Source organism: Papaver somniferum, chromosome 6 (genome assembly GCF_003573695.1).
Source record: "Papaver somniferum cultivar HN1 chromosome 6, ASM357369v1, whole genome shotgun sequence".
Classification (NCBI taxonomy): Eukaryota; Viridiplantae; Streptophyta; class Magnoliopsida; order Ranunculales; family Papaveraceae; genus Papaver; species Papaver somniferum.
Window position 1 is genome coordinate 19,368,687 of NC_039363.1, and position 72,089 is coordinate 19,440,775.

Below are 72,089 nucleotides of genomic sequence, written 5' to 3' on the forward strand. Positions count from 1 at the left end.
GCTGAAAACCAAGTTGCATACTAGATGTACACAAACTCAACAAAAGAACTTCAACTTATACTTATATAACACACCAACTCCAATTCGAAGTCCAAACTTAGAAACATCATTAAAAAACGCAAGAAGCTTCAACACCGCATTGAGGACTGCCTCGAAATAAGAATTGAGATTGGAAGTATGAAGAATGAGCCGTTAAACACTCTGTGCAGCATCAATTTTCACCCACAAACTCTCAACCTTATGCTGAATCCAATCAGGTGGAATGACTTTTAGTTTTCGCCCTAACTAGACCTTGGTGTAGCGGACTAGAACACACTCAGACCTTTTCGGCATCAAGGAACAAGAGCAGCAGATCTTGATAAATAAATTAGATGTAAAACAAGCTAATTATGATGAAAATCTTAGGCTGAAGATGAAATTGGATGTAGTTGAGCTAGTGATGTAGAAATTGAACTCATGAGATCAAATCTAAAGTAATCTAAAGAAGAATTTGGAGATTACCAACAAAGATTCAATTGTAGTTGATGAGGTAAGAGATTTCAATCCAAACACCAAACAAGAAATTGAAATAACCAAGAGCTCAAACCCTAAAACTGAATTTAAGATGTGAAACACATGCTTAATTTTGTTTGTTGACGTAGCAAAGGTATCAACCAAATCATAACCCTAACTCGTACCATAAGAACCATTGATGGAAGTGGATGAAGAAAAATACTAACTGTTGCTGTAGATGTAGATAAAACGCACCATTGTGTCGAATTAGCCTCAAATCTGAGATGAATTATTGAAATCGGCCTTCAAATTTCGATCTACAGTTGCAACAGCAGAAGATGATGAATCAATGGTAATGGAGATTGTTGAAGATGAAGTAATGGAGGTTTTGGTAAAGAATCACAGGCTAGGATCGGTACCCTCAAAAATTAATTTCTGAGTCTGATACCATAGTGACAGGTAAATCCTGATATCTACATTGTTGCGGTTTAATCAATTGATTGATAGAAAAGATTAATGTTTACAAAGACTGGGAACAACATTTATAAGATTGGTTCTCACAGACTCTCTTCACACGCACACTTCACACACTTAAAACCAACACACATTCACTCGTCACACACTATTCTATTAGGATGATCCATCTACGGATTTTATAATTTCTTGGAGTCCAAGTAATAATAGTTTTGTTATTTTGGAACCAACAGAGTTTGCTAAATCTTTTATGCCTTTGTTTTTTAAGCATAACAGATTATGTATCTTTTGCAGGCAGTTGAATGCTTATGGGTTCAGGAAGGTTGATCCAGCAAGGCATGAGTATGCACACAAAAGTTTTTTAAGAGGTCAAAGACACTTGTTGAAGTCAATCGGGAGGGAAAAACCTGTCAATGTGCAGACACAGGAACAACAACCTCAAGGACAGAGTTCATCGGTTGGTGCATTCGCTGAAGTTATTCCGTTGTAGTGTGTGTGTCTTTGTGATATGAGTGCATCAATAAATATAGATTGATCCCGTGTTGGTGTCATTGATGCTTGAACACATCTTCCTGATTGCTAAAAGAGAAAATTTGTTAACCTTGTTTTTGTCCGATTGTTAAAACTTGTCTAGATAAAATTTAATTTAATTTAATTTTGACGGGTGTTAATTTTCCATTGTCATGTTCTTCTTGAATTTTGATTGGTCCATTTATTTTGAATTTAAAACAGTTATTTGGAATGTGCAGTTAATTGAAATGTGTACGGGCCGCAAATACATTTTTGCATTATTGTGTTAATTCTTCTATTTTTGTACTTGGTACGATACTAGCTTAGGCAATCCACAATCAAGAGTGCTGCAGAACCACATTTATGTTTAAGTTTAATTGATAGTATTTAAATGGGGCTTTTTCTAATATACGCCCATTTGATAATGTGTTTACAAAAATACACCCGATTTTTACCATATTTCTAAAGTACATCCGGTTTAATAACTCCGTCCATTTTTTTAAATAAAACAGTTACCATCCGTTAAATAGTCATGTGTCATTAAATCGGGTCAAGTAAACTGAGTTGGCTAGGCTGTAAAAGGTCTGAAACACCCTTGAATATTTCATTTTCTAGTTTCCAATTCTTTCACACTTCCATCACAGTTTCACCTCACGGTCCTCATCAGCAGGTAAATTTTTCGAACAAACACAACACTCCATCCATGTCCCTAGTATCACCAACTCCATCTTCTTGTTGATCTTCAAGTTGGTTTCTCATTCAAACAATACAAATGGTCACAAACTTCAAACAACAGCTCCTTGTTTGTCTTAAGCTCAAAATTCACTTCTGATAAGAACACAACCATAAATTCATGACAACTATTTATAGAAAATTAGGGAAGACATGTTGGGGTTCAGAGCTATCTACGTGCTAATCTTGCGGAAACATATTAGCTAACAAGAAACACTTGATCTCTCGGATTGCTCCATGAACCTTACTATGATCTAGGATAAGAAGAAGAAAAAGAGAACCACATAGATGCGAGCCATAAACAAAGCAACAAGAATTAAAGTACTCACGGATTTAACGTGGTTCAACAATATACATAATGTGTGTAATATTGTCTACATCCACCAAACGGCAACGACCTCTTAATTCATTATAGAATCACCACTGAGAATTACACAACTGATTGACTAAATCAATCCATCGAATCACCACAACGTGACCGAACATAAGAACTCTCACAAGCACCATATAAGATCCAAAGTAGCATCTTCACCCATAAGAGATAATGTTTACCACATTGTCTACCACAACAAGACGATCTTCTCTGCACACCCTGATATAGATTATCATGCGCAACTTTAGCTCAACACCAATAATCTAATCCAGCACCACCAAGATGATCTTCTCCTCAACAAGATGTCTTACCAACATCTCCATACGAATACTCCATAACGACATATATTCCAACATCGATAAGTATCCCATAAACACCATAATGATGTACTCCTTCCACCATTAGGTCTCTCACATAACCACCTCAATAGGTGGGATGAATCCCTCACATCTTTATGAGATTTACATTGAGGATTGCATGAATAAAACACTTAGCCTAGAGCTCCTTATATAGGAGTCACAAACTTGGTTCCCAAGTCTTGGCCTCCTTGGATTAGGAAACCGACTCATACTAGGAAACCATGATCAATTTAGGTATCCCATCTTAATATGGTAATTAACTCAAACTAAGAATTTAACCTAAACTAGGAAACCCATGTTTCCTTACAATTCTCCACCTCGGATCATGCATTCATGCATGAGACGATCAACTGTTATCCCTTCATCTTCTGAACATCGATTTCACCATCACTGGTTGCCTACATATCCTCAATAGGAATAAAACCGAAATGTAGTTCACCCAAACTTGTTCCATAGAACCTCCACCAGAAGAGAGCAAACCAAACTTGAACGTCACCAACTCAGACTTAACAATCCAACCTACCGGTGATTGTACAAATCTCCACCACGGTGAAAAATCCTGACCATCATACCAACAATCATCATATGATCATCCGTTATGCAACATCTTGAGAAAATACACCTTATTCTTTTCTGTTCACAACTCCACATTGATTGACATCATTATAGTGTATTGTGTGCGAACTCAATCATACCATACACGATCGTTGTCCATATGCTACCAATCGAACTTAGTTACAGTCATTATGCGCCTTTGAGCCTTCGCCACCTTCGAACTTGTTCCATACTACGAACAAAGCTCCGTCTTGGACTGCCTTGCTCCACCTATTTAATGTTCCGCTCTTCTAAGCCACTAACTTCAAGTTGCGCACCACATCCGTTAGGGTTGACATCCATAACTACTTGATTACCAAATAAAACTACCATAGTAGCCTCCTTGCGTATACCTAAGCATTACCTTAGAAGAACCACAATGTTCAATTTTGTCTCTAAACTCCAACCAAGTCAATTGCTTCTTCAAACAACTAATCACACACTTTCTCCTTTCCACGAGCATGTCCACGAAAGCGAGTTAACGAGATACTTCAGGTTAGTTTATAATAAACCAGCCTCCATGTTAGCTTCCAAGAAACTAACTATCTTGTATGTACCAAAGCATACTGAGAATGACTCTAACTGGCACCAAATACAACCAATCCACGGATCATTGCCACTGCGTGCCAATCTCGAGCTCATCTCTATGAATCTTGCTTTACAAGCCTATCTCCAATTGAATCATGATTTTACGACCATATTTCCCCAATTGAGTTTTACTCATTTAAAAAGATCATCATATCTTCAACCATTGCATATATACCAAACACGTGTCCAGCTTCATAGAGACTTCAACAACTGACACACCAATCGTTTTACTACACCACTTCAGCAACCTCAACGAGCTTTGACAACAATGTCCCTTTTACAGGCATAATTTTCAAGTAGTCTTTTATCAATTTCTTAAGCAAGCATGTAGTTTCGACTTCATGACAGTCAAACCACAACAAAATCGGACTCGTATAGAACTGTGACCATCGTCGAAGAATTCACTGCTACCCTTGTAACAATGTATAAAGTTACATATTCTGTCTTATGCATATCCCTTTACAATCTTGCTCCAAAAACGTACACCAACGTTCGAAATCTTATAATTCGTTCTTACACAAAGACCCAATCACACCCAGCCATAATTTGAAACCTTCGGTAACTTCCTCAAGCTCCAAGAAATTTCAATACGTTGTTGTTTTATAACTTGACGAAAACTATATCGTTGCTGAACAAAATTTCTCAATAGAAATTTCTACCTTCATCTCTACAGGCTCTGTCACTATTGAAATCAATTTAAATAACTATAGCAGATGAGCAAACCCCAAAATATTGTCATTGCTATAATGTTTCTCTCTCCAACAGAAAGTCTCACCTTAATCATCAGGAAATCAAATAGCCAATGGATAATAAAGGTTGATGGAAAAACACGCCGAAATTGTAGCCCACTCAAATTCGTGCACCGTGTTTTCTCCAAGTAGTATGTGTTAGCTTCCTTAGCTACACCACCATACACATTGTAGTATTGTATCTTTATTCTTTAAACTCTTGAAGTGTCTAATCGATACCTTTTTAATTCCTCATAACGAGTCTTCACCAAAGTAGGAATGTATCTATAACACAAATAGACCAACCTGTTTCTCACAACGGTCTTGCACTTCAACTAGCTCCGATCGACTTCAAATGGTGTATAACAAAAATAACTCTTCGACAGAACATCATCGACAAGAATCAAAAGATCACAAACTATCCAGCTTCTCCATCGGAAACAGTACTAGAGAAACTCCAGAAAACATTGTTCTACCCGACACAATGTCAAACTTCAACACTGACAAACAAACCCTAAAAAATTGTGTCGACAAACTGCTTCTTATACAATAATAAGAATCCATAGCTCCATCACAACCAATATCACATCTCATCCAACGATCAACGTCCTGCAACTTATTTATAGCCATACGCATCAAATACTAAGACTGAAAATCAAACTCTTCACAACTGGAACATATTGAACCCTGGATAATGGTCAACACATACAAAACGAAACCTACTACGAGATTTCTCCAAATCCTTATTTTAACAAACAACTAAGACAAAACGAGTATGAATTCATCTTCACATTCTTCAATTTCAGGTTAAAGACAAGCAACAACATAATCCAACTGATGACGATTGATAATTAAATTATTGTTTCCCTTGATATGGAACAATAATAAGACTTTGACATGCTTATATTCCATATCTACTTCCACAAACATACAAACTAATATTTGTATCCCAACTACGATATTCTTTCCTTCTTGTGTCTTGCCAAGCAAACACCGATTAATTAAAAACCAATCTACGCAGGTCTTTCAAACAGTTCACAAGAATATGGTACGAAGTATAGAAAATAAACTTACTTGAATCCATGCATAGGGTTTATGCTCCAATAAGAATCAATGTCAAATCTCCAATGTAGAGCACCATAAACATCAAGACCATACATCTTCATCATACCGAATGCAGATCACCTGATATAATCTCATTCCTTTAGAAGTACGCTTTACTTTGCTTTGTTCCCAAACTGATGAAATCAAATCCTACACATACTTTATAACATCAAACTCTGCATCTTCAGAAGCTGTAACATCAAATCCTTACATACTTGATGAAACCAGATCCTTCGTCTTCAAATTTTTCTTGCAAATCAAGAAAACCCAAAAACTTATCTCTTTGAATCTTCTATCCAACCTAAAGATCTGATACCAATTGTTGGGACAATTGGATCGCTCTAATACCAATTGTTGTGATTCAGTGCCATCTACGTGTTAATCTTGCGGAAACATATTAGCTAACAAGAAACACTTGATCTCTCGGATTGCTCCATGAACCTTACTATGATCTAGGATAAGAAGAAGAGAAAGAGAACCACATAGATGCAAGCCATAAACAAAGAAACAAGAAGTAAAGTACTCACGGATTTAACGTGGTTCAACAATATACACAATGTGTGTAATATTGTCTACATCCACCAAACGGCTACGACCTCTTTATTCATTATAGAATCACCACTGAGAATTACACAACGGATTGACTAAATCAATCTATCGACTCACCACAACGTGACTGAGCATAAGAACTCTCACAAGCACCTTATCAGATCCAAAGTAGAATCTTCACCCATACGAGATAATGTTTACCATATTATCTACCACAACGAGACGATCTTCTCTACACACCGTGATATAGATTATCATGGACGCCTTTAGCTCAACACCAATAATCTAATCCAGCACCACCAAGATGATCTTCTCCTCAACAAGATGTCTTACCAACATCTCGATACGAATACTCCATAACTACATATCTTCCAACATCGATAAGTATCCCATAAACACCATAATAATGTACTCCTTCCACCATTAGGTCTCTCACATAACCACCTCAATAGGTGGTATGAATCTCTCACATCTCTACGAGATTTACATTGAGGATTGCATGACTAAAACACTTAGCCTAGAGCTCCTTATATAGGAGTCACAAACTTGGTTCCCAATTCTTGGCCTCCTTGGATTAGGAAACCGACTCATACTAGGAAATCATGATCAATTTAGGTATATCCCATCTTAATATGGTAATTAACTCAAACTAAGAATTTAACCTAAACTAGGAAACCCACGTTTCCTTACAAGACCTTGGTCATTCAGGACTTCTGTCAAATACTTGTGTTAGAAATAAAGAGATGACCCCCTTGTGTTGTTGCATTAGCCGGGTATTAGATCATTCAACCTGCAATTGGTTTAATCCTGCAATTAAGGAGTCTCATACAAAATCCAACCTCAATTAATGGCAGATTGCTGCTCAGTAAACCCCCAATCCAAAATCTCCCCCCCCCCCCCCCCCCCCCCCCCTGATGAGTGCCAAATATTGTATATATTTATCCCTTTTGTTGGCATTTTAACTCATCTTTTATGCATTAATTCTACATTTTATCCCATATTCTGTATTTTCATTGTTTTCAAGAATAAATATTTTTATTAATTAATTTTGCATTTTTAGGTAATAAATAAAGTTCGGATGAGTCGCGGAGCGAAAAGAGCAGAAAAGTAGTGAAAAGCCGGAAGAAATTACGCAAGGAAGCCGCGAAGAATGGTGCGCACAACCTCATTTTCTACACACAAAAGCGCCTCCGTTCTCAGCCATCAGATCATTTCTCAGAAGCATCCGACGGTCGCTCCCTCATAGAGCATCGAAATCTGATGTCTCTGCCGAGCACCACAGAGATGAAATTCCAAGCCTTCAGATTAGATGGTAGTTGAATCCAACGGTCGCTCCCTTGCTGTGCATCGAAGATTGATATCTCCGCCTAACACTACAACACCTAACTCCATCTGGCATCGTTGATTTTGTTGTATCATATAATCCAACGGTCGCTCATCGCTTTCCTCCGAATCACCGTCCGATCTACCAATCATCATCACATCCCACGGTCGAGATTCGCCAAACATCAAACTCGATGATCCCACTACACACCTTAGTGACCGAACACTATACCCCAAACCAAACATCACCTAATCTCATTCTATCGACCCATCTCCACCATCACCACCCACCCTGTGCAGAACCACCACCATCTCCCTGTTCCCGCTCAACCACCACCACAACCACCTCTACCAACTCTCAAATCACTCAACCACTATAACCCATCTCCACTACCATCATTACCACCTATCTAGCCACCTAATTTCCCATTTGATACACGTTTTTCTTCCAAAACCCTAACGTGTGAAAATTGGTAAATTAGGTTGATTTAGATGGACAATTGGACGTAGCTAGAGCATCAGGAGAGGAATTGGAGGCATGGGTCGACATCTACCAGTGTCATCAGTGATTAGGTAAACTTTAATAGAAATTTTTATATGAACCCTAATTCCATAAATTGGGGATTTTTGGGGAAATTGATGGTACTTCTAATTAGAAGCATGGGTCACGTATTAGGGGTGTTATCAGTGTGTTAGGTGAGTGAATTTTGGATTTTTGGGCAAAACCTAATTTCACTGATTTTGGGGAAAATTGGGGGAAAGCCCTAATGATGTAATTGGGTATAAATATGTGGTGAGGGATGTGTGTAAAAACTATGTTGGGATTAGCCCACATCCAGGACTCTCATGTCCTGTTAACTGTTAACTTTAGTTCAATTTTCAATTTTCAGTCACTGCTTAATTTCAGTTCACAGTTGTGTTGTTCTTGTTCATTGTTCCATGTTTTAAATCTTTGTTTGTTAATTTTCCTGTTAATGTGTTATGCTTATGTTCATATTCCTGTTATGCTTATGCCCAAGTTCTGTTAATGTGTTAGCCTGTATCATTTCTTGTTTTCATTCCTGTTAGTGTTGTTTACTGTAAATGTTCACTGTCAGTTAAATGTTCCTGTTGTGTTTAATGTATTGTTACATTTGAAGGAATGCTAGGCTAGGTATCTGTGAAGCAATGTGCTGATTGTGCAATGGCAAGAAATCAGTGCTCATAGCAAGCTGATGTTCTTGCCATTCTCCTTGTATGCTTAGGTTGTAGTGTTGATTGTGCACTGGGGGAAATTAGTGCTCACTAGTGACAATGAGCAAGCTAATTTTCCTCCCATTCTTTTAGTTTGCCTGTATCCTGCCTTAGCTTTGCTTCATTTCAGTTTCTTTATCACCCCTGCCCTTGGCTTAGGCCTTGGTTCTTCTTGTGTTATTTTCTGTTGCTTTTGCATTGTTTTGTCCACTGTAATTTTCATTTGCTTCTGTTCACTTTTATTTTGCTGTTGCTTTGTTCCTTGCTTGTACATTCTATTTGCTGTCCCCTGCTGTGTGCTCTCTTGTGCTGCTGTGCAGCTCTTTCTTTGCACTGCTTGTGCAGCTGCCCTGCCAAGCTGCTGCCACTCTTGCTCCTGCTGCTTGTGCTGCTACTTCTTTTCTTGTTGTGCACTTGCCTTGCTGTGCACTTTCATCTGCTGCACTGCTGCTGCACTGCTTGTGCAGTTGCTACTGCTGCTACCACTTCCACTGCTGTCAAGCTGCTGCTGCTCTTGTTGCTGCCTTGTCTGTTGCTGTCAGGCTGCTGCTACCCTGCCACTCCTTCTCCTGCAGCCAACTGAACCAAGTTCCAATCCAACTGAGCCCAATTCAAATCAGTAAAGCCCAAAGGCCCAGACTCTTTACTAAAACAAAAGCCCAAGATCTAGACAACTGAGTCCAAGCCCAAATTCATTAAGGCCCAATCCAATTCAATTAATTGTGGGCTTAACCCAAAAGCCTGAACTCACTGTAAGGCCTAAGCCCATTTGCACTTCAAAGACCAAACTGAGCCCATGCTCAGTTCCTTTTATTGTGAACAAACCCATTAGCACTCAAAGCCCAATTTAAGCCAAAAGGCTTCAAAACCCAACAACAATTTAGGAACCCAATTAGCTAAAACACTTCCAAAACACACCCGATCTCTGTGGATCGACCCGTACTTGCACGAGCTACAACTGACGACCGTGCACTTGCGGTATTACTGTAGGCCCCCGTTTTTATCGCTTCAATTATACACATCTCCGGGCCCACCAAGTTTTTGGCGCCGCTGCCGGGGACCATTTTGCATTTAAATATATATCTTCGGGGACTACCAAGTTTTTGGCGCCGTTGCCGGGGATTGGTGCTGTGTTTTATCTGTGTTTTTCTTAGCTATTTTTGCATTTCACTGCATAGCATTTGCATCTGCATCTGCTTCACTTCATTTGCTGTTGGACCTGCTGTTCTGAACCTGTTTTTCCTCTGCTGGGACGCCACCAAGGAAAAGAACCAAAACCCAACTGGGTTTTTGCAACAATATCAGAGCAGCTGGGCTGTGCTAAAAAGGTAAGCCTAAACCCATTCCATTGAGAGAACCCAACCTGTGGGCTTCCAATTTTTTAATTGTGGGCTGTAATATTAAAGCCAATTTTTTGGGCTTTTTATTTCTCTATTTTGGGTTTGTAATAATTTATTTGTGGGCTTGTTTATTTTGTGTGGGCTTGTTTAAATTCTTCCATTGGACTTGTAATTTGGACTCTGGGTTTAAACCCAGCTGAGCTTATAACTGGTTGTGGACTTGTAAGTGGACCTCGAAACCAAAGTTTTAAAACAAACGTCGGGCCTTAACCAACTGGGCCAAATTAAACTTTCAAAATTAAAACTTAGTGTTTCTTGGGCCGCAGCCTTCCTTCCACTTCATTAGAGGCTTGCACAGTGGGCTTGCTCCCATACAAAAACCAAATTTTATTTATTTTAAAAAAAAAAAAAAAAAAAAAAAAAAAAAATTATCTTGCTCCCATTTCAAAAAACCAAATTTTATTTTCTTTTCTTTAAAAAAAAAAAAAAAAAAAAAAAAAAAAAAAAATATTTTTACGTTACTTTTTTTTCCTGTTTTATAAAAAAAAAAAAAAAAAAAAAAAAAAAAAAAAAAAAACCAAAATTATTTGCTCCCATTCAAAAAAACCAAATTTTATAACTTTACTTTTCCTGTTTAAAAAAAAAAAAAAAAAAAAAAAAAAAAAAAAACAAATTTCTTGTATAGAGTCTAGTAGATAGTTTTTTTAGTTAAATCTTTTGTTTCTCTTGAACATATTTTGCTAATCCAATGTGACTCTTAACTGACATATGTTGGATTCTTTCCTTGAATAACGGAGTTTTAATTCTGCTTTCGCCGAAATCGGGTATTCTCTCTCCTTTTACTCTACTCAGCATGTCCCTTTCCATATGTTGCATTTTAATTCTTTCCAGATTTGAAACATTGAGGACAATGTTAGTTTAGGTTTGGGGGTATAGAGTAGATACCATGATAATTTGCCATAATTGAAAACGAACTCCTTTTTTGAAAAAAATTGAAAAATTCCAAAAAAAAATTGAAAAATCAAATTCAAAAAAAAAAAAAAAAAAAAAAAAATTAAAAAATGAAAAATCATAAAAATGGAGCTCATTTACCTTGAAATGTTGACTCTTGTGCAAATATGTATTTTTATTAGGAGTCTTAGTCTAGATATTAGGCACCCTGATTCTAGCACAATTCACATAGTGATAAGAAATTTGCACGCGCACGATCTACCAATACATGTATGGCCTCGATCTTCAAGGTGTTGGATAGGAAGTTACGATTGCCAATCACTTTAGAATACTGAACGAAACTTGACTAGCTTGTTCTTTGGTTGGTTGGGATAGAAGATGGAGGTTACATTAAGAAAGACAACCATCGAATTTAACTGGGTGCATCAAAAAGGGCTACCTCTTGCAAAGTGTCATGTAATCTTTTGTTTCTTTTTGTCATGTATCAAAGTGTTTACTCTTAAAAAAAAAAAAAAAAAAAAAAAAAAAAAAAAAAAAAAAAAAAAAAAAAAAAAAACGATGTATATATTCAGGAAAAAAAAAAATATATATCAGAAAAAAAAAAAAAAAAAAAAATCAAGTATTTATCAATTCCATCATCTCTTGTTCCAAAAATAAAAAGAGAATTGTCAATGTAAATAAGAGTCATGTAAAGAGTCATTTTGTTGTTTTATTGTAATAAGCAAGGAGGGTGTATGCCATTGATGTACAACGCGAGTAATTGTGAAATACCTCCAACTCATTCACAATTCTCGTAAAGTCCGGACAGCTAGCTAGATTTCGACCTCAGTTCTTAGCCTGAGAAACTATCTCTTGGTGATTAGTAGTCATGACTTCAGATCTTTCTTTACACATGTGTAGATACACTTTACACTCTTATCACATGTCCTTATTTGTTATCAGTGCTAGGATTGTGCCTTCGATAGCTAGATTGACATCTCCATTTTGCTGTGAGCTTAACTGTTTTGCACATGTCACGTTTGATGGAATCTGAGCTTATATTTTGTCCTTAGGTTTTGTAGGCACACCTCTGGTAAACCTTCACGAGACTTCAACTCGTCCACTAGGGACACTTAGTGGTTTAAAAGGCTTAGTGCATACGCTAAATGCATTCGAGAGACCAGCGACAGTGGTATAGTTAGGATTTCCTTAGTTTTGTTTTACTTGAGGACAAGTAAAATTCAGGTTTGGGGGTATTTGATGAGTGCCAAATATTGTATATATTTATCCCTTTTGTTGGCATTTTAACTCATCTTTTATGCATTAATTCTACATTTTATCCCATATTCTGTATTTCATTGTTTTCAAGAAAAATATTTTTATTAATTAATTTTGCATTTTTAGGTAAAAATAAAGTTCGGATGAGTCGCGGAGCGAAAAGAGCAGAAAAGTAGTGAAAAGCCGGAAGAAATTACGCAAGGAAGCCGCGAAGAATGGTGCGCACAACCTCATTTTCTACACACAAAAGCGCCTCCGTTCTCAGCCATCAGATCATTTCTCAGAAGCATCCGACGGTCGCTCCCTCATAGAGCATCGAAATCTGATGTCTCTGCCGAGCACCCAGAGGAAATTCCAAGCCTTCAGATTAGATGGTAGTTGAATCCAACGGTCGCTCCCTTGCTGTGCATCGAAGATTGATATCTCCGCCTAACACTACAACACCTAACTCCATCTGGCATCGTTGATTTTGTTGTATCATATAATCCAACGGTCGCTCATCGCTTTCCTCCGAATCACCGTCCGATCTACCAATCATCATCACATCCCACGGTCGAGATTCGCCAAACATCAAACTCGATGATCCCACTACACACCTTAGTGACCGAACACTATACCCCAAACCAAACATCACCTAATCTCATTCTATCGACCCATCTCCACCATCACCACCCACCCTGTGCAGAACCACCACCATCTCCCTGTTCCCGCTCAACCACCACCACAACCACCTCTACCAACTCTCAAATCACTCAACCACTATAACCCATCTCCACTACCATCATTACCACCTATCTAGCCACCTAATTTCCCATTTTGATACACGTTTTTCTTCCAAAACCCTAACGTGTGAAAATTGGTAAATTAGGTTGATTTAGATGGACAATTGGACGTAGCTAGAGCATCAGGAGAGGAATTGGAGGCATGGGTCGACATCTACCAGTGTCATCAGTGATTAGGTAAACTTTAATAGAAATTTTTATATGAACCCTAATTCCATAAATTGGGGATTTTTGGGGGAAATTGATGGTACTTCTAATTAGAAGCATGGGTCACGTATTAGGGGTGTTATCAGTGTGTTAGGTGAGTGAATTTTGGATTTTTGGGCAAAACCTAATTTCACTGATTTTGGGGGAAAATTGGGGGAAAGCCCTAATGATGTAATTGGGTATAAATATGTGGTGAGGGATGTGTGTAAAAACTATGTTGGGATTAGCCCACATCCAGGACTCTCATGTCCTGTTAACTGTTAACTTTAGTTCAATTTTCAATTTTCAGTCACTGCTTAATTTCAGTTCACAGTTGTGTTGTTCTTGTTCATTGTTCCATGTTTTAAATCTTTGTTTGTTAATTTTCCTGTTAATGTGTTATGCTTATGTTCATATTCCTGTTATGCTTATGCCCAAGTTCTGTTAATGTGTTAGCCTGTATCATTTCTTGTTTTCAATTCCTGTTAGTGTTGTTTACTGTTAAATGTTCACTGTCAGTTAAATGTTCCTGTTGTGTTTAATGTATTGTTACATTTGAAGGAATGCTAGGCTAGGTATCTGTGAAGCAATGTGCTGATTGTGCAATGGCAAGAAATCAGTGCTCATAGCAAGCTGATGTTCTTGCCATTCTCCTTGTATGCTTAGGTTGTAGTGTTGATTGTGCACTGGGGGAAATTAGTGCTCACTAGTGACAATGAGCAAGCTAATTTTCCTCCCATTCTTTTAGTTTGCCTGTATCCTGCCTTAGCTTTGCTTCATTTCAGTTTCTTTATCACCCCTGCCCTTGGCTTAGGCCTTGGTTCTTCTTGTGTTATTTTCTGTTGCTTTTGCATTGTTTTGTCCACTGTAATTTTCATTTGCTTCTGTTCACTTTTATTTTGCTGTTGCTTTGTTCCTTGCTTGTACATTCTATTTGCTGTCCCCTGCTGTGTGCTCTCTTGTGTGCTGTGCAGCTCTTTCTTGCACTGCTTGTGCAGCTGCCCTGCCAAGCTGCTGCCACTCTTGCTCCTGCTGCTTGTGCTGCTACTTCTTTTCTTGTTGTGCACTTGCCTTGCTGTGCACTTTCATCTGCTGCACTGCTGCTGCACTGCTTGTGCAGTTGCTACTGCTGCTACACTTCCACTGCTGTCAAGCTGCTGCTGCTCTGTTGCTGCCTTGTCTGTTGCTGTCAGGCTGCTGCTACCTGCCACTCCTTCTCCTGCAGCCAACTGAACCCAAGTTCCAATCCAACTGAGCCCAATTCAAATCAGTAAAGCCCAAAGGCCCAGACTCTTTACTAAAACAAAAGCCCAAGATCTAGACAACTGAGTCCAAAGCCCAAATTCATTAAGGCCCAATCCAATTCAATTAATTGTGGGCTTAACCCAAAAGCCTGAACTCACTGTAAGGCCTAAGCCCATTTGCACTTCAAAGACCAAACTGAGCCCATGCTCAGTTCCTTTTATTGTGAACAAACCCATTAGCACTCAAAGCCCAATTTAAGCCAAAAGGCTTCAAAACCCAACAACAATTTAGGAACCCAATTAGCTAAAACACTTCCAAACACACCCGATCTCTGTGGATCGACCCGTACTTGCACGAGCTACAACTGACGACCGTGCACTTGCGGTATTACTGTAGGCCCCCGTTTTTATCGCTTCAATTATACACATCTCCGGGCCCACCCCCCCCCCCCCCCCCCCACCCCCCCTCCAAAAAAAAATATACCTAAAACCCAAACAAAATTTCTCTAGCACTATGAAAACCCCAGAAATCACGAAATTGATAGCAACCCAAGTTTCAAAATGGATCTAAAATCTAGTATTTCATTTAATTAGATCAAAAGACATAATCACAAATTTGTTCACAAAATCAAAATCATTTAAATCGAATAGCTCACAGAGAGGGAGAAGAGGAAAGAACAAACATCCGAACCAGAGATTTACAGTTAAAAGAATCGACCAAACAACATTATATCTTCAATCTTGATGTTGATGCAGTTGTTGTTGTTCCCGAATGATTTTCAGAGAAACAGAGAGAAACGAAGGGAAATAGAGGAGAAATGAAACCCAAGATTTTCTTCACGACCCATTTATTGAGCTAAGGGTACATTGGCAAATTTAAACATAAGTATGATCTTTAACCGTTGATTGAAAATACTTGATGTAGGTTGGATATTGAGATGCTGGGCCTTAACGGTTTTATGGATGGTGGGTGTATTTTAGAAATATTGAAGAAAAAAACGGGTGTAGTTTTGTAAACACATTATCAAATGGGTGTATATTAGAACAATTTCCTATTTAAATTAATTGAAATTTATCATTAACCATGTGATTTTTATTCCGAAACGTTATCCAGTTATTGTCCTTGATGAATATTGATGCATACATGGAAATTGGTTGTAGTCTGATACTAAACCTAGCTAATCTCCTTACTGTGTTGGATCAATATGTGTGGTATATTCCGGAGTCAAAAGAATGTGGTTTAAAAATGTTATTTTTATGCAATTATTATTATCGAAGTTTAACCATGTCACATATATGTTGTTTTCCTTTATTTCTATCCAAATTGCAATCTGGTTAGCATTTTTCCATTTGTCGTTTTTCATTTAAGAGTCACCATGGATTCTTTATGATCCTCAATATCATCTATTTAAGGCACTACGATATATAATCTACTCACCTTATTATCTTTCTTTCATGAGTCTCAACAATAGAAACAAGCGCACCTATTTCTTTGGTTAAATGAGATGAACTTAACTAAAAAAGGATGTTGGTGAATAATGGCATAGCTAGTATGACTGCAGAGCAAGGCAATGTTGATTGCACTCAAACTGACACTTCTACAGATGGTGGTGGTATACAGTAATATGCTCAAGGTGCTCAAGAAAAGTTGAAGTGTGTTATACACACATGTGTAACTGCTTTTCTTTAAATATCTGTTATCAGAGTCAGTTCTGATTAACTTTAATTTGAATTTTCAGTTTTTCAATTTTATCCTTTCTCTCTCTAGCTCTTTGTAAAACTTTGAGAAAATGATTAATGAACTCAGATTTATAAGTTGTAAGATGAAGGTGTTATACAATGTTATTATGGTATCATTCGGGTAAAGAGATTTCTCTTCTTTGTTCTTTCGATCTTGTTTTTTGCTGCTTCTCATCTTCATCTTTATCTTTTCTTTTCGGTGTTTTCTGCATCTCGATCTCGTCTACTGATCGATTTTCTCTGAGTTCATCTTCAAAATTGATTCAAATTCTCTTTTCATTTTGTTTTTGATCTTAATTGATCTTTTAATTGTTTTTATCTCCACTCAGTTTTTCAGATCTATTTTCATTTTTTAATGGAACTTACACGAATTGCTTCTCTACCTCTAAATACTATCTCCAACATCATCCCTCTCAAACTCAAGGATAATAAATTTCTTGTTTGGAAAGCCTTGATCATTTTATTTCGAAAATTTCATGTTCAGAAGTATCTTGATGGTTCATTTCCTTGTCCTGTGAAATTCATATCTAGAGTTAATGAATCGAAATATAGTTAATCCTCTATTTACTGAATGGGAACAAGAAGATTCCACTATTCTCCTCTGGATCCAATCTACAATCTCAGATTCTGTTATTGGATACGTCGCCGGAGATTCTACTTCTTATGAATTGTGGCAAAGTATTGAACGTCGATTCTCCAAAGTCTCTACTACTCATGCGATTCAGCTTCGAACTCGTCTTCAAACAATCAAACAAGGTACTAATTCTGTTTCAATTCTACTTGCGGATCTCAAAAAGATTGAAGATGAATTAGCTGCTGCCGGATCTCCAATATCAGATACTGAAATGGTGGTGATAATTCTTTCTGCACTTTCTAATGACTATGCCTCCTTTGCTACTTCAATTCACATCATAAATCCACCAGTTAGTAGCACTGAACTTCATAACCTTCTAATTAGTTAGAAACTCGTAGTCAATCAGCGTATTGTAATTGACAAAATTGAAAATGAAGCCAAAGCCTTTTCAGCAATGAGATCTTTATCCTCTTACTCGTCAAATTACTCTAGAGGTGGTATAGGATATAATCCTACTTATCGTGGTAGAGGTGGTAAAGGTCACACCTTCTTTCATCGCTTTTCTGCATTCACTCCACCTGTAGTTTCTGCATCACCACCCAATGACAAAGTACCTTGTCAGATCTTCATACAACCTGGTCATTCAGCTCTGGAATGCACACATCGGATGAATTTCACTTATCAAGGTCGTTCTCTACCAAAGAACATCCATGCTATGCTAGCAGCTGCTTCGATTCACGATGATGATTCCTCCTGGTATGTTGATTATGGTGCAAACAACCACATCACCACTGATGGCACTTCTTTGTCAAAATATTCTCCATATGATGGTTCTTAAGTTATTGCTACTGCTAGTGGACAAGGTATGACTATTACATCTTCTGGCAATTCCATTAAAACTATTGGTGATCATGCTTTCCATCTAGAAAACATTCTTGTAGTCCCACATTCATCTCATAACCTATTGTCAGTCCACAAATTCACTACTAACAATAATTTTTCCATAACTTTTGATGCTCATGGATTTTATGTGAAGGACTTGACGTCGGGGAGGATTATTTTCCAAGGGCCTCATGAGAATGGCTTATATCCAATCCACTTCACCAACTCCAACAAACATCATTCCACTGCCTCCTCTCCTACAGCATTCACTTCCTTTCAAACAACAAGTGACATTCTTCACAAACGTCTAGGACATCCTTCTTTTCAGACTCTACAACATGTTTGCAAGTCTTCTAATATCCATAATGTTGCTAAGTAACCAATCTTTTGTAATGATTGCAAACTAGGTAGAATTCAAAAATTACCCTTTCAAATGTCCTGTCACAAAGCTAGTCGACCACTTGAGTTTCTACATATTGATCTTTGGGGTCCTTGTCATACTGCTTCAGTTAGTGGTTGTTATTACTATGCCAATGTAAATGACGACTACTCAAAATATTATTGGATTTTTACTATGACAAATAAATATGATTTTAAGAACTTGTTCATTACTTTTGTTACACAGATATAAAATCTTCTTTCTTGTAAAGTTAAACTTCTTAGAACAGATGGTGGGGGTGAATTTCTACATTCTATTTTTAAATCCTTTCTTAGTGCTAAAGGAATCTTTCATGAATTCACTTGTCCCCACACACCTTAGCAGAATGGTGTGGCAGAGACCAAACATAAACATCTTTTAAATGTCACTAGAACCCTGCTTATTCAATCATCACTCCCTGTCAAGTATTGGGATGAGGCACTTCATACTGCGAACTACTCTATTAATAGACTCTCAGTCAAGTCACTTCAATTTGTATCTCCTTTTGAAGTCCTTTTTCACAATTCTCCTGACTATAATTTTCTCAAAGTATTTGGTTGCTCTTGTTTTCCCTGGCTTAAGCCATATGCTACTAATAGATTGCAACCAAGAAGCAAACACTGCATTTTTCCTGGCTATAGTCTCAATCAAAAGGGATATACATGTTTAGACCCCACTACATATAAGATATACATTTCTAGGCATGTCTTCTTTAATGAAAATTCTTTTTCTTATTGTACTTTCTTTCCATCTTCATCCACTTCCTCATCCACTACCACTTATATTTTTCCACTTGCATACATTCTTATTGCTCCTTCTTCTAGACATTTTGGTTTTACCTTTATTCCCTGAAGACTCTGCTTCTTATTCATCTTCTTTACTTCCTAATCCTCATAGCATGATCACCAGAAGTAAAAATGGAATCTTTAAGCCAAAGTCTTTATTGGCTACTACTCACAAGTTGCCTGCAGTACTACTTGTTGATGCTTCTCAGCCTGTACCAACATGTTTTACTCAAGCTAACAAGATTCCTCAATGGAGAGTTGCTTTGTCAAATGAACATGGAGCACTTATGGATGCTGGTACTTGGTCTATAGTCCCTCCTGTTCTAGGTCAAAACATTGTTGGGTGTAAATGGGTGTTTAGAATTAAGTACAAAGCAGATGGCACCATTGATAAACACAAAGCCAGATTAGTTGCAAAGGGATATCATCAACAATTTGGTATTGACTTTGCTGAAACTTTCAGCCCTGTAGCTAAGCCTACAACCATTAGACTCATACTATCTCTTGCATTCAACTACAATTGGACAATTTCTCATCTTGACATCTCCAATGCCTTCTTACATGGAGATCTGGAAGAACCTGTCTATATGGAGCAGCCTCCAATATTTCAAGATGAAGAGCACCCTGACTATGTCTGTAAGTTGCAAATCCATCTATGGCTTGAAATAGGCTCCGAGGGCCTGGAATGGCAAATTATCAAATGTTTTTCTGTCTCTTGGATTTGTGGCATCTTTAGCAGATACTTCCCTATTTGTACAAAAATTGGGTAAAAGACTCACATTAGTACTAGTTTATGTTGATGATATTTTGGTCACTGGAAATGATATATCATTGCTTTTATCTCTGAATTGAATACTCACTTTCCTGTTAAAGACCTTGGTGCACTTCACTATTTTCTTGGTCTTGAGGTTTCAAGAAGTTCAGCTGGCATTTTTCTATCTCAGTCCAAGTACATATTGGACCTCCTCAAGAAGACTAACATGGTTGGTTGCAAGCCTTGCTCTTCTCCAGCTGCTGCTAATGCTCAACTCACATATGAGGGCGACTTGCTTCCAGATCCTTCTTCCTACAGATCCATTGTTGGTGCTTTACATTACTTGACATGGTGCAGGCCTGACATGGGTTGGCGTTGTTACTGATAGTAGATCCATTGGTGGTTTTTGCATTTATTTTGGTTTTAATCCCATTTGTTGGTCTGCTAAGAAACAAGGTACAGTTTCCAGATCATCTACAGAATCAGAATACAGAGCCTTAGCAATTGCAGCTGAAGAATCTTACTGGATTTGTCAACTTCTCAAGGATCTTCATTTTACTCTCTCTTCTTCACCTAGACTTGGTTGTGATAATGTAAGTGCCATTTCACTAGCTTCAAATCTTGTTATGCATAGCAAAATAAAGAGTCTCAGAGTTGATTTTCACTATGTCAGGGAGCTTGTCCATCTTAAACTTTTGCAGGTCTACTATATTGCTATAGTGGATCAAACCGCTGACATTTTTACCAAAGGATTTCATGGCCCAAGATTTAAGTTCTTAACATCCAAGTTGAAGGTCTCTTCTCCATCCACCTTACACTTGAGGGGGTAATAGCATAGCTAGTATGACTACATAGCAAGCCAATGTTGATTGCACTCAAAATGACACTTCTACAGATAGTGGTGGTACAAAGTAATATGCTCAAGGTGCTCAAGAAAAGTTGAAGTGTGCTCTACACACATGTGTAACTGCGTTTATTTTAATATCTGTTACCAGAGTGTTCTGATTAACTTTAATTTGAATTTTCAGTTTTTCAATTTTATCTTTTCTCTCTCTAGCTCTCTGTAAAACTTTGAGAAAATGATTAATGAACTCAGAGTTATAATTTGTAAGATGAAGGTGTTATACAATGTTACTAGTGAAAACTAAATTTATCTTTTATAGAATGAATCTTAGTTTTTTTATTCGATTCCTAATTCCATTTTTCTGCCATGACAAACATCTAGAGTAAGTTTATCAAAATAGTGATGTACTCCATTTAATGTGATTCTCTTTCAATGTTCTCAGATGTCAAGACTTATTTGAGGGCTATATGATAATGAATCTTTATGTACACTGATATGTAAAAACATTATGAACTAAAAGTTTATTAATTAATGTTTCTTTTTGTATTTTCTTTGTCATGGAAAAAGATTATGATAAAAAAAAAGGGCAATCGAAACACCAGTGGTTCAGGTGGTTCGGCTAAAGGAAATGGAAGAGTTAAGACGAGTTAGATCGGAAACCGTGCGTTCCTTGAACCTTTCAAAAATAAATGCAAGGTCTGTTCAAGAACTTTGGATTTTAAAGATAAAATGGCAGTGTAACTTCTCAAACTTTTACTTAATGTGATTGTAATACTAATGGGGACAAATTAAGTGGCAGGAAATATCAACAAAAAAAAAAGTTAGCGACAAAAGGACCAACTTAAAGAAAAATCAAAAGAAACAGGAAAATGGAGGAAACATAAACCTAGACCCCACATAGGAAATGGAAAACTACTTGAATCTAAAGTGAGGCAGGCAAGAACAATCGATTACACCCAATCAATGACAACGAAGAAATGGTGTCGGGAATGACCAGCACAAAAATGAGACATACAATCCAGAGGCGCGCAGAATGTTATTACATGAAGGAGTACTTCTACTATCTAGACATTCTTAATTAGATATTAGAACCCTGCATGAGTTGTTTGATAATAAATTTGCCGGTAGCTTTAGCAGCGTATTTAGCAGCCGCTATAGTATCTTCATCAGCTTTTGCTACTTGCCGTTTAGAAGAGCGAATGAATTTGCTTGCTTTAGCCGTCATTTTAGCTGCGTACTTAGATGCTGTTGAAGAATTCGAAGCATCTGCCTCATCGTCCGCTACTTGTCGTTGAGAAGAACTATCTGCTATTACTTGTCGTTGCGATGAACTATCCGCTGCTTGTCGGGATGAATTGCTAGGCCTAACCTGCTGAGCAGTGGCAGAACTAAGAAATTCGTAGTTCTTTCCCTGCTGCTGAGAATTGTTATATGGAAGAGTCACACAATGGGGATGGATATTCAAATCACATGGATCACATCTGTAACTCCACGAAGAGGAAGAAACAAGGCTTTTGCAGATTGCACACCATGCATCAGGAATGGCCGGAACCGATTGAAGCCTGAGCGGGTGGTTTTCATCGATTGCATGGTTCAGTTGAGGTTGAAATTTGGAGCATGTAGGGTGGATGAAGAAATTATGGCTCCCGCCGTCATCCAATTGGTCTTCAGAAGCACCAGATGAGCATTTGTAGAAGAGGCCTTTGACTTTATCACCACAGACACTGCAAAGACGCAACTGACCGTGATCATTCCCGGCTCCCTCCCATATCAGTTCCAACGGATGGTTAGGGTGAATGAAAGAGGTGTGAAATTCAGGACATGTACCACAAGCCTCGTGGAGATCGAAACTGCATTGCTTGCAATGGTATCTAGCACCAGAACCTACAGCGCTGCATCCATCACATGCAAACTCATCATTATCATAACCCTCGCTTTCTATATCTTCGAAAGCTTGCTTGGTAAGGACATGAGGATGGGTAATATGCCGCAGGGTTCCAGTTTGTTCTGGTAATGAAGTTTTAGTCCTTGGAGCCATTTTTTCTCTCTCTGTATCTCTCTTTGGTTCTGTCTAAGTTGTCTCTACACCAGCTTTTTGTTGTGCTTATTATATAGAGAAGGCGCTGTGTGCCTTGATCGACATAGTCATGTACTAACAGGTCCAAGTATGCACGTCTTGGTGATTTATTCCTCGATATTTCTTAAACTGGAAAATTAAAAGGTCAGTGAGAACGACCAGCTCAAACAGTAATACCGTCAGATTTGTGTATTGCACAGAACAAAGACTCTCAGTGGATATATGTATATAGTTTGGTTTGTCAAATTTACTGGCGAAAATGTAGACTTGGCAAAGACTATGGGGACAAATACCAAATCTTCCTTATCCCATTGGAAATTAATATATATTCAAATGTATTTTTAATTTTCATATGTCAACTATTTATGGATAAGATAAGGGAAGCTGTTTATCCCTGTGACCTGGTGGAGTGAGTTAAATATTATTCCACCATCCTTCTTTAACTTCAACATGGAAAACATCCTACTGACGTCTCAGGGAAGAATAAGTTGTTGAACTGGGTGCCTCGAAGAATGTAAGGTCGCATGTAAAGGGCATTTGATTTTGTTTCCTCCAATAGAGAAAAGGGTTGGTAGAGTAATTGCTTGGTTCCTGGGTTCAAAAATAAAAATCAAACCATTTGGTGTCTTAATTTCTTACTAGTACCACTAAGAAATTATTACTCCCTCCGTCCATATTATAAAGGTGGAGTCGTAAAAATTTGTAATCCCATTAGATAGGCAGACTTTCAATTCTAAGATAAGTTTTTTCATATATTGCCCTTATTTATTGTAGGTGGTTATCACCACAATTAAGTTAATGTATCTAGTATTGGGAATTGTAAAAAGGACAAAACAGAAAAAATGATGGAAATGTAGGAAATCAAAAATATTTCTTATTTCAAGAGAAACTCACTTCTCCGCCTATATAATGGGGACGAAAGGAGCGTTAAATTTAAACCAAATAATGGGCGGATTTTTCACCCATGGGTACGTAAAGTGACGAAGAGTATTTTTTTTCTCCGGATAAAGAAGTCTTGAGCCGAACAGTGAGTTAAGAAACACATCTGCCAAACGGATGATCGTTCATTCAAGTTTAGGGTACTAGTATTGTTGTTTTAAGTCCTATGCAAATACAACAAATTCATCTGAGTGAATTTGGTACAAATATTATTCTAGCAATGTAAAGTAGCTCAAGGAAATATATTATACTCCGTATATTGCATTGCAGACAAGCAGTAGCCTTAGTTTATCTGATAATAGACTTATTCGTTCCCATAAATAAATAAAAATATGATTTTCAACTTTTCGACACTTTTAGTTGATGTTCATACTTTTTTGGTGTGACGAAAAGAAAAACTTAGGAGAAATCAAAAGAAACGGAAAAATGGAGGCGAACATGAACCTCAACCTAGCTCCAACTAGCTAGGAAACTAAAGTGAGGCAGACATGAACATGATATTATATGAAGGAGTTTTACTAGATGGTAAAACTCGGGTGCCCTACTTAAATGATATTTTTTATAATAAATTTGTTTGTTTTAGCCCTCATTTTAGCTTCGTACATAGCAGCCGCTAAAGCATCTCCATCTGCCTCGGCTTCGGCTATTTGTTGTCGTTGGGACGGATGAGCTTCTTGTCGTTGGGGCGGACGATCTTCTTGTTGTTGGGACAGAACATACTTACCTGCTTTAGCCGCCATTTCAGCTGCGTACTTAGCAGACGCAGAAGAATCTGAATCTGTCTTACCATCGGCAGCTTGTCGTTGGGATAGAATATATTTTCCTGCTTTAAACGCCATTTTAGCTGCGTACTTTGCAGCCGCTAAAGCATCTGAATCTTTCTCAGCACCGGATACTTGTCGTTGGGACGAACTAGATTCTTGTCGCTGCAGGGACAGAATAAATTTGCCTGCTTTAGACGCCATTTTAGCTGCAAACTTAGAAGGAGCTAAAGCATCTGCATCTCTCCCAGCATCGTCTACTTGTCGTTGAGATGAACGAGCTTCTTGTTGTTGAGACAAAGGACTAGGTCTAACCTGCTGATAATCGTTATATGGAAGAGTTGCACTCTGGGGATTGATATTGCCATGATAATTGTTATAAGGAAGAGCTACACCCTGGGGATTGATATTGCCATCAGGAATAACCTGCTGATAATTGTTATATGGAAGCGTTACAGACTGGGAATTCATATTGCCATCAGGAATAACCGGAACTGGTTGAAGCCTGACTGGGTGGTTTTCATCGGCCGGATGGTGCAATTGCGGTTGAAACTTGGAGCATGTAGGGTGGATAAAAAAATAATGGTTCCCGTCATCATATTTTTTTTCAGGAGCACCGGATGAACATTTGTAGAAGAGACCTTGGACTTGATTACCACAGACATCGCAAGGACGCAACTGGCCGTGATCATTCTCGGCGCCCTCCCATATCAGTTCCAACGGATGGTTAGGGTGAATGGGAGACGTGAGAAACCCAGGACATGTAGCACAATCCTCGTGGAGATCGAAACTGCATTCCCTGCAATGGTATCTAGCACCAGAACCTTCAACGCTGCAGCCATCACATACAAACTCATCATTCTCATAACCCTCGTTTTGTATATCTTCAAAAGTTTGCTTAATTAGGACATGAGGATGAGTTATATGCTGTAGAGTTCCGTTTTGTTCCGGTAAAGAAGTTTTCGACCTTGGAGCCATTATGTGTTTCTCTCTATCTCTCTTAATTTTGTTCAGTCTGAGCTGTCTATAAACCTTTCTGACCGTGTTGATTATATAGAGAATTCGTTGTATGCCTTGATTGTCAACTGTGGAGTAGTTTAACCAACAGGTCCGAGCATTTACGTCTTGGAGATTGCTTCCTCGATATTTCTTAAACTGGCAAATTAACTGGTCAATGAGAACGACCAGCTCAAACAGTATTGGTGTATTACCGTCAGATCTGAATATTAAATGAACAAAGACTATGGGGACAAATGCCAAATCTCCCTGACCCCCTTTGGATGTTCAAACGAATTTTTAAAGTTCATAAATCAACTATTTATGGATGAGTTGAGGAAAGCTGTGTGGAATATAATTTTGCGAGAAGAAGAAGTAGATGCTTGTTATTTGAAAATGTCAAACACTCCACTTCAAAATGAAAAAAGTCAAATAAAGAGGATTGTATTGAATACAATACCAATAGCGGGGAAAATATAAAACAGGAAATAAAAGAGATAAACAACCGAAACACAAAACGTTACTCCACCAATCTATTTAGCTAAACATTTTCAGCTAAGTAAATATCTGGTGTGATGCCCCTATCTAATATTGTTTATAATAAATTTGTTTGTTTTAGCCCTCATTTTAGCAGCGTACATAACAGCTGCCAATTCTTCCTCATCCGCAGCAGCATCCTCCACTTGTTGCAGGGCAGAACGACTGGCTCCACTTCCTGCCCGATGATTGTCGTGTGGAAGAGTGACACACTGGGGATGGATATTGAGACTGCATGGCGAATCACTTCTGTAACTCCACGAAGCAGAAGAAATAATGTCTCTACAAATTGCACATGGGGCATCAGGAATGATTGGAACTGATTGAAGCTTGAGAACTACTTGGGATGGAAGTTTTGAGCATGTTGGGTGTATGAAGAAGTAATGGCCCTCGTCATCATAGCTCTTTTCATCAGCACCGGATGAGCATTTGTAGAAGAGACCTTTGACTTGATCACCACAGACATCGCAAGGACGCAAGAGATGATCATAATCTTCATTGGATCCCTCCCATATCCGTTTCAATTCATGGAGGTGAAAGTTAGAAGTGAAATACTCAGGGAAGGTAGCACATTCCTCGTCCAGATCGAAAGCACATTGCTTGCAGTGGTATCTAACACCAAAACAACCTGTTAGTCGAATAAACTGTCAGATCTAAAGTTAATTCCTTGATTAGGACATGAGGATGGGTGAAGTGTCGTAGAGTTTCTTTTCCTCCGGCTAAAGAAGTCCTCTTCAAAGGAGCCATTATGTGCCTCTCTCTGTCTCTCCCTTCTTCTACCTAAGCTGTCTATACCACAGGCTTGCCGTGCTTACTTTATATAGACAATAAGCAGCTCTATGCCTTTCCTGCCGTACATAGTCAACCGTGGAGTAGTTATACCAACCGCACGTAGTATACACCAGCTGGCCCTTGGGAATTCACTCCTCCTAAGCCGGCAAGTTGGCTGGTTAACTAGAGAAACCGGCACAAACATTACTGCGTCTCTGTACAACGACCGTCATTGTAAACCGCCTTGATTCATAAAACACGCACCAAAACATAACTTATTGTCTCCCATTTCTTAAGCTTTTTAGTGCATTTTTAGCTTGAGAACAAACTCCGTACCCGGCCGGAACCGATACCCTTGGATTACTAACACTCCCTATTGTCTCATAAGCATAGTAACATCGTGGAAGCAACTTAGATTCATATCAAATTAGTACACTTACCCTTAAGTATTCAATTCCAACATCATTTTGCTTATTTGATCGTGTACTCAACAACAATAACGAAGTCTTTGGTCCCAAACAAGTTGGGTAGGCTAGAACATGTCGAAGTCACAAAGTCATTTACTTATCGTGAACTCAATCTTTAAGGCCAAGTTGCATGTCTTATATATATATACATTTAGGCCAAGTTGCATGTCTTTGGTCCCAACCAATAAACTCCACAAAGATTTCGCAATCTTTTTAGGCCAAGTTGCATGTCTTATATATATACATTTAGGCCAAGTTGCATGTCTTTGGTCCCAACCAATAAACTCCACAAAGATTTCGCAATCTTTTTAGGCCAAGTTGCATGTACATTTAGGTATTATATTGTACATATTTAATTTAAATCCAAGTTGCATGTCGTTGTATATATATATATATGCATGCATGCATTTAGGTATTGTAAATATTAAAGTCAAGGCCAAGTTGGGGACGCATACAGAACCAATCTTTGGTAATGGTTTCGAAATCTCTTGAAGAAGATATTCGCAAACCATTAATCAATGATAAAATAAATGTCAGGATTGCATCATTGCTTGTACTTAGCATCACTTGACTATAGATCGAGTAAATGCGAATATGAATTGCATGCACATGGAAGGAGCTGTAACTGGAATTTTCAACCTCACAGAAACTGCTTATCTTTGTGGAGTTTATTGGTTGCAGCCTAATATGGAGATTCAATCTCCATCGCGTGTTGCCTCTGTTGAATTTATGTAACAGTTAGGAAGTGTCTGCCTAGTGCTTACTTTGTACCAATTGCGAATTCCTTAGTTGAGTTTGTACTAATCCAGTTAACATGTATAGTGCAAATCTATACCTATCTTAAGAGCCGGTCTAGCTCGACTCAAGCATGCTACATCAATCATAGCCCAAATCTTTAAAATGGATAATTGTTAACGTGAAACTTTTATTAACGTGATTATAATTATCAGTGGTAACAAAGAGGTATGAAATACATACTTTTTTTTTTGGCAACAAAAGAAGCAACTTAGAGAAAAATCAAAAGAAAAAGAAAAATGGAGGAGAACATAAACCTAGACCTCCAAATAGGAAACCCCATATGACAACGAAGAAATGGGAGTGGGCAACGACCACCACGCAAAAGAGACATTCCAAAACATAGAATATTATTAGTTGTACTAGACGGACATTCTTAACTGGTAAATCTCTAGCTGGTGCTTCATCTAAACGAGATGCTTGAGAATAAATTTGTTTGTTTTAGCCCTCATTTTAGCTTGGTACTTAGCAGCCGCTAAAGCATCTGCATCTGCCTCAGCATCCGCTACTTGTTGTCGTTGGGATGGTCCGGACGGACGACTTGTTCTAACCTGCTGCTGATGATATTTGATATATGGAAGAGTTATGCATTGGGGATGGATATTGATACCACATGGATCACATCTGTAACTCCATGAAGAGGAAGAAACAAGTTTTCTACAGATTGCACACCAGGCATCAGGAATAACTGGAACTGATTGAAGCCTGAGAGGGTGGTTTTCATCGATCGCGTGGTGCAATTGAGGTTGAAATTTGGAGCATGTAGGGTGGATAAAGAAGTAATGACTCTCATCATTGTATCGTTTTTCAGCAGCACCAGATGAGCATTTGTAGAATAGACCTTTGACTTGATCACCACAGACATCGCAAGGACGCAACTGACCGTGATCATTCTCAGGTCCCTCCCATATCCGTTCCAGTGGATGGTTAGGATGAATGAAAGACGTGAGAAACCCAGGACATGTAGCACAATCCTCGTGGAGATCGAAACTGCATTGCTTGCAATGGTATCTAGCACCAGAACCTGCAGAGCTGCAACCATCACATTCAAACTCATCATTATCATAACCCTCGTGTTGTATATCTTCAAAAGTTTGCTTAATTAGGACATGAGGATGGGTAAAATGTCGCAGAGTTCCGTTTTGCTCCGGTAGAGAAGTCTTCGTCCTTGGAGCCATTATGCGTTTCTCTCTTAATCTCTCTCTTGTTCCGTCTAAACTGTCTTTACACCAGGCTGTGTATATTGATTATATAGAGACGACGTCGATATGTGCCTTAATCTACATAATATATAGTCAACTGTAGCCTGTGGAGTAGTTGGTTGTGGAAGTATGCACGTCTTTGAATAGTCAGAGAGAACGACCAGCTCAAACAGTATTATTATATGTCTTGGTGCAATGGTTATCATTAATCCTCGACAGAGTTGAATATAAAACAGAACAAAGACTCTATCAAACAGTGGATATAAATATATGTATAGTTCGATTTGTAAACTTTACAAGCAAATCATAGACTTGACCAAAGCTTGACAAGTACCAAATTTCCCTCACCCCGTTAGATGCTTTCAAACTAATAATGTTCATATATCAACGATTTATGGATAAGCTGAGGAAAGGTATACATTCATGTGACCTGTTGGATTGAGCTAAAAATAATTGAGTGAGAAGAAGAAGAAGTAGACACTTGATAATATCAAACACTGTCACCATCATTATTTAATTTGAAATGAAACACGCGCGTCCTACCTAGACAAGTTCACCATATGGTTGCTTAGAATTTAGAAATCCAATAGTTTGGGGTTGAAGACGATTTTGGGACAGCGTAGTGGGTACTGCTGATATTTGAGGCACGGTACATATTTTAGATGGTCAGGTGGTAATTTTGAAACAGAGGCAACGTTTTGAGATATCAAGTCCAACAGTGTAAATTGATCAGTGGATGTGAACCTTCCATGTACGCGAAATAATGTGAACTTTTACGTAACTGAGGAAACGGAAGGGAGAATCTATTGAGAAAAATCACAAGAAAGCATGCATACAGAATAACGGAGGGAACATAAACGTAAACCTCCAACTAGGAAGCCAAAAACTACTTCAATCTGAACCGAGGCAGATCCGAATGATCCTAAACCATATTAAAATGAAGAAATCGAAGAGGAAAGAAGAAACGGACAATCCAAACATGGGATGTTATTTTATTACATGGAGGACAGGAGGAGTTCTACTAGACGTGGACACTTTTAACCAGTTATATATCTCTGGTTCCTCATCTAAATGAGTTTTAGCATAAATTTATGTGATTTAGCTTGGATTTTAGCAGCCATCATAGCAGCTGCCAGTTGTTCCGCCTGCGCTGCAGCATCCTCCACTTGTTGTTGGGCCGAACCACTAGTTCCACTTCCACCATGGTGATGAATCTGATGATTGTCGACTGGAAGAGTGACACACTGGGGATGAATATTGAGACTACATGGCGGATCACTTCTGTAACTCCATGAAGAAGAAGAAACAACGTCTCTACAGATTGCACAGGGGGCGTCAGGAATAACTGGAACGGATTGAAGCTTGAGAATTACTTGCGATGGAAGTTTGGCGCATGTAGGGTGGATGAAGAAGTAATGGCCTCCGTCGTCATAATAGCTCTTTTCATTAGCACCAGATGAGCATTTGTAGAAGAGACCTTTTACTTGATCACCGCAGAGATTGCAGGGGCGCGATAGACCATAATCTTCCTGGAGTCCCTCCCAAACCCTTACGAGTTCATGGTTAGGGTGAAAGTTAGAGTTGAGATACTCCGGACATGTACCACAATCCAGGTGTAGATCGAAATCGCAATGCTTGCAACGGTATCTAACACCAGAACCATCCATGCCGCAGCCATCGCATCCAAACCTGTTAGTCGTATCTTCCTTGAATAGGACATGAGGATGGGTAAAGTGTCGGAGAGTTTCATTTCCTCCGGCTAGAGAAGCCTTTTTCACTGGAGCCATTATGCTTATCTTTCTGTGTCTCCCTGGTTTTAGAATTTTTGTGATAATTATATAGACAATAATAAGCTCGATGTCTATGTCTTTTCTGGTGTACATAGTCAACTGTGGAATAGTCGTACTAATCATGCGTCATGTACATGTCTTGGCCCTTGGAGATTCATTCCTGATTATTTGATCGTGAAAACAATGAGATTTCGTATGTTTTATAACCAAGTTGGGGTACAAACAGAATTAGTCTTTGTTCAAAGTTTTGAAATCACCAAAAACAAAAATGTATTCGAACAAATGTCCAATGATAAAATGCATCTCAGGGCTTGCATCATTGCCTGTAATTAGCATCATCTTTTATTCTTGCAAAGTAAATAAAAGAAATACATTTTTAACTGAGACGCGAGTTTCTTTGTTCCCACAAATAAGAAAATGACATCTGTTAATCATCTCAACTACCACAAATCCAAAATGAACTTATTTGTTTTAGCAGACATTTTGGCAGCATACATAGCAGCTGCCAATTCGTCCGCATCCGCTGCAGCATCCTCCACTTGTTGTTGGGCCGAACGACTAGTTCCACAAATCTAAAGCAAATTTATTTGCTTTAGCAGACATTTTGGCATCATACATAGCAGCAAACAACTCCGCCTCATCCGCCTCAGCATCTGCTACTTGTTGCTGAGCTGAACGACTAGTTCCAGTACTATCAACCTGATGATTGTCGTCAGATGGAAGAGTGACACACTGGGGATGGATATTTAGACCATATGGCAGAGCACTTCTGTAACTCCACGGAGTAGAAGAAACAAGGTTTCTGCAAATTGCACATGGTGCGTCAGGAATTTCCTGTACCGACTGAAGCTTGAGAATCACCTGAGATGGAAGTTTGGAGCATGTGGGGTGGATAAAAAAGTAGTGGTCTCCCTCGTCGTCATAGTAGCTCTTTTCAGCAGAACCAGATGAGCATTTGTAGAAGAGACCTTTGACTTGATCACCACAGAGATCGCAAGGACGCATCATACCATAATCTTCCTCGACTCCCTCCCAAATCCGTTCCAGTTGATGATTCGGGTGAAAATTCGAGGTGAGATACTCAGGGCACATTGCACAATCCGTTCCAATAGTAGGTATTACCAGCTGGAATATTCAAGTTGCAGCCATCACAAGTAAACGTGCTATTCACGGAACCTAGTGCTTGATCTAAAGGTAGCTTAATAAGGACATGAGGATGGGTAAAGTGCCGCAGAGTTTCTTTTCCTCCTGGCGCAGAAGTCTTGTTTCTTGGAGCCATTATGTGTCTCTCTCTATCTCTTTCGCTCTGGTTTCTGTCTAACTGTCTATACCTTGTTGTGCCGATTATATAGACTAGTCTCGTCGAATCGATATACATTTTTTTTTTCCGGTGTGCATAGTCAACTGTCAATTATTGTACCTGCCATGCACATCTGGGAAGCAAAAGACATGGGGACAAATTTCTTCACGCACATTGGATGTTTGAACACTCGAAGCAATAATTAATGTTCATATATGTGTCAAATAGCATCTGTATATCCTGTCAGAGTGAGTTAAAGAATGATTTGTGAGAATAAAACGACATTGTCAAACACTTTGCCATTCAATGTACCCATTTAGAAGTCAAATGAATAACATCCTACATTTCTTAAGTATGCTTTCAACTTGTCAAATGTCGGCTTCCAGGGAAAAGATGTGTACCTTTGGGGCAAACTCGCTTGGTAGATAGTGCAAATGTCGACTTCATCGACTAATCTGGTTGGTCCTTTGCATACGAAGCATTGAGGATTATTATTGTCTCAGTTGACTTCACAATCAATTGAAGTCGTTGTAGTATAGTGGTAAGTATTCCCGCCTGTCACGCGGGTGACCCGGGTTCGATCCCCGGCAGCGGCGTTTTTTTTCATTTTTGCTTATTTTTCATATAGCTACGTACAACCAGTTTTAGTCCCACATGGATTAAATCCAAGTAAATGTAGCTGAATATATACCTTTCCGTTTCTTAGTTAAAACGTGACTTGCCCGTTCCAAGTTGGGAGTTGATTTGCATGGTCCGGGCGTAGGCTTGGGCTGTGTGGTCATTGAAGTGGAGGGTACCGCGTTAGGCTGGTTTCACAGAGCAGCGATTACCTCCCTCTCCTGACAGTGGAAGGATAACAAGTCCATCTTTTTTTTTTTTCATCTACCATGATTTATCAATCATAGCAGGAATCATGGGCAATATTTGAACACATCCACTGCAAATAAACTAGTAAACTTTAACGGTACCAGGTGAGATGATCAAATTTAAGAGTTCTTTCAAAAAAAAAAAAAAAAAAAAAAAAAAAAAAAGGCCACTAAAAACCTTCTGAAATGGCAGTTAAAATAACTCTTATAAGATGAGATGATCACATTTGGGATTACTGGCCAGAGTTTTTTTCCCAATGAGGTGAACTGACTTGAATTTCCAGCTCTTGTTGATAGTGCAAAGGCCAAGTTGCACCAGTGACATTCAAGAAGAAATTCCAGACCGGCAGACCCTAGATGTGAAGCTACAATGAAATGGGTCACGGTTTCACCTGACTGGCAGCTAGCATAAAAGGCCGCCATTGACTATGAGCTTCCTTTTGCGGTAGAGAGTGTCCATAGAGACTAGCTTCTTGTGATAGACCAACCATAGGAAAAAAACCACACGATGAGGTCAAGACCTGGACCAAATAATGAGGTTTAAGACAGGAAACTAATGCACCTTGGCCAACTTTTCATATGCATACTTGACCGGGAAAATGCCTGATTTATCTATACTCCACTTGAGTTGATCTTGCTCTAAAGGTAAGTATACAGGTTCTAGAGAGGCAGTTAAGTTTCGCACCTCAACAATCTGCAATTGGGTGAGTCACCTTCGCAAGCCCAAGTACCATGACCCCCGGCACCAATGGCTTCAGCCATCTTGCAAATTTTTCAGTTGTTTTGTAGTAGTGGCGGCATAAATGGAAGGATACAAAGTGGGGAAGGAGATTCATCCAACCAAGGTTCCTCCCAAAATAGCACATTAGCACCATTCCCCACAGGGCATCTTTCTCAAAATTGAACCTCCACCACCATTAGGAGAGAAGAGCCTTGTTACTAACATACACTGAACATAACACTTGAAACCCCGACATTTTTTCCTTTCTTTCGGATGTTGGATTCATGTTCCCTCCTGTAACTGTTCAAATTCCAGATTGCTCGAAATTTCAATTCCAAATTCTTAACAAATGTATCTGTATCCATTCCATATCACCAATAGTGAAAAGCTAGATCGCAGCTTTCCAGAGTCTGCAGACACCCGAAGTTCTCCCACCATCATTCTTGATGGTACTCTTTTTCTCGGTAAGAGAAAACATGTTTATGAAGAATAGTTTTCTGACAACAACTCCAGTAAGATGTTTCAAGACCGATGTGTTCACAGGCATAAAGTTGGACAATCTCAATTTGCCTATATATATTCCTCACATCAGTTGCAAGAAAGGAAATATTCAGTGTTCAAGTCGATGAAAAAAAAAGAGACGAATATATTGCATTGCTTGAATAAGATTGGTTTCTATCGACTTCAAAAAAGTGTAAACAAGCCAAGTGGTAACAGCTAACAGGTTACATTCATCTCCTATCTGCATACGACTGATGTAAATAAACTAATAATGTTATTGCGAATGAGATGGTTGAATTTAAGACTTGTTTCATCAAATCTTAGCATGCTATAAACCTCTTGAAATGGCAGATTCAAAAAGCACTTATCGAATCACCTCTACTTGTTACGTTTAAGAGCACGTCTTCCCATCCTAACCTAACCTACCTATATATCTAAGACCTAAGAGGCCTCGTGACACAGCTCCTGTACAAGTAGTTCGCGGCTGATGTTCCACTTTTGAGGGTAATAAACCAAAACAGGAAATTTGCATCAAAATCCTTTTAGGTCCCAGGTTCCAGTTCGCACACAGACAATTTTTGAGCAAAAATGAAACACGTGCGAGAAACTTTCGGGCATTTTTGTTTCAAGTAGTGTTGTGTTAGAAGATTATTAGGGTTCTCGAGAGCGAGACAAAGCCACAGGTAGGGAGGGAGAAGAATGGCGATGAGAGCAATTATGAAGAAGATTATTGTTTCTCCTAAGATCAGACTCATGAAAGGAGGATTAAGAAGGGTTCCTGCTCGTTCCTTTAACACTACTACTACTAGTGTAACAGAAGATCATAGAAGAGAAGACTATCTTAATAACGAGGCGGTCGTTCGTGATTTGGAAAGGATAATAAAAGATGGGAAAACAACATTTCACCGGCAGGTTACCGATTTAAATTCTAGGAGGAAAAACGAGATAAATGAGAGGTGGGAGAATTGGGTGGAGTCGACCCATAAGCTATGGAAGGAAAAGAATGAAGATGAACAGCGGAGAGATCTAAACATGTATTGGAGATACTTGAAAGGTTATCTCCATCGTAAAGGAATTGATACCAGCAATCATGGACTGTTACTGTCCATGAAAAAAGTAGTGGAACATCCCCATGATCCTCTTCTTGTTAGCAAGGAGACAATCTTAGAATTCATACTTGCTTCACCTGATCGAGGATTGGTATTTGGTAAGTATGAACAGATTAATATTAGATTTTACTTGGCCATGTTTACCGAGACAAAGTGTGAAGGGTTTGCTGTGTATTACCATCATTGGCGCATTTCTCATTTATAACCCTATCACTGGAGAAACATCACCTTGGATTAAAACTAATACAAAACATTGTGGCATCATTGCGTTTGGGTTTCATCCACAGAGTGGTGAACACAAAGTCGTTTGCATATCAAGTAGTAATAATAATAACAATCAAGTCGTTGAAGTGTTTACTGTTGGCAAAAATACATGGAGAAGAATCAATGCAGTTCCGCCCATTTCTATAGGTGATGATGAACAAGATCCTTATTATGTAGATGGTTGTTTATATTGGCGGTTTCGGGGGCATGTTTGTGAACCACGTGAACCAGAACTAATAATGAAATTTGATGTTGCAGCTGAAAAGTTTAGAGTTATTCCAATTCCTAAATTTGTCACTGATCACTGGAGCGTTATTAAGTTGTTTCAGACAGTTGGGCTAACAGAAATTGATGGACGCATAGCTGTATTAGAACTCAGCAGGTCTCTATGGATAATGCATGAAGATGCAGATGGTAACATTGAGTGGACTAAAGAGATTCTCGATAAACCTGACGAGTGGAATGGGAAATCAGATCTTTCGATTGAAGCTCTTACGGGGACAAATCTAATCTTCCTACAATCAGAATGGTCTGACGGCATTTATTATTTCAATCGGAACACCAAGAAGTCCATAAGGTATCCAATCTCGCCCGATTATGACCCACTTGATTGGAAAAGGATAATACATGTGTAGTCGGAAGAATGAAGATACTTCATAACTTGTAATCTTCTGCTTTCTTTCGTATCAAGTCAGGTCAGGTGCGTTTTTGCTTTTGTTTCTTCTGCTTAAGAAACAATGGGGTTAATGGTTTTTGCTTCTTTCATATATGTACTAGCCTAACTGAACTTGAAAGCTCTGCCTTCCCTTAGTAACTTGAAATGGGGATCGAGTTTTCTTTGTCATGAACAATTATGTTGCTTCTCCAGGCTATAGAGCTTACATAGAACAGCTGCATATACCATGCCCCAAACTGAACCATGTACACCCTTTCTTGACCATATGACAGCAAGTTGCATTACTGACTAGGTCTAGGTCTAAGGGGATTATCCGGTGAAAATAACCTGGAATAATTGAACAACGTAAGATCTAGAATTTGATGATTATCAAAAGAAATGGAGTTTTTAAAACTGAAGGAAAATTATTAACCGTAATTGAATGAAGTATAAATCCTACCAATTCATAACAAAGTTCGACATAGAACACCAATCAAGACCAAAGGTAGAAACCTTTTAATTACATTACAAGTAAAAATATAAGAGAAGAAGATTGTATCCATAATCCTAATCTGACCAAGTGTTCAAGTTTAAAGATTATTTAATTATCAAACAAACGAATATCAACTAATTACAAAACTGACACATCAAGTCGTTGTATTATAGTGGTAAGTATTCCCGGGTGACCCGGGTTCGATCTCCGGCAGCGGCGTTTTTTGTTTTGTTTGTTTTGTATACAGCTACGTACAACCATTTTAGTCCCACATCGATTAAATCCCAGTAAATGTACCTGAATAAATACGTTTAAGTTTCGCTACGATGTGGCGACTTGCCCGTTCCAAGTTGGGAGTTGATTTGCATGGTCCGGGCGTAGGCCTGTGTTGTGTGCTCAGAACTTAATTCATGGGAAAGGAGGAATTATGGGCAAACTATTTCAGCACATCAACTAAACTGTTAATCTTTAACGGTACCGGATGAGATGATCAAATTTAAGAGTTCTTTTAACAACAACCAAAATATAGGCTCTCTCCTCAAACCTCAAATTATGGCTCTCTCCTTTTCCTGATTTCTTCCTGTCGTCGGCCAATTCTAGCCACATCAATCACATTCACAACACAATCACAGAAGAAGAGATGAAGATCGTCACACTCATCACACACATAACGCAAATTTCACTCAAATCACTAATTTCACAAGTTTGGAAGCTGGATTTTCCCCTTCCAAAGAGAATTTTAAACACACTTTCTCTATCACAGGTCAATTCACAGAAGTTGTAACTATGGAAGATGGAAAACCCCCTCTCATAAAATTCTTCAATTACAAGGAGCCTAAGAAATTACCCCCTCTAGAAATCAAACTCCAACCCCCTAATGTATGCAACAATTACAATGTCTCAAATACAAAGCTCCCTGAACCAGTCCAGCCTGAAGGTTGCAATCTCACAAGTTATGGGTCTCAGAAGATAACTCAAAACAGCAGCAGCAACATTTACAAAATTCCATCAGTCTCCTGCTTTATCCCTTGGCAACAGACTAGCAATTGCATTATACTACATGTTCTCCAAGTATATCTAAGGAAGTTAGGCTATAAGTTTAAATGGGTGTGATTCTTGGATACACCTCTTTACAATCCTGGTATGTCCCTCTTTATAATCTTACCTCATCTCTATTGTTGTTGTTTGTCCATAAACCTGAGGGACCTACACTCCCTAAACTTCACCCTAATGACCAATACTTTTCTTCTTAACCTCAATTTCTTTCATATAAAAAATCTTTATAACCTCAGAATCCTCTATACCAAAAGCCTACTTACTAATTTCACTATTATTCTCAGAAATTTTAGTTTTGACAGGACTACTTGCAGGATTATTTGCAATCCTAAACTAAGAAATCTAGGAAAGAAGTGCATTGTTTACTTAATCTCTATTATTCTAAACATACTCAAAATTATCATAATTAAATCCAGGAAACCACAATTCCATTTCAAACCCATAACAATTTTCAACAACAAAAGTAAACATTATCCTGATAAACAAGGTATCCCAAAATAAAAATTTAACTTTCTGCATTCAATATAACCCTCACATCCCTCAGAGCTATGCTTTGATTCCTACCTGTTTAGACAGCATCTGCATCTCCAGATGCATTTGTAGCTTCCTTTGCAGGCACTGGTGTATCGGATTTTGGTACAGGTGCAGTGGATTTCGGTACTGGCATAGGCAAAGGCTCATCTGCTGGTATATCTTGAGGCGGAGTCACCTCTTCCAGTCCTGCATTAACTATTACAGCAACATCTTCATCCATCTGCCTCATTTCAGGTGCCAGCATAAACAAATTAGGGAAGATAACTGCATCCACAGGGAGAGGTATGGTATCATTCTCTCGAATTTTAGATCTGTTATACTCAGGAACTGGTGCTGCAAAAAAAAAATTGTTGTACACCTACACAAACAATACGCTGATCACCTACCAGGACCACCCCTTCATTGATAATTAATAGGCATCAGCGGGGATGAAGTGCATACAACAACCATCCATCCTTAACTCCCCAAATTCGATCTCCATTCGGATGAGAAGGTCCACTCTGCTGACCCCGACCTCCATCTCCAGTTGTTGCCTTCATTCTCTCACCATCTTCAGACCCATTACCTTTAATTTCAACACCAGTACCACTATCACCCTCATGCACACCTCTCTGCAACTTATAACTACCCTCCCCCCTGTATGGAGAAGTTCTGCTTCCACAAACTGCATCACCCTAGCAGATTGGTGGCAAAAAAAATTACCCAACATCAGATTCTTATTAGTAAAAAACAAAACATACCTTTACAATCCTCTCTATAAAACACCAATAATTAGCACCTTACTCTCGAATATCATATTTCATTACCTGGCTTTTGGGCAGACTCAATCTAAGCTTATTCTCATCTTGAGTACCATCAGGAGATTTCTGCTCACTCTCTTTCTCCTTGGAATTCAAATATTTATACATCACTTGAAAATTACTCGACATCAAAAAAAATATATTCTTCCTTGGTACTGATTAGGAAAAACTGACTGAGAAAATGAAAGAACTCCTTCTCCTTCTGCTTTTATCTTGGCTGGGAAGAGCAACAATCTTCACATCACAACCTTTAAACACCTCTTGTGGTATTATGATCTTTTGTCCTAGAGATTGGTATTACTTGATTTCACAAAGTGGCAAGCCTACTGGCTATCTAAAATGGACTAGCAAAAGTAACTACATCTTATTGGCTCATGCGAAGCGGCATCAAACACTTGGCAGTTACAAAACTTCCACAAAATCGGGTCGGATCTTGGATAAATTTCAATGGTTTATTCCCTTGAGATTTGAACCACTTGGAGACCCATTTCAGCTGCTTACTCTCCACATATCGTCTCAGACGCAAGCTGAGTCGTATTCTGTTTGGGCTGCAATCCCTTGCATTTTGGTCAACCCATAAATTTCTGGTGGCAGTCTTACACTACTTCAAAATGAGTACCAAAGCCCAAAAACACTCCTTCTTCGTCAGGATATGGCACGGTAAGTGGACTCAGTAACGAGGTAAGTTTGCACTCAACACTCATTGTGGCAACCATCAACCACAACAAACGGGTAAAAACACTTCAACCTCACTTAAATTTAGATTTTCCTAACGTTCTAGTGCCCAGTGATGTTATATATGACAGATTGCGATCCAAAATACCGTTAGCCATGGTCGACCAAGTCAACAAGTCCTTAGCTGACCGCACCAACCACAAGTACAACTACTACAGTATTCTTACTGTAATTGTTATCCACTTCAGTTACGACAAGGCTCAATGTCATCCCGTGAAACAATTTCAAATTAAAGTTAATCACATAAACATCATCCTTACTGTCTCATATCTTACCTATACTACCCCAAGTGAACATAACCTTCACACCTCTTTCATTCTCTAGTATCAAAAACTCAGTTTAATGGTCTCCTCCTCAAATTCAAATTCTAACCCGCAATCCATAGAGAATCTGGTAAAGAAAATGAACACATCCTTAACCATGCCTGAGGATTTGTTTCCAAAAGTTTTCATCAATTCTGAGAATATCAAAACCAAACAAGCCCAAGATTGGAAAAGATGTGTCATTGGAAAACTCTGTAGTAATATCTGCTTCCAAACATCCAAAGTTAGTAACTTCATCAACGCAAACTGGGAAATGATCAGCAGAATTGAGGTTGAAAATTGGAACAGAAGAAGAAACTTTTACATTCTCAGAACTACTCATGAAGAAGATTACTCAACTTTGAGAAATGGAGGCACTAGAGGGGGTTTTGACAAGCTAATGGTGCTAGTGGAAGTTCCTGCTAATGGTCCTGAGCTCATTGATGAAGAACTTTTCTCCAAAGTTATGATCTGGCTCCTAGTGAAGAGAATCCCAACTCACATAATTCCAGATATACCAAACATCATAAGACCAATTGGAGTTTACCAGGGATCCAAAAAACCTTATGGTAGAGATAGGTTTGAAAAAACTTGGAAGTAAAAGTTACAATCAATGTAACTAAATCTCTCAAGTTTGGAATAGAAGCCTTTGAAACTCCTACCTTGTCTCACTGGTTGGAGTGTGTTTATGCTCTCAATGGCATCGAATTCTGCAAATTTTGTAGAACTCTTGACCACCCAAGTCCCCCATGTCCATCTCCTTCAAATTAAAACAATCCTGACTATCACAATATTCTAATCCCTCAACCAGCCCCTCCACGTAAAACCCCTAGACAAAATACAGTTCAAGCTGGAAATGACATTATTCACAGACACTACTCAGATGCATATGCAGCTTCTGAGTTTGAAGTAAAAATGAAGATTGCTAAAATGTTGGAGCTTGAAAATTAAATAGCAAATATTACTTATACTTCAAATAACCATATCACCTTTGCAGCACAGCCAACTCCCTATGAAGTTAATGCCTCTCCACACCCAGATGTCTTATCCTGCCAAATCAGGAAAAAAAGATTGGATCTAGCAAAAAAGATAGTTGGATCTTACAAGAAAAAACTCCCAAAGTGGAAATCTGCTGCAAGAACAACATCCAACAACAACAACACTCCAAATAAGAATGATGAGGAAGCTGTTGTTGCTGACCTTGCTGGTGCTGAACTAATTTTCCCAGTCACCAACACTCCAAAATACTTCCCTTTTAATTCTATTCCTACTTTGGCTCAAATCAAAGCAAATATGGAGTTTGAAGAAAAACAAAAAAAGAAAGCTGCCTGGAAAGCAAAGAAAAAGGATCATACCTTTGAGCAGCTTGATGACATCTCTCCCAATACTCCCTCTAGCCATTCCACTGATATCAAGAGAAAGAGTCACATACTCAATGAAGAAAATGTTACCCTCAACAGCATGGAAATGGCAAGTACCAAGAGATACAAAGATCCGAAAGATACCACTCATGAGCAGATGGACAACCCCCTACTCCTTTGGCTAATGGCATTTTGGATGGCTCTTCTGCTGGTACAATGGTACATACCCTAAACTCTTCCTCTTACTCCCTTTTCAAAACTCATATTATGGCTTACATAATGACTTCCCTTCTCTATAAGCATTATGATAATATCATAAGAAGGCCTACCTCTAAGTATCCAGCAGTGTCCTACTTTTGGCAATTCTTTACTTCCTTAGCATGGAACTTCCAAGGTCTGGGCACTAGGGATGCTAAAAGATACCTTAATGATATGCTCAATAAGCTAAATCCTGACATCATATTCCTATCTGAAACTAGACTAAAGAGTGATAATCTCCAAAAACTATGCATAATTTAGGAATCAACAATTTCTGGTATGTCAATCCAGGTGGGCCAAGTGGCACTGCTGGTGGACTAACATTAATATGGAAAAGCAATGTATCTCTATAGATATTAGACTGCTCAATTAACCATATCAATGCTAAAATCAGAATTTCCAATATCCCCCCTTGGCTGTTTACAGGTTACTATGGTAACCCTTATAACACCACTTCCAAGCTCCGCTCTTGGAAAAAGCTTGATGATATTGCTGCCTCCAATAAGTTGCCTTGGATGGTAATAGGGGACTTTAATTTGGTTCTCCATGATACTGAAAACTTTAGCACACATCCCATAGATGTTAATGAAGCCTCCATTTTCACTGAAAAGATTCTTAATCTAGATCTTATTGATCTTGGTTTTACTGGCTGTCCTTTCACTTGGTCAAATAAAAGAAAGGGTCGTGTTCTTACTGAACAAAGATTGGACAGAGGTCTAGCTAATGATGATTGGATTGCAATATATCCAAACACCACTATTACTAATTTGTTGGCCATAGGGTCTGATCACCATCCTATCTTACTTAACTCAAATCCTCACTGAAAAAATGGGAAGATTCCTTTCAAATTTTTTGGTCCTTGGCTAGATCATGAAGATTTCAGGAAAATCATTGCTGAATGCTGGAAAAATTATACCCATGGCTCAAGTGCTTTCTCTATAGCAAGAAAACCTAAAGAAATAAAGCTACAAATCAGAGTTTGGAATAAGGAGGTCTATGGTAATATCAAAACCAACATAGATGAATGCAAGCAACATTTAACCTGACTACATAATTATCACTTCAGGGAAGATAGAGGACATGCTTTAGCTGATGCTAGAAAACAGCTTAAAAAATGGCAAGATATAGAAGAGAAATTATGGAAAACCAAGAGCAGAGATCAACTTATCAAGCTGGGAGATCATAATACAAGTTACTTTCACAGAGCCGCTAAGAGTAGAACTAGAAGAAATAAAATTGACACTATTCAAGATGGGGAAGGCAACTGGATCACTGACTATCAAGATATCAAGAACTGCTTCACCAACCACTTTTCTCAAATGGCAACTGCTAAAACCATAAACAGTTCTTCATAAATCCTCAGCCTCATCCCCCTAGCCATATCCATTGAGGACAACCTAATGCTCAACAGAAAACCTGAGTCTGCTGAAATTAAAGCTATCTTATTCAGTATGGCAAATGACAAGGCTCCAGGACCAGATGGTTTCCCACCAAACTTCTTCAAAATTAACTGGGATATCATTGGCATTGATATTGTCAAAATGGTTCAACACTTCTTCTCTTCAGGTCACTTGCTAAAGGAGATGAATGCCACCTTTATAGATCTCATTCCCAAAATTGACACCCCAACCTCTCCTAGCCATTTCAGACCAATCAGCCTATGCAACACCATTTATAAAATCATATCCAAACTTCTAGCCCAAAGAATGAAACCTTACCTGAACAAAATAATATCTCCTTATCAGTCTGCATTTATACCTGGAAGGCAAATCTCTGACAACATAACTATTGCGCATGAAATTATTCACATTATAAGATCAAAAAGAGGAAAAAAAATGGAATGTTGGTTCAATGGGCATCAAAATTGATATGGAAAAAGCTTTTGTTAGAGTGGACTGGATATTTCTAATAACCATCATGAAGAAGATTGGATTTGATGATAAATGGTGCAACAAAATATTACAGTGTATCTCAACCTCCACCTCAGTTGTTCTCATTAATGGCTCTCCCAACAAATTCTTTAAACCTTCTAGAGGGCTAAGGCAAGGAGACCCTCTATCTCCATACTTGTTTCTATTCTGCATGGAAGCTCTGTCAAGGACTCTTCTTCATGCTGGGGAGCTAGGCATCATCACTGGTATCAAGATATCCAAAGCTGCGCCATCTATCAGCCACCTTCTTTTTGCAGATGACTGCATGCTATTCTGCAAATCCAATCTGATTGAAGCTCAAAACATAATGAAGCTCCTCCAAATCTTTGGAAACACCTCTGGGCAGTTAATCAATTTCAACAAGTCTAGAGTTTTCTTCAGCAAAAAAACCAATCCAGGCCTCATCTCTCAAAACAACAGTTCAATGGGAGTCCAGATTCTTCAACTAGATGATAAATATCTAGACTCACCCCTATTCACACACAGAAATAAAATAAATTCCTTTAAGCCTGAAGTGGAAAAGCTGAAGCTGAGGCTTACTAGATGGAAAAATACTCCTCTAAACCCAGCTGGAAGAAAAGTTCTCATCAAGTCTGTCACATCCTCAGCATGCATATATCAGATGAACTGTTTCAAGGTGCCTAAGAAAACCTGCAAAGACATCAACAACCTTCAAAGAGATTTTTTTCTGGGGAAAAAACATAGAAAATCCTTCTGGTTACTACTCTAAAGCTTGGACTGCAGTGTGCAAACCCAAAGACTTGGGGTGTCTAGGATTCATGAATATGGAACTCTTCAACAGCTCTATGGTAACAAAAATTGGTTGGAGGCTTGAGCAGGACCAAGACTCTCTATGGTATAAGCTCGTGGATGCCAAATATCTATTAGGAAGGAATGTACTCAATATGGATACAAAAGCTAAGGATGGAGATTCTTGGGTATGGAAAGGAATTCTAGAAGGCATCAACAACATACAGTATCACTGCTCCTGGAGAATTGGTAATGGGAAAAAGATAAAGATATGGGAATACATTTGGATCCCAAACACCTATCTGAAACAACCAAAACCACATAATTGCCCACAACATATTGAAATGTTAGAATCCTTACTTCTACCAGATGGAACTTGGGATGCAGCTCTAATTCTTACCTACTTTAGCAATGACAAGGCTGCAGTGATTGTCAACCTGCAGACACACCCAAATGAAGAAGATAGAATAATATGGGATCTCAATGATATAGGGGTCTTCTCTGTCAAGGATTTATACAAGGCAAAAATTGAAAACCTCTATAGAAATGACTCTACTACAGGGAACTGGGCAGCTATCTAGAATATGGAAGTGGCACCAGTTATCAGAATTTTTCTCTGGAAATGTGCACGTGGAATCCTTCCCACCAATGCCAAAACAGCTAGCATTCTTCATTACATCAACCCTACATGCACTGTTTGCAATAGTGGAGAAGTAGAAACCATGTCGCACATGTTCTTAAATTGCCCAGATGCTATTCTGGTCTGGAAGGAGGTTTTGGGCTCTATTGATACCCATTTTGACAACAATACCATTTTCATTGACTGGTTGAATTCCTGGTTTCAACCTGGAATTACTAGTTCTAACTGCAACATCTATGCCACTACCTGTTGGTATATCTGGAAAGCGAGATGTGAACTCATTTTCCAGAAAATCCAGCCACATGCGGGAATTACTTCTCTCCGTATTAAGCAGCACTTGTGCAATCATAATAGAATACATCATATGCAAGGGCATATTATGAACAGCTTTCCTCTCTTGCCTGAGGAAACTGATACAACATCTCAACATGATATTACTCCCTATACTCTGGATACTACAGCAGAGTTTGGAAATAATATCAAAATATGCACACTACAGGATCCTGCAACCTCATTATACTACACTGCTCTGATAATGACAGATTTTGCAGGAAACATCACTGGAACCAGAGGACATCCAGGATACTATGGAGCAGAGGGAGCAACAAAAAGGGGGGGACCTAGCTTTCCAATGGGCCAAAGAATTGCAGCACACAAACGTTACTGTATCTGCTGAGGCAATGGAGGTTCTAGTTCGTTTCAAGTTACTATATCATGAAGCGGTTATAGGAAGATTTCACATTAGCTATCACGAAAGAAGAAACTGTCAAGATGAAGAAGAAGACAGTAGTAGAAATATGGGTATTCACCCAATATCTTTTGTTTTACTGAATCTTAGCATCATCCATAGACATCAAAATATGGATGCTTTCAACTTAGCTCTTTTTTGTAAAAACAATGTTGGCAGGTTAAGTGGCGTTTCTGCTACCAATGCCAACACAAACTCTATGTTCGAGTTCTAAGTGCCTAAGAGCATCTCCAAGAGAAGGTGCAAAAAATCCTATGTGGATTTTTAATTTAGTCCTTTTATTTATGGGGTCTATACATAGATTAAATATAGGACCTCATATCTAAAAAAACATCTCCAACAATGAGAATTTCAACCCTTAGAATTAAAAGAAAATTAGTTAAAAACATGACGTGGAGGTGCAACCGGAGGTGTAGATAACACTTTCTTGAACACCTTCATATTTAATAATTGGTCCCTCTTAACTTGTAGGACCCTACTGTTGGAGATGAATTTATGCCAAACGGGGGTCTAAAATCCTATATGTCATTAAAAATAAATAAATCTACCCTCTGTTGGAGATGCTCTTATAGGCCTAAGCTTTTTCTAAAAAAAAACCTTCTAAAATGGGTTTATGTTCCCCCTATAACTGTTCAAATTACAGATTGCTCGAAATTTCAATTCCAAATTCTTAACAAATGTATCTGTATTCCATTCCATATACCAAAAGTGAAAAACTAGATGATCTCAGCTTTCCAGAGTCTCCAGACACCCGAAGTTCTCCCACCATCATTCTTGATGGTACTCTTTTTCTCAGTAAGAGAAAACATGTTTATGAGGAATACTTTTCTGGTAACAACTCCAGTAAGATGTTTCAAAAACGATGTGTTCACAGGCATAAAGTTGGACAATCTCAATCTGCCTATATTTAACCCTCAATCAGTTGCAAGAAAGGAAATATTCAGTTTCAGTGTCAAGTCAGATTGAAAAAAAGAGACGAAAATAATGCATTGCTTGAATAAGATTGGTTTCTATCGACTTCGAACAAGTGTAAACAAGCCAAGTGGTAACAGCTAACAGGTTACATTTATCACATATCTGCATACAACTGCTGTAAGTAAACTAATAATGTTATTGCGAATGAGATGGTTGAATTTAAGACTTGTACCATCAAATCTTAGAATGCTAGAAACCTCCTGAAATGGCAGATTCAAAAAACACTTAGGGAATCACCTCTACTTGTTACGTTTAAGAGCACGCCTTCCTTGACCTTTCTTAGGTGCAGCTTTCCCACGTCGTTTCTGCATTTCAAGCTTCGATAATCGCCTACACAGTTTTTTTTAATAAATGCCTGTCAGTTATTGGTGAACCGAAAATAAAAAACTAGGAATGTAGGATACATTTTTAATCATATTTTACACACAAGCAAGAAGCAGAACAAATAATAAACTATCTGTGTAGTTTGTAATGCTGGAACCAACAATCTCAATGAATATAAGCGTATTTCTAGAATCTCAACAGGACAGATGATTACTAGCAGGTCTATCGTATTCTAACAGAAAAATTCCTGCAAAATATATTACGATAACAACTTGAATTTTGTAACTTGGATATCACTGATTCACATATCCCTCCACAGGTAACCAAATATTATAGACTTGGAAGTCGAATGCACATATACTGAATGGCAAGAATTTTCATATGCAACACAAGTTTAGCAGCAGTAATATTCAACGAAACGTTAATAAGATAAAAAGATGGTTATGATGATTACGCTTTTTCTTCACGAGCCATGACAAGAGGATCATCCCTCTTGATATCATACGGGTACCATGCAGCCACCTTCTCCCCAACAAGCTTTTTCCTGAGAATTTTGATACCAGATGGTTGTCCTGTTGTGTTTAGCACATGCCCAAATATCCGAGCTCGAGCTTCTGCAACCCCTTTTAGTGCTGCCTCGGCTAACAATAACCTGAAGTTACTCATTCTACCGCCAAAAAATACCTGCATAACACAGGATAACATGCGTAAATGATTGATCTTTGTTTCTCATTTCAAAATTTGATATAGCATATGTAATGAATTTAAAACCATCAAAGATGAATTATGATGAATCCGTTCTAGCATATAGTTAGAGATTAAGACAAAACAAAAAACATCAAATTAACACTAGACCTTAACCTTTTCTTTCTTTAATTTAACTTCCAGAAACAGTATTGGGTTTCATACAGATACATTATTTATGAATTCTGGATTTGAAAATTCAAGCAATACCAACGAGATTTATCAGTATAAACCTGGAATTTTAACAGTTACAAGGAGAGCATAAACCCAGCAAGAAGAGAGACAAAGGAAATATCGAGGGTTATATGATACGTTCAGTGTAAATTAGTAGTTGTTGACACCTACCAGTTTTCATGCTCTCTGCATTTTATACATTAAGTCATCAACCACAGTTATGCACGCTTACAAGCACACTTGCTCAAGATAAAATCATGCTCTAACATTAGATAGGAATGGAAACATTTGTGACCTCAACCAAATATACTGACTTTGGATTTTGAATAAAACTTGCAGGGGATGAAACACACCAAGATGCCCAATTGGGTCATTGCCATGAAGAACCTGAACTACAATCCACATTGTTCACATTCTCAATGGGCAAGAAACTCAATCAACACTAAAACATTTCCAAAGGTGCTTAATGTACTGTTCACATTCCCAAACTACTAAGATGCAAAACACATTGATCAGAAAATCACTCAAATGCCTAATGCAAAACATGAAGCATATACATTGATCCTATAAATCGTGATCCTGTTAGTTAAAATATTCAATTTGGGGAAATAGAATGGAACCCTTGACCAATATCTTTTCAATTTGAGAAATTAAGCATGCTAATGAGATGGAGAATATGTATGCTTATAATTGTCGTTCGCTCAAACAAACAAAAAAAATACTGTAAAATCCTTACCTGAAATTAAGATTACCAGAGGAGATTCAATCGAGAAGAACCAGAATTGAACCTCCGCTCCGATTAAACAAAGAAACTTTAGAGATTTTGGAATGGGAATGAGTCTGAGATACAGTTTTGGTGGGTTTTAGTTCGGACTTTCTCGACTGACTTCATTCACTTGTAATTTTGGGGGAGGAAGGAACAAAAGAGCTTAAAGCCGAAACTGCACGTGATCTGTGTCAGTTATCACGTGTCTCCCATGCTATTTGCTCTTGCCCCCCAAAAAGTGGCAATGAAGCAGAGTGCAAAGTTCAGAGCAGGAGAAGATTATCTGTGAGTCTGGCAATGAAGACGAATGGGTTTTGGTTTTGCAGGTCAGTTAACAGGGCAACATTCTCTAGCCAAGAAAGCTAGAGAAGATGGCGATAATTTTGAGACCTATCATGATGTTCCTCCTGATACAATTGACATTGCAAGAAATGATTATCAACAGTACTCTCTTTCTGATTAATAAAATCTTTCAAGTTCGAATTAAACAAAATAAACATCTAGAATATGAAATATAACATCGTGTTATACCAAGCCTAAATGGATGGGCAAGAAGTCTCGATACTAGATCGATGACTCCGTGGAAGGGTAAAAATATTACAGCCTGCCCAGTTTTAGATGTTCTGCAGCTGGGAGAAGGAGATCCGGATGACTGAACGATCTATGGTTGTTGCGTGCTTGCACACAAGAGCCTCAGTAGCCTGCTCCTCTGTTTCAAACATGATAAGGGCCTGTTTTTTGCCATTCACTTCAAAAAGCTTGGTGTTCACTATGGTTCCATGCTCCTCGAGGTGGCAGACAATTTCTTCCTCAGTAATTTCTTGAGGAAGGGTGGACAAGTGGATAATCTTGGTTGGGGAACAGCAGTAACGGTAATTCTTTGCTGCATTGCGATTGAACCGATTCAGGTTCGAATTCTGGTACTCATGCGTGTCAGGTGCTGCAGTAATAGTTGGATGCTTTGAAAAGTTCACCTCCATACGCTTTTCAAACAGCATGGCTCCCTGGACATAAAAAGCAGGAAGCTGTTAAGCACAGCAATTCAAGTTTGTACTATTTCAAATGTGTACCCCAGTCTTGGTTTCGGGATGTCTAGGACATAACGATCAAGCTTTCCAGGCTAACCATCACAATCAACTGACGTGATAGAAAATAAATTCTTACTAGGTTCAAGGAGAAGTATGCCAAAAAGTCGAACCTTCAAGAAGTGTACGGCCAATTCAGCTTGAAATCCATCACCCATCTGAACAAGGGCATGATCTGGTTTGTTGCGGAGAAGTTTGATTCTCGCGATGTTTCCATAAATGGAGAACAGGTTGAAGAGCTTATCCTCATCAATTCTCTGATATTAAACAAGTCGAATAGGAAACATAGAAAGTCGTTCTCAGTGGAGTGATAGAATGAGAAAAAAGAACAATCGTTTAAGGCATTTACTCACATCGGGATCAAGGTTGGAAACCAAGACTGTGCATCGTTCATTGGTACCGCTAATACCAGGAGGCAACCCGCCTCCAAATGCAGCTGCTACAGCTGCTGCATTTCCCATCTACAAAAACATGCAAGAGCAGCTGAAGTTTCATGTAGTTTCTGTCCTAACAATTTGGTCCCTCTATAACTTATGTCAAATCGACAATATTACAAACGGAGAACATTAAGATATGGGCAAATACTGAAATGCACAGATCCAGTATCATTAATGTTTCCTTTTCACAACAAGAAATTTAAATATGGTTAACTCAATATGTTATACGATTTACGCTCATAGTCCTAAGTGAGATTAGTGCTACATGCTTCAGGCTTGCCTATAGTTCCCATTTCAATTCCAAGAGAATGTGCAAAACTGAGTCTCATGTACAAGCTTCAGTTTGATATACTGAAGTGGGTCACAATATATGGTATGAATTTCACTTTTGCAGGGATGGATCAAACATAAAACTTAGGTCAAGGGAAATCATATCTCAAAGCACTGATTTTCCGTGAAAGGAACAAGAGAGGAATCATATTTAGCATATAAAGCACCAACCTGTGGATATCCACCTGCAACACAAAAATAACAATATAATCATCATCCTGGTGGTAAGGGTAACAAATAAACCAACAAATCTCGAGACTAGTGACGAAAAAACAACGTACCTGGCCTAGCTCCAGAAGGTTGTGCACCATATAAACCTCCCTCAGCATAGTTAGGCTGTTAAACAAACATAAACACCAAAGTTAGTATAGTTGCATGAAAAAAATATGAAACAAGAGAATTAACAAAATTTTCAGCGGTGAAATCTATGGAAATGGTGTAAAGAAATACAAGGAACATAATACACAGACATACCTGGGAGGATCTGCCTTTTTGTTCAGTAGGCAAAGATGGGTTGGTGTAATCCCTAAACATAGATTGAGAAGAATGAGTGCCACAATTAAGAAAATGGTTGTTCAAGAAGTACACACCTAAAAAACATAAAGAGTATGAAGCACAAATGAATAAATATACCTAGAGCGCTCGTTGTTGAAGTTTACTTGTAACTCACTGAGGCTGAAATTCAATAAGCATAAAAGGTAAAGATTGACTGTCATAAAATAGAAGAGAATAATATAAGCAGAAAAGAAGTACAGCAGCCACTAATGGTCCAAACCTACTTTGAGAACTGAACATCCAGCTGACAACAACCATCATAAATATTGCGTCCCTATAGAGCATGACACAGTACAACACTCAAATTAGTTTCTAAGCTGAAACAACTGTTTAACTTAATGAACAATTGAAATGGGAAATGCACATACTTGGAGAGCTGTCCTTGCAGCAACAGCACTCTGGCGTGTTTGAAATTGTATAAGGGCTTGAGAACCTACAAGTTAAAGCAGAAGAATTATGACATGGTCTCGTTCAGCTCATTTTTAAGGGCATCTAAACTTATTCAACCAACATGTGGCAGATCCATTCACAGAGTATTGCATCAAAATCATACCACAAACTTAACTACTAGCGAGCATAATAAATTATATAAACGAATGGATTACATATAATTTTTACCAACTTAGAAGTCTACAAAAAAGTTGCAACTAGGAGAAAGAAAAGAAGAAAGAAAAGAGAAAACTGGAAGATGCTGACCAGCTGACTTCTGAAACGTGACGATCTTCTCCACATACCCATGAGGAGAAAACACTTGATGCAGCACTTCCACCGTTATAGGATAGAGCAGGTGATGAATTGATACTAATAGAATTCGATTGGGTTCTGTTTCCTGAGATATCCCAATGACCAGCAGAGAGAGAGAAATTGAGATGAAAAGAGACAAGGAGAATGAAGTAAAGATATATAAGAAACTAAATGAAATATAGTTATATCCACACAAATAAATCAATCCTTGTGGTTCAACCAAGCCTTTATAAGAACGGAGAACAAATTTGTACAGTTAAGTTTGGGTTTAACAGTAGTAGTTCCTAGGAATTTACTCTATGTAACATCTGAAATGATTTATAAAAGTCAACAATGCATCAGAAATATTGATGCTTCAACTTAACAGATGTTGCAAGAAACAGAATCAGCTCAGTACAACATTTAAGGCTAGGGATTACATAGTAAGCAAAAAGAATATGCCAAACTCTTAAACTACGTGTTACACCATACTGCATAATACATGAAGATTGCTTTGATTCTATGACCAGTTGCTAAGTTCAATACACTGGTAACTGAAGCGATGAGACTAAGATGTAAGATGCTTCACTTGCTAAACAAGTTCACCAACATATCATAACGATGATTCCCTTGCTAAGCATTTCATGCACATACCACCATGAATACTTAGAAAAGAACAACTTGACAATTACAAAAATATCAAATATCTAAACTGCAATACAACTATATCTGATGACAGGCTTTTCGCTTAAAGAAAGAAACTATACTTTTTACCAGCTTACCCCTCAAACATAAAACAATCAATCTATAAATAAAGAACCAGACAACTGACCTGTTCACTGCTCTTGCGTCCTTGACCATTCTGATCCATTGTCGTCAATTCTTGATGTGAAGAGAATTGAATGTAAACATTCCTCCCTCTGTAATGTCACACAGAAACAACATTTCACAACTTAAGCCACAAAACAATTACAAATAATAATGATTTCTGTTAGAGGGAGAGCAAAAAACAGATTTAAGGAGAGCGGAAGTCGTAACTGACTCGCTAATCAGGACCTAGTTAATAACTCGGAGCAAAATATCTAACTAAATACACCCACTGACCCCACATAAGCCACACACCTATCTTCCACACAACTCCACCACCGGTCCACCACCACCTATGATGAGTCTATGACGAGTCAATTAAGTTTGCATTGATATTCTTATTCCTCCATTCATACTCTTTGTTCTTTTGGTCCTTGTATTGGTTCTTTATGAAAATATGACATCCACTGATTGATAAGTAAATCAATATGGGTTCATCAAATTGAGCAGTTGAGCCTAGAAATCCATTTAAAACTTCTGTGTAAACAAGGTGATAAAAATCAAGGTAATCTTGACGGTAATGATGAGATTGAATTGGAAATCAACGGGTAAATGCCATCTAAACTAGAAACATTTTGACTTGAGAAATCAGATCAAAATGTGAAAACAATTGAGAAACCAGAAATTTTTCAGAATTAGATATTAGCAGATCCTTATACGAAGATCCAGCACAGTGGTGTTGGTTTAGAGCCAATAAAAATCTTGCTTATGGAAAAGCAATGTGACACAATATGGCTCTACGTTCGGAAATGTCTCAAAGGAATAGTTCCTACCAGGGCTCTTTGTCTGGAAACGTCTCAAAGGAATAGTTCCTACCAGATGCAGGTAACCAATTTCCAACTGTGATATGGATACTAAGTGTGGCATATCTGGGAGATATGAAGAAACCCTTGAACATATTCCTATAGAATGCATGCATTCAAGAGCTGTGTGGAGGAATATCAATATGAATATTGATGCAGTTAGAAGTAGTTGCGACTCTGTCTCTAATGGATTGTCTCCTGGTTTTCTAACACTAATGGTGAGATGGAGGGAAGTTTCAGCAGATGGGTTGCTGCTCTCATGGTTGATTCTCGGATTATTTGGAAAGATAGATGTGATGCTGTCTTCCAAGGAAAATCCCTTAATGTTTACAATTCCACTTGCAGGATTAACTAATATCTCTTGCAATGCTGCCAAGAGATTGCAACTCAAGAGTTGTGAAACCTATTCCTAAACCAAATCTGCATATGCATACTCACAAACCGAAAAAAAAAGATAGTACCTGACACTAGGCTGAACATTAGTGAAGTACTGTATCACATCAACAGCAGCTGCCACATCTTGCATCTGAAGAAGTGCCTGCTCAATACACAAAAAAAAAAATGAGGAATTTCCATACATGAAAGAATCGAACAGACAAACTGGTAATAGATAACAAGGAGAGAAGTTAAAAAGAAAAAAAGACCTGATTTTTAGCCCTTAACATAACAAGCTTAGTAACAACACCAAATGGCTGTACTAATTGAAGCAAATCATTCTGAAATACAACAAGAACAAAGAATCAGTCACCAGAAACCAACTTACAAAAGTGAAAACACTGAAACAAAAAATTACCTCCGCTATTTCGTGGCCTACATTACGAACATGAATGACCTTAGAAGGTTCAGTCATCTTAATAACAGAATATACAAATCAGAGACTATGGTGATGATGATGATGATCAATTGATTTTGATGCTAAAATAAATATTTGCCCTAAGATTTTGAGAGGGAGAGAGAGGGGGAAGAGTTATGATGCCCTAACTAGTAAGCAGAAAACTCCAATAATTGAACTACCGATGAGACGGGGGTTTTATTTACACCCAAACTAGTCGCTTTTTGCATAGAGCTTGGCTTGGGTCACATGTCCGCTTTTTAGGCCTATGATCATAAGCGGTGGCCCAGTTTGTTGGCCGCTTGTTTGTTTGTTTATTTTATTTTCTTTTTTTTTTTATTTTGTGAAAAGAGGACACCCTCGGTACATTGCACATAAGATATCGTTTGTTCCATCATTACAGTCATCAATTTTTTAATTCAAGGCAGAAGTCCCTACACATAGGGAGAGAGAATCTCCTGCGAATCGGGCAACATCAATGAGTCAACTCAGATGAAATTTTTTTAAAATCTTTTGCATCAAATCTTATGATTCACAACAATGCATCAAATCTCTAAGTCTTAATAAATGTTTTCTTCCTTCTTTCATTATCTCTATTCTTTTCTTAACTTCTGTTGTTTCTTTTTTAAAATTTCTAGTGTTGTTTCTTCTTTGTTCTCTCTTACAATGAAGAACTAATTTTTCATGTTTCTCTCCATCATGTGTGTGCAGATTTGTTTACCCATCATGGTGTTTGCCTTAACGTTTATGCAAGTGATCAAAGCGTTTGCCGGGAAGTTCGCTAATATTTTGATAGTAAGAATTGTCTATGTTAGTATCAGTGGTTTTCAATGTCAAGGAACTCTGGATCGGTTTAATGAGATGAGTCAAAATTTCAACACAGTCCGCCTTGGAAAAAATTCAAATTCAAATTCAAATTCAAATTCACCCCAAAATCGTTATTTCAGCTACAAATGGAAACAAAAAATCAATCACCGTATTTTACTCCATTGGTTAATATGCGTTGTATTTCTTTTCATTCAGCTCAACTCAGTCAATCAATCTGTTACCATAATTTGAGCTACAATTCTGCAGAAAATATTCGGAATATATATCTTGCTAGCCCCAAATCTAACCTTTTTCTATATATTCATCATAATAAAATTTTATCTTCATCAAAAACACTCAAGCTCTCAATTCCTTTATACTCTTTAAAAATGGAGACCGGAAGCTCTAGTCAAATGGGAGATCTTGTTAACAAGTTCAAACAAGCAACGTTAGAATTGGGATATACAAATGAAGTTGTGGTCTTTAACCCAGAAAATAATGAAGTGGTGGAAGAAGAAAGTAACTGGGAAGCTAGTATTATTGGTAAGGTTATTATTGAAGAAAAAATGGGTTATGAAGCTGTGAAAAAGTTTATCAAGTTTACTTGGCCTTTTTTAACTGAGAAGGATGTCAAGATAGTTGAGGTGGAACCAAATATTACGATTTTCAAGTTCAGCAAGTGGGATTCTTTGAATAAGGTGATTAATGAAAGGCCTTGGAATATCAAAAAGCACTTATTAGTTGTTCATGATTACGTTCCAGAGATGATCTACACAGAGAAGTATTGGGGATTTAAAAAAATTTGGATTCACCTTAAATAGGTGCTTCCAGAACATATGAATGTCTCTGCAGTGACAAGAATCGGCAGCATTACGAGTGATGTGGTAGCAATTGAACCCAAAGATGCAATTCCAGTTGATGGAGAACCTGTAAAGGTGTGTGTTAATGTGGATCTTTGGAATCCCATGAGAAGAGGTGTCAAGGCAATCACAAATGCTGGAGTAAGCAAGTGGATCAAGTTTTTCAATGAGAGACAGCCATCAAGTATCTGTACTGAATGTTATGTTGTCAAGCATTGTGGAGTTGCCTGTAAGGATGCAGCTATTTTTCTTCAAAAGGCTCATGAAAAGCCATATTTTTTTGGTAATCCAAAAATGATAAGGAAGAACATAACTACTGTCTCAAAAAATGTTGTTCCTGCTATCAAGAGCACTCAAAAGAAATTTGTAAAGAATCCAGTTTTGTCCCTCCTAAGGATGGAGAAATCATCGACATGAATGTCTTAGTCAACAAAGGAGATCAAGAAGAAGACAGTAGGCTTGGAAAGAGAATTAGTATGGCAGATAGTCTCTCATCTGAGGGTTCTTCTAATGGTCCTCCTTCTTGTGAAACTACTGTAGCTAGCAAAGACTTTCAAACTTCCCCATCAGTCACTGCAAAGGATAATCAAACTATGAGCACACAACTGGAGAATCAGGTATTTCTAAATACTCCCATTTCAATTTTTTATAATTTAGTTTACTCTTGTTATTTACTCATTGTCATTTGATTTTCTTTGCATTTATCTTTTAAACACTTCAGTCTGCACACTTTTAAAACTCACAAGTTAATCTATATAATTTTTCTTTTGATTATTAGCCTTAGCTTACTTCATTGCATCTTAGTTGACTCAAAAAAGGCTCACAATATGAAAATAATTTCATGGAATGTTCAAGGGCTCAAAACTTCATTCCACCAGAAACCATCTCAGTGATCTCATTAGATGTCAAAATCCTGACATTATATTTCTGTTGGAAACCAAGATAAATCAAGATAAAGCAAACATATTCTTAAACATTATCAATACCCTAATTATGCTTTTATTGATCCAATTGGCTTATCTGGAGGGCTTGTTCTCCTCTGGAAAAATGGATTCTCTTGTGATGTGGTTGGTAAAGACAATAATATGTTTAACACTCTGGTTCAAGCTGATAATAGCAGGCCTGAGTTTCTGCGTACTTGTATGTATGGGCACACTAGTTATCATAAGAAAAAATCTCAGTGGAATTATGTTCTAGATATTAGTAAGAATAACAGTATCCCTTGAATTTCTACTAGGAGATCTTAACTTCCACATTACAGACAATGATAACAATGCCTCATCCTCTATTGATGGTTGGGTCAATAAGGTTGTAGCAAACTGTGGTTTAGAAGACTTAGGTTATTCTGGCAAAAGTCATACTTGGACTAGCAACAATTTAGGCACGGGATATAGGAAATCTATAATATATATGGCATTAGGTAATAGTAATTGGAATATCTCTCTCCCTAACTCTAAGTTGTATCATCTAAACCAAGTGGGTAGTGATCACAGTCCTATAATGTTTGTGACTGATTCTTGTATTTCAGACTTCTGGAAACCCTTCAAGTTCTTTATTACCTGGCTTAATGATGAATCTTGTTCGATTATTATTGCCAATGCTTGGAAAACTAATTTTAATGGATCACATGCCTTTCAGTTTAATAATAAAATGAGAATTACTAGAAAACTACTCTCTAAGTGGAATAGAGAGCATTTTGGTAATATTCATCAACAGGTTAATTCTCTTCAACAGCAGCTATCTTCCTTACAAGATCAACCACACAGCTCTCAGGCAGATGCTCAAATTATGACAGTTAACAATGATCTCAACATATGGCATAAGGTGCAGAATGAATTTTATCAACAGAAGTCAAGAGACTGTTTTATCAAGGACATGGATAATAATACCAAGTACTTTCACTCAAAATGTTACAGAAGAAGGAGTAGAAACAACATTGACTCCATACAAGACTACAATGGTAATTGGCTGCAGTCTAGAGAAGATATATCATCACATCTTACACATCACTTCAGCAGTATAAGTTCCACTAAAAATCCAGTACTTGATGAGAACCTCTTCTCTATACTTCCAACATTCATTACTGCAGAAGATAATGTCCTTGTTACAAGTATCCGTTTTCAGATGATATTTTTGCAACTCTAAAAAGCATGGAAAATTGGAGTTCTCTAGGGCCAGAAGGATTTCAAGCTGGTTTTTACAAAATTCAGTGGAGCATTATAGGTGAATATGTTTTCCTTATGGTCAAGAGATTCTTTGAGACAAAGTATATGTCAAGACAAGTTAACAAAACTTATGTTTCTCTTATCCCAAAGAAGAATAAATATACTTGTGCAGCATATTATAGACCTATAGGATTTTGTAATACTTCCTATAAAATGATCACTAAAATTCATGTCAACAGAATGAAACCATTAATGGAGAAGATCATATCCCCTTATCAGGCAGCATATGTTTCCGGCAGGCTCATTAGTGACAACACAATAATAACTCAAGAAATTATACATTATATGCAGAAAAAAGGGGACAAATAGGTTGGTTGGCACTCAAGCTGGATATGTCAAAAGCATTTGACAGATTAGAGTGGAGTTTTCTTCTCAAAGTTCTCAACTATTTTGGATTCAGTGATGATTTTTATGACTTGATCCATCAATGCGTAAGTACCTCCACCCTCTCAGTACTTCTTAATGGATCACCTTGTGATGAATTCCAAACTACAAGAGGTATAAGACAAGGTGATCCACTCTCACCTTATTTTTTTATTCTTGCAATGGAATTTCATTCAAAACATCTTGTTGTAGCTCCACAAAACAAAACTATTCAAGGTATTAAAGTGGCTAGTAATGCATCAGTCATCAATCATTTGCTCTTTGCAGATGACTGCTTGATTTTCACTCAGGAAAATATTTCTTATGTTAACAATCTTCTTAATCTTCTCAATGATTTTAGTACACAGTCATGTCAAGTTATAAACTTTGAGAAATCTGCAGTGCACTTCAGTAAACACACCAAGCTAGAAGTTGTTGACTGTCTTACCAGCATTCTTGGAGTTAAATCCATGAACTCAAAAGAAAAGTACCTGGGTTCTCCATTTTTATTAGGGCATTCCAAACAAGAATCTTTCAAGTCACTTCAAGAAAGCTTTAATCAAATATTATTTACTTATAATTCAATTTCTCTTACTCGGGCAGGAAGATCAACCATGATCAAACATGTCCTAAATGTTGTTTCTACTTATCAGATGGGCACTTTCAAGCTTCCTAATCAACTCATCAACAAGCTTACTGCCATTGAGAGACATTTATTTTGGGGACATAAATAAAACAAGGGTTCTAATCCTCTAGATTGGCTCAAGATGTGTAAGCCAAAAGATATTGGTGGACTTGCTTTCAGGGATTTAAAAAAAGCTCAATCTGGATCTTCTCAAAAAATTGGCATGGATAATCTGTTCTGAACCCAATAATCTAATGGTTCAACTTCTCAGAAGTAAATATTTTAGAAATGGAGATATTCTTCATAAAAAGATAGAAGCCAAAAACTGCTCTTATACCTGGAATGATATTACTAAAGGTCTGATTGTTGTTGAGCAGAATTATTTTATGGAAATCAACAATGGTAGAAGAACTAAGATATGGCTAGACAGATGGATCCCAGGTATGATAACTCCTCCAGTTCCAATGAATGAATTATTCAGATTTTATGAAGATGTTGTTCAGCTTATTATTCATGACACCAGTAACTGGAACATCCCTCTATTAGATCAATTATTTGATACTAATACTTCATCTAGAATTCAGATAATGTTTCTTGATGTCACGAAGGAAGACAAGATGATTTGGATGCTTTCCAAGGAGGTAAGTTCTCTGTTAAGAGCACTTACAATAAGCTTACTAACTACAATAGAGAAGTTAATATCAATGGCAGAATTATTGATCCTGTTGTTTAGAAGACTCTTTGGAAACTGGAGATGCTCATAGAGTTAAACTCTTTGTCTGGAAGTGTATCAGGGAGATTAATCAGACAAGAGATAAATTAGCAGTCTATAATGCTGAGAAGGAAATACAATGTGGCTGTTGTGGTACTGAACCTGAAACAATTGAACATCTGTTATTGGAATGCAGACATGCCAGAGCTGTGTGGACAGGAGTAAACATCAACATTGATGCAGTAAGAAGTAACTGCACAAGTGTGTCAGAGTGGTGCACAAGTTGGTTCTCTACAGATAGTAGTTCAAATGAACATTGGTTATATACCTTAATGATTGGTGCTTGGATCATCTGGAAAGACAGATGTGATTCAATTTTCCATGGAGTATTCTTAAACCCATTTAATTCTGTGCACAAGATCAACTATCATTTGTATTCTCATCTGAAGGCACACAACATTGCATCAGAACCCACACACTGCATTATATCACATTGGATATCCCCTTTACCAGGAATTATTAAGATCAATGTATATGCATCATTTGACTGTTCTACTAAGAAAATAAGCACTGGTCTAATTATTCGTGATGAAACATGAGCATGTGAAGGAATCAAAGGAAGTATCGCAAATGGAGCATTAAATCCAGAAGAAGGAGAATGCATGGCAATTCGTGAGGCACTATCTTGGGCAAAGAAGAAATCATTCACCAGAATACACATAGAAGCAGATGCAAAACTTGTCATGCAATCAATCAGGCACTATCTCTTAAATTCAATGGGAAAATAGGAATATCCTGAAAGAGATAAAACATTTATCTTCTTGTTTTAGTTTATGTAATTTTTCTTTCATTAATAGAGGCGAAAATCAAGTAGCAGGTGAAGTTTCTAAGACAGTTAGAACTTCAGAATTAGATGTTGAACTCTACGATAATTTTAGCGCCAACATTTGTAGTCTTCTGGCAAAAGACTTCAATGCATTTACTCAATAATGAATAAAATTCTCTTTTTTTTAAAAAAAAAAGATTCATCATTACAGTTTCATTCCAGTCTTGAATATGTAGATAATTTAAAATCACCCACGGGATGTGAACTACCCAATTATGTTTGATCCTATACTTGTTACAAAAAGAAGCAAGTTTTGCAGCCCAAATGACATTTTATGTCCTTACTAAGGTAAAATCTTGGACTACGAAGTTTATATCAAATTTTTTGTTGCTAAAATCTTCACTGATCTTGTATCTTTGTTGTCGAGATTTCGCATACATTCCTATCAGCAACAACAAGGTTGGTTCTAAATCGCTCTTGAAAGAGATTTTGTGGCCGCTCCACTATGTTGCCCACTGGAAAGACACAACCGCTCCCACTTTTTCTAATTCATCTCTGGTAGTACAGTCGGCATAGAATCCTCTAGCTTCTCTAACTGTACATGTATGATCACATAGAGCCAGTACAACACCATCTTTTGTTGTGTAATCTAACCTATGTAAGGCAATGTTTATTGTGAGAGTCAATTCTATTTTTTCATTCATAGTAGCAGTCTGTTGGGTCTAACTTCTCAAGAAAGTAGTTTTTTGGTCGCTTGTTGATTGTTAGAATGTACACTTTTTCTTTTTTCTTTTTTTGCAAGTTTTTTTTTTTTTTGGGGATTTGCTTATTTTACTCTGTTGTGGTTAAAGCTAAATCAAGCTTTCTTTCTAGAGTTTCTGTTCCATCAGAAAATATTTAAACCAATAAAAAAATTGAGAAAATTTAGACCAATTAGGAAATAAGAGTATCTGGCCCCCCGGAAAATCTTAAGTAAAAAAAGTCTTACCGACCCCACCAAAATATAATTACTTAAGTAAAAAAGAATACCTTAAGTAAAATAAATATATTAAGTAAAGAAAATGGAACATTATTTATATAATTTCATGAAGAGCCATCGGCTCACACGATATTAAATTAATTTTTTTATGGGGTAGTAAAAAGAAAAAAAATATAAAAATACTTTTTTCAAAAGAATTCTTGTTGAAGGCGATTTTCTTGTGAAGTTGATAAAGTCAACTTAGCCTCCATCTTCATCAATCTCTGTTCAATTTAGAAATTTTCTGCTCGATTATTTACCAAATTAATGGTTTGTTAGTATCCTTATACCTTAATCCTATCATTTATGTACAAATTTTAACTCAATCTGTTAGTTTTTTTTTCTGTTGATTTTTTGACCTAATTTTCACTTTATGCCTTTGATGATTAATGTTATGTTTTCAATCACGATAGTTTAGTTTTTTGATTTTTCTAAGCTTCTAACCCTATTTCTGATTTTGATTTCTATCAATTTTCTCTTTCTTTCTTTGTGTTTTATAATTTAGGTCATGAGCTAATGGAGGTAAAGCCATATAGTTCGATGTATTTCATCATGAGATTCAATAATCAACTGGGTTAAATGACAAGATAGGTTAGTCTGGTTATTATTATGATAGTCTGGTTCTTGATTAGATGCTACGAATTTGTCTTTGTGAAATCTATTGCCAGTCCTCTTTCACTTTTTTGTTAAGAAGACATTGGTGTAACTGTAAGTGTATTAAGGATTTTTGTGAGATCCTACTCTGTGTAGGGATTTGATGATACAAAGGGGTCTTCATTCTTTTCAAGTAAAGATTCTACTTCTTGGTTATTATCCTTCGTATTTTTGGCTCGGTATTAAAGATATTAAATATGCTTTATCACAGTGAAGTCTTTTCTTAATGATGTTTATAATGAGTCTGTTAGATATAGGTTTTAATTCGGTATTATCCCATAGGAGTTTCTTGTTGGAATTAAAAGTATGTTCACTCTTCATGAAAAGTTGTGTTGATATTCTTATCTACCCACTATCCAGTTAATTTTATTAAGAGAGATAAAAAATCTTAATTAGTTCTCTAATTCTCTCTGTTAAGGGTGGCTGCATCAGAAGTATTGATACACTTGGCAGGTTTTAGTTCCCTGTTCAGCTGCTCTTTGATCTTCTGTGTTTTGAGAATAAGCATAATTGTGTTGTTAGTTGCATGCTATCAATGGTTAATTCACTCAAACGTGAAGTTTATTGTCAGATGAGCAGTTTTTATCATATGTCACTTCCAAGAACTGAGTTAATGTATTGTCTAATTTCTTGTTGCTTTATAAATACAATGTTTTCTTCAAATTTTACTCACTACAAACCTTAGTTTTTCTGTAAATTTCTGAGTGTCTCTAGCTGCTTTTCAACTATGGCTTACTCAGCTGAGGTTAGAGTGCTAGATCTAGATGAGGATGTTGAAGAATTTCCTCATATTTTTGCTGCTTTACTTTGTGATAACTCACGTAGTTACTATAAAACCTCTGTAAAACATCATCTTAACAGAATCTGGACCATTAACTCTTCAGACTTCAAACTTGCAAAACCTTATATCAAAGGGATGGTTATTCAAATCTTGTTTGTGGTCATGTTTAAGAAGTGTCAAGATAAAGATATTACTTTTGATTCTAGGCCTTCTTTGTTGTTTGGTCAGTTGTTTGCAGTGCAGCCATTGAGCAAGTTGGAATCGGTGTTTGATCTGGTCTGGGACACTACATTAATGCCGGTGCAAATTGATATACCTACTGATCTTGTGAACAAAGGTAAAGTTCGGGAGGTTTTTGATCAGGTTGGTACATTTGTTGCGGGTGAAACTCTAGCTGGGAATAGTTATGAATCCAGACTCATGGTTCCACTTAATTCTCATTTAACTAGAAAGGTAGTTTTTAACACTAACAGTAAGACTTATTATATGTCTTCTTTTTATCCAAAACTTCCTTTCCGTGCTTGCAAGTGATGCTTTGTTCTTCTCCATGATGATGAAAAGTGTAAGGAAATTCAGTCGAGAATTTATGTCAGAGCACTTCCAGCTCCTACTCCGAGAGCTACTCATGTTGTTGTTCCTAATCGAGGAGTGAACTTTGCTGGTGAGAGAAGTTCCAGGGTGGGAAGATCTGCAATTGCTAGTACTGATGCTAGTAATGCCCAAGGGCAATCCAAGACGTCTTCCTTCTCAGTTTGTCTACAACCTTCAGGGGCTCTAGGTAACAGGAATTCGACTCTCTCTTCTCATATCTTGTCCTCTGTGTTGCCATCTCTCCCTACTTTTTCAATTAGAGAAAACTCTCCTTTGACCATTAGAGAAATCTCAAATGTTGGAGGCTCATCACCTAGCCATGCTCCTTTGATGTACTCAAATTTTTTGTCTCCTTTTGATAACTTAACTCATGCACTTGGTGGTACACCTTATGATAGGAAAGGCAAAAGACCTAGAACTATTTTTTAATCAACCTCACACTCTGCTGCTTCTGGTTCTTCCACCTGCTGATCTCAATGCAAAGCTTGTTGAGATTCCTAGTGTTGAGGAAATTCATTCCACTGTTAATAGTATGGCGCCTTGGAAATCCCCGGGCCAGATGGTTTCCGGGGGGGGGGGGGGGGGGGGGGTTGTTTAGGGATAATTGGGATCTGGTTTCTGTTGAGGTAATTAATCATGTTCAAGGGTTTTTTCGTAGTAAGTTTCTTCTTAAGCAACTTAATCACTTCATTGCTTTGATTCCTAAAGTTAGTAACCCCTCCACTCCAAATGATTTTCGGCCGATTAGTCTGACTAATACAGTATACAAGATTATTTCAAAAATTCTTACTAATCGTTTAAAACCCCTTATAGATTCCTTAATTTCACCATATCAGTCTCCTTAATTTCATCATAAGTCATGAAATCCTCCATTCTTTTAAAACTAGGAAAAGAAAAAATAACAAAGATGGATTTATGGCCATTAATTTGGATTTGCCGAAAGCTTTTGATCGACTTGAATGGTCTTTCATAATGTCTGTTTTTAAGAAACTTGGTTTTTCGATTGACTGGTGTCAAATGATTTTCTAGTGCATAAGTAATGTCTCCTATTCTATCTTGGTGAATGGCTCACCAGGAGATGTGTTTTTCCTACTAGAGGCATTAGGTAGGGAGATTGTTTATCTCCATATATTTTCATCTTTTGTATGGAAGCTCTTTCCCAGCTTTTGTTGAAAGGTGAGAAAGAGAATGTTATTCAAGGTTTCAAATTGAGAAAGGATAGTCCTCCAATCTCTCATTTATTTTTTGCAGATGATTGCATGATTTTTTCAAAAGCTTCGCTTACCTATGCTATAAATCTAATGAGAATTATTAACAAATTTGCAAAAGCTTCTGGACAAGCTATTAATCTATAAAAATCGGGTTTTTTTACCAGTAGTAAAATGCATCATAAGCATGTTAAGATGCTCTCAAAAAACTTAGGAATCAAATTCCTGAGTAGCTCTGAAAAATACCTTGGTACTCCACTGTTTGCTAAAGAGATAAAACTAAATCTTTCCATTTTCTAATTCAAAAGTTCTATGATAGGCTCAGTAATACTAAAAGATCAAATCTTAATGGGACTGGTAGAACTGTGGTTACTAAGCATGTTCTCTCTAGTCTAGTTGTTTACCATATGTCTTGTTTCCCATTTCCTAAAAAAATTACTTCTAAAATTGACTCTATTCAGCGAACTTTCTGGTGGTCTAAAAAGAATTCAAGAAGAGGGGCTTACTTTTGTTCTTGGGGGGACATTGGGAAATCAAAACTGAATGGTGGTCTTGGTATCAGAAATACTTATGCTACAAACATAGTTCATATAGCTAAGCTAGGGTGGAGAATTTGTAAAAACCCTGATCAGTTGGTTGCTATCTTCATTAAAAACAAGTATTTTCCTAATCAGAATATATTAGAAATAGATAAGGCGGCTAATACTTCTTCTTGGATCTGGAAAGGTATAGTAAATAGTTTGGTTTTCCTTAGAGCTAACTTGGTGTACAAGATAAAAGATGGTAGCATAACTAGGATTTGGGAGAATAATTGGTTTGCTGGTAGCTCTTCTCCTCCTACTTCTACAAATTCTAACTTTGGGGATTATATTTATGTTAGTGAACTTAATGATAGGCAAGTTAATGGATGTAACCTTGGTATTCTTTCTTCTGTTTTCGCATGAAGATGTTAAAAAGATTAGAACTTTAAAGATAAAGGTCACTAAAAAAGATGATATTATGTGGCTCATACTTTGAATGGTAATTTTACGGTTAAGTCAGCTTATAAAGCTTATATGAATGAATCTTACTCAACTGATGATGCATCTTTCTGGAAAAATTTTTGGTCCTTAGATTGTTTACCTAAAATAAAATTCTTTGTGTGGAAGATTTTTGCTCACATGCTGTCTGTAAATTCAGTTCTCAAGTTCTATAATCCAGTTATTGATGATTGTTGTCCGTTGTGTAGAAAAGAAGTGGAAACTGTTATGCATCTTTTTATTCAATTCCCTATTGCTTCTCACATTTGGTTTGCTCTTTCCTTTCAACATTTAGTTAATTCTGCTTTTGAATGCATACATGATATATTTATATCTTGGTTTGAGAATAATTTGGGTAACTCTCCCTGTGTTGTGAATTGGCCAAGCATTGGTGAAATAGTGCTCTGGTCAATCTGGAAGTTAAGGTGTGATGTTGTTTTTAGAAATGAGCAGGTGTCTCTTGACAGAACTATAATGGATATTAAGAGATCTTTAAATACCTATATAATAGATCCATCTTCGTTTAAGATGGATGCTACTTCTGTAAATAAGTTTACAATCCAGGATTTCGATTATATCATGTCCATTGATGGGTCTTTCAAAATATTTGACATGGGTATTGGACGCATGCTTTGTGACAATGTAGGAAGAATAAAAAGGTGCAGAGCGGACTTTGGACTGACTTCAAGTGCCTTTGCTGCAGAGACCAAGGTGCTAATTTTGGCTTCCTCTTGGGCGGAGGAGATGAGTCTTTCTAAGGTCCTTTTTCTAAGTGATTGCCTTCAGTTAGTAAACTTTGTGAATGGAGGAAAGGGTTATATAGATTGGAGGTGTCTGGATCTCCTAGAAGATTATCGGATTTCATTTTCTGCTTGTTTGAACTTTAAAGTAGGTTATGTAAAGCGTATTAAGAATAAGATTGTGGATAGACTTGCTCGTCGAGCTAGGACTTTAAGTTTAAGAAACATATGGAATTCTTCTCCTCAGTTCCTGAACAATGTAATGGGAGAAGATTCCTTAAGTGATATTTGTAATAGTCTTTTTAAGTAATGGTAAGTTTGTTTTTCTCAGCAAAAAAAAATCTATATACCCCTACTAGTATGAGGCCCACTGAAAAATACTCTTTTAAACTTAATATGTTGTACAGAAGTTTACCGCTCTTTATCAACTCAAATGGTGTCATTTCCGGTAACAATACTTTATTGTCAAATCTAAACTCTTTACTCCAGCTGCAGTTATTTTTAGAGCACTGCTCGATCGAACTCACGTGCGTTGCTATCTCAAGCATATTTTTCAATGTTAATGATCAAAACTATAAGTCTTAATTTCTAGTCTACTTATAGCTAAGTCTCGGACTAGGATAGAAAGTGTAGTTGAGCTCAAGACTCCATGGTGCTCATCATACAAAGACGAAGAACTACTCAAGGAACTGGTGGAACTTCATCGACTAAAAGTTATGTGGAGACTTGAACTTATCTATCACTCAAAAGTCTATCTACTTTATCTCCTATCTTGAGACAAAAGTCGTTTTGCTATATAGACTTTGATTATACACATTTGTTATTTCGAGCCGAGTTTATGTCGCTTATCTATTTCTCGAAATATGTGTATGTGTTGGTAAGTTTTCGCTTTGGCCAAGTTTATCTTTACTAGTGATGAAAGTCATGTTATTACTTGAAAATTGCTTTGACGAAAAATAGTGTGTGAACAACAACTATATAACATCCTCTAAGAATGTTTCAATGATTGAAATGAGATTTTAGATTATATAACCATGGTTGGATATAAGCATTGTGTGGTAAATCATACACGTATAAGTCCTTATTCCTTGAACCAAAGTATGTGTACTTTGCTGCTCTGGAAAACCGGAACTAGAGTTCGCGTACCAAGTCTGCGTACTATCAATTTCTCATCCCGTGAATTTCTGTCAGAGTTTGTGAACTGAATACAAACTTATTTCGGGTACTTAAGTCCGCGTACTTAAGTTGGTTATTTTCTAAAAACGATTATTCGTGAACTTAAACTTATATTAACTAAGGAATGAAAGTTTGCAAACCGTGGCTATAAAGTCCATGAATCGATTCGAGTGAACCAAATATTTTTTGCTTCGATTGTGTCTTGTATACTTCTATAAGATCTAAGCAATTGAACAACTCTCTAACTAGTTCATTTGAGTCATTTGAACTAGTTATGGTAAATAAGAATATGGTTGATATGAAAGTGCTCATATGGCTAACCATTTGGTTAACTACTGTTGAACCAACTAGATGTACATGTTTGGGTACGGTTACACGAACCTAAATAAATGTGCATTTCATTTGTGTGTAACAAGATAAGTTTCGATCCATTGGTTGAAAGATATTAGCCTGAATCTAATCATATTTTCATCTAACGGTGGATATTGAATGCTTTGCTACTAAGCTACATTGATTGCAAACCCTGATTTGAAAGACTATATAAGGGAGAAGTCTAGCAACTGGGAAACCTAATCCTCACACCTCCTGTGTGATACTAGTTATATTATCTAGAGTCTATTCTCCTTTAACCTTAGTTTTCTACCGAGACCCTGTAGGTTAACGACTTGAAGAATTCATTGGGATTGTGAAACCAGACGGATACTACTTTTCTTGTAGTTGTGTGATATGATCTTGTTATTTCTATCGTACTAAGTACAATCGTAAGATTGGCTTGAGATTGGTTTCTCCGATAAGCAAGATATAAAAGAGTCACAAACATTTTTTTCTCATCGTTTGTGATTCCACAATATCTTCTTTCGCTAGTCGATTAAGATTATTGTGAGGTGATTGATAATACTGAGCTGTTCTTCGGGAATATAAGTCTGGTTTATCAATTGGTTCATGTTCACCTTGATTTATCAAAAGACAGAACAAAACCTCGTAGGTATTTCTGTGGGAGACAGATTTATCTATTACCGTAGACTTTTCTGTGTGATACAGATTTGTTTATTAAAGTCTTCGACTTTGGGTCGTAGCAACTCTTAGTTGTGGGTGAGATCAGCTAAGGGAATCAAGTGTGTAGTATCCTGCTGGGATTAGAGACGTAAGGAGCGCAACAATACCTTGGATCAGTGTGATATTGATTGGGGTTCAACTACAGTCCAGACCGAAGTTAGTTTGTAGTAGGCTAGTGTCTGTAGCGGCTTAATACAGTGTGTGTTCAATCTGGACTGGGTACCTTGGTTTTTCTGCATTTGCGGTTTCCTCGTTAACAAAATTTTTGGTGTCTGTGTTATTTCTTTTCCACATTATATTTGTTTACATAATTGAAATATCACAGGTTGTGCATTAAATAAATCAATTAGGAAATCCAACCTTTGGTTGTTGATTGAAATTGATTGATACTTGAATATTGGTCTTTGGTATCGTTCAAGTGATTTCTCTTGTATTCAATTAGACTCGTAGATTTCTATTTGCTTGAGTAAGTATTGAATCGAGAAAGAGAGATATAACTCTTTGATATACTTTTATTAAGATTGAGTCTGACTGTCTAGTTGATTCTCTTAAAAGTATATTGGAATTAGTCCATACAGATTGCTAAGCAAAATATTGGGTGTGGTTGTTAGACCCCCGCTTTTTCAGTTATTGTTATCTTTATTCTTCTTTAATAATCATCTGGCATATTCACCGACGTAGCTCTAGTTCGGTAACGACTTTTGGTGCACACACCCGATATGCATACCATAAAGTTTTGTTGCTCGTGAACAGGTTGTGGTACACGTACCCAATACACATACCGAAACAACCTGCGTTTTGTTTTTCCTTGAGGTACATGTACCCGGTATACATACTTTGACAAACTGAGTTCACGAATTGGGTTGGTACACGTACTCGGTACATATACTTACCCAGTCCAATATTTTCAGTTGTCTCTAAGACATATTTGATCACTTAATCACCTATAGGTGAACTCGGTGATGTCTGATACTCAACTACACGCTTCTAATCCTAATCATAATCTGAGACTTGACTAAATGTAGTCTAGAAATAAAGGCATAGTTTTGATCCACTAAATTTAACAACAAGCTTGAGATAGAAAAACTTGCGAGTTCGATCGATTAATGCCCTCTAACACAAAATTTCTAAACTTCCTAGTTTAACCTAGCGAAGTTCATTTTAATAATCTAATCAAGCAATGCTCGAGTCTTTGAACTAAAATATGACAACCAAACTTGACATACCTAGGTGGGTTCAACCAAGCGATGCTCTAACACTTTGGCATAACTCGGAGAGTTGTTTATTGATTGAGAAACATTTTTATGTTGTTGAAGGATTTTTTGTGCAAAAAAAAAAAAGATTTTATTTGTAAATCACGTGGAATGCTTTGGCACCGTCCTTTGGTTGTAAAGTAGATAAATTGCGGTAGAGGTGGTGTCACAGGTTGATACTCTTGTTTTGTCCTTTGGTTGTAAAGTAGATAAATTCCTTATATTTTACCTTGGTTTTCCTTATGGAGACAAATGGATTGACAGACTGAGATCTCTTAAAGGAACTTGTAAGATTTCAATGAAAGAAAAACTTTCGATCCCTTGTGATTGGTGAAAGAACCAATATAAGCATACCAAGTTTATTTTGATATCCAATAAAAAATCAATACACTATTGTAAAGTGAAACAATCAGTGAATAATATTTACATAAATTATTTGAGGAGAACATGTTTGTATGGTTGGCTTATATAAAACTATGTAAAAGTAAAGCTTCTTGAACCAATTTGTTTCTTTTTGACATAAACTAATATTTCGGATTTGGTAACATATATGATGTTTTGTTCTAATAATTATCACCTGGAGCTAATACAATATCAAACAACAAGAAAGTTTTAGTTATATGTGACATCACAATTATCATACATATTATATATATATATGTGTGTGTGTATGTGTGCGTGTGTGTGCTCTTAACTAAGGTACATTTACGGGTGTGACAATTAGTGTGATACACAATACTAAACATGGAGATTCATAATCAATAATATTGACAGTAAGTTTAAAGTACTGAATGAACAAGATCTTATAGTAACTCAAATGATCGTAACAGTATACAAGTTTATGTTACATAGAGAAAACAAGTGCGCAGGACAGACACAATTAGTTACTGTAGTAAATTACTGGAAATATAAATAGCTACCGAGAATATAAAGAGAGAGAGAAAACAAGAATCAGAAATAGTTAGTGAAGTAAATAACTTCCACCACCGCTCCCACTGCTAAAACACTTGCCACCACCACCACTATGACAATTTTATTGCAGTTGAAAGTCTGATCGACATCTTCTTGATCAGGGGGAGTTAGACAAAGTTCATGTATAATTCTATCTGGCACGCAGCTGCCGAGCAACGAAAAACGTGCCTGCGTGATAGAGTATATGTTTCTCGTCTCCATATATTACCCAAGTTAGGAAGATGCTTGTTTGAAATGGAAAATGATGACTTTTTACTTGGTAAAGTTTTGATGATGAAACTACCACTATAAATGACAGTGAGATCATCGCTTTTTACCTGAACCCACAACCTAAAGACAAAGTAGAACATACTTAGGTTGATTGATAGAACGAAGCTCATTCTGATTGGAAAAATGCACGTATTAAATCTAGG

General features: G+C 37.4%; 6 protein-coding genes and 1 non-coding gene across 7 annotated transcripts; 1 reads left to right on the plus strand and 6 right to left on the minus strand.

Moving 5' to 3' along the window:
- Window positions 1–21,894: 21,894 nt before the first annotated feature.
- LOC113290602 lies at window positions 21,895–22,854 on the minus strand. The gene has a single exon (XM_026540191.1). The coding sequence runs from the start codon at window positions 22,852–22,854 to the stop codon at window positions 21,895–21,897; it is 960 nt and encodes a 319-aa protein (XP_026395976.1).
- A 1,237-nt stretch (window positions 22,855–24,091) lies between these two features.
- LOC113285517 lies at window positions 24,092–25,603 on the minus strand. The gene has a single exon (XM_026534390.1). The coding sequence runs from the start codon at window positions 25,569–25,571 to the stop codon at window positions 24,378–24,380; it is 1,194 nt and encodes a 397-aa protein (XP_026390175.1). The 5' UTR covers window positions 25,572–25,603; the 3' UTR covers window positions 24,092–24,377.
- Window positions 25,604–28,269: 2,666 nt separating this feature from the next.
- Window positions 28,270–29,404, minus strand: LOC113285518. Its single transcript, XM_026534391.1, has one exon. The coding sequence runs from the start codon at window positions 29,335–29,337 to the stop codon at window positions 28,567–28,569; it is 771 nt and encodes a 256-aa protein (XP_026390176.1). The 5' UTR covers window positions 29,338–29,404; the 3' UTR covers window positions 28,270–28,566.
- Window positions 29,405–30,428: 1,024 nt separating this feature from the next.
- LOC113290603 lies at window positions 30,429–31,148 on the minus strand. Its single transcript, XM_026540192.1, has one exon. It carries the CDS (start codon window positions 31,146–31,148, stop codon window positions 30,429–30,431), a length of 720 nt encoding a protein of 239 aa, XP_026395977.1.
- A 1,827-nt stretch (window positions 31,149–32,975) lies between these two features.
- Window positions 32,976–33,047, plus strand: TRNAD-GUC. Its single transcript has one exon. It is a non-coding gene; the product is annotated as a tRNA-Asp (tRNA).
- Window positions 33,048–47,143: 14,096 nt separating this feature from the next.
- Window positions 47,144–49,282, minus strand: LOC113287128. The gene is made up of 3 exons (XM_026535808.1): window positions 49,129–49,282; window positions 47,929–48,158; window positions 47,144–47,480 (listed from the first exon to the last, which is right to left on the minus strand). The coding sequence occupies exons 2-3, from the start codon at window positions 48,138–48,140 to the stop codon at window positions 47,390–47,392; spliced, it is 303 nt and encodes a 100-aa protein (XP_026391593.1). The 5' UTR covers window positions 48,141–48,158; window positions 49,129–49,282; the 3' UTR covers window positions 47,144–47,389.
- A 301-nt stretch (window positions 49,283–49,583) lies between these two features.
- Window positions 49,584–54,972, minus strand: LOC113287127 (polypyrimidine tract-binding protein homolog 3-like). The gene is made up of 14 exons (XM_026535807.1): window positions 54,752–54,972; window positions 54,603–54,674; window positions 54,420–54,496; window positions 53,121–53,208; window positions 52,262–52,394; window positions 51,934–51,998; window positions 51,790–51,839; window positions 51,644–51,685; window positions 51,485–51,536; window positions 51,292–51,346; window positions 51,182–51,195; window positions 50,597–50,704; window positions 50,357–50,500; window positions 49,584–50,162 (listed from the first exon to the last, which is right to left on the minus strand). Exons 1-14 carry the CDS (start codon window positions 54,806–54,808, stop codon window positions 49,773–49,775), a joined length of 1,347 nt encoding a protein of 448 aa, XP_026391592.1. The 5' UTR covers window positions 54,809–54,972; the 3' UTR covers window positions 49,584–49,772.
- Window positions 54,973–72,089: the final 17,117 nt, after the last annotated feature.

Coding starts and splice junctions, on each gene's coding strand:
- LOC113290602 (XM_026540191.1), bottom strand. CDS start 22,854: ATGGCTCCAAGGACTAAAACTTCATTACCAGAACAAACTGGAACCCTG.
- LOC113285517 (XM_026534390.1), bottom strand. CDS start 25,571: ATGGCTCCAAGGTCGAAAACTTCTTTACCGGAACAAAACGGAACTCTA.
- LOC113285518 (XM_026534391.1), bottom strand. CDS start 29,337: ATGGCTCCAAGGACGAAGACTTCTCTACCGGAGCAAAACGGAACTCTG.
- LOC113290603 (XM_026540192.1), bottom strand. CDS start 31,148: ATGGCTCCAGTGAAAAAGGCTTCTCTAGCCGGAGGAAATGAAACTCTC.
- LOC113287128 (XM_026535808.1), bottom strand. CDS start 48,140: ATGAGTAACTTCAGGTTATTGTTAGCCGAGGCAGCACTAAAAGGGGTT. Junction 47,481..47,928: donor ATGGCTCGTGAAGAAAAAGC/GTAATCATCATA, acceptor AAAACTGTGTAG/GCGATTATCGAAGCTTGAAA.
- LOC113287127 (XM_026535807.1), bottom strand. CDS start 54,808: ATGACTGAACCTTCTAAGGTCATTCATGTTCGTAATGTAGGCCACGAA. Junction 51,537..51,643: donor TTCAACAACGAGCGCTCTAG/GTATATTTATTC, acceptor ATCTATGTTTAG/GGATTACACCAACCCATCTT. Junction 50,501..50,596: donor TTTCCAACCTTGATCCCGAT/GTGAGTAAATGC, acceptor GTTTAATATCAG/AGAATTGATGAGGATAAGCT.